We start from the raw sequence: 72,089 nt of genomic DNA, 5'->3' as shown, positions 1-72,089 counted from the left end.
CATATCGGCCGATTCAGTTGACCTCTGTATTTAGTAAACTATTCGAAAAGATTCTAGTAAATCGACTTCATGCACATCTTAAGGCATATGATTTACTACCAATACATCAAGCAGGTTTTCGGCCTAAATTTTCTATCAGTGATCAACTGCTTCGTTTAACTACAGTCATCACAAATCAGTACAATAAGGGTCTTCCATCCTGTCTAGTCCTAATGGACTTAGAACAAGCATTCGATAAAGTGTGGCATTATGGCTTACTACGTAAATTACAGTCACTCCGCCTGCCCACTTGTTACCTTCAACTCATATACTCCTTTATAAGTAACCGTATCGCATATGTTTTAATAGGAGATGCACTATCAAGGCCCATTTTCCCACATACAGGTGTACCACAGGGTTCCGCTCTTAGTCCATTATTGTATATATTATACGCTTCCGACATGCCGAGCCCATCGCCTAATGTGTACAGCTTTCAATACGCAGACGACACTGCCTTTTCATCGCTTGGGAAAACAATCCTTCAGATCAGCAGAAACCTACAAATAACCTTAAACAACTTTCCTACTTGGTGCAGTAAATGGAAATTAACTGTTAACACTGTGAAAACACAAGCCCTTGTTTTCCTCCCTTCAAAACAACGCAATAAAGTACACAGAAATCCTGCAAATCTTCGTGTGTCAGTAATGGTCATTTCCTTAGATCAGCAGTTTCTACATCATACTTAGGAGTGGTCTTTGATTCAAAACTCTCGTGGAAACCACATTTCCAAAAACTGGCGTTGCAAGCAAAGCGCAGCTTAAGTATCTTCCGTCGTCTCACTGGCACAACTTGGGAACTAAATGCAAAGTTACTACTCATTACCTATTAAGCATTCTTACGGTCTATATTTTCATTTGGTCACATTGCCTGGTGCCATGCCTCACCTACGCTATACGAAAAGCTTGCAATTCTGGAACGCCATATTATTCGCCTTGCATTTCGTATTTACCATATTCAAATTACCTCACGTATGAACACACTGATTTTCCCAACATCATTGACCATCTCTCTTCTATTAGGCCACGATATGTGCGCTCTCGCATCACTACTTCTCATCCCTTATATCTCGATACATTACGAGTTGATGGCCTTACCGACGCACCGTACAGATTTCTACCCTCGCCACGCAACATCCTAACAACAATATATATTCAAACATCGAATCTGGACGCAGGATAAAGAGATATCCTTGCCATTTACATGATTCACGATCATTTGCCTCACATTCTACCATCTTAGCACTTGTTTTTCATTCATAATTAACATTGGGCTTCCATCCTGTCTACATCAGTCTGGAGCCCTCCCCCCCTCCAACACAGAAAATATAACCCTCATGTGTTTAAACTAACTTACCCACTGTGATTGTGGCGTGAATGCACTTCATTTCATCTATTCATATCCACATTATATTTATTTACAATTTCAAAATATGTATTGTTTTTCATATCCAGCACCTTAGTACCTTGAATGTATTCCTGCACTTATGTTTCCTCATTATATATATATATATATATATATATATATATATATATATATATATATTTAAGACAATTAACTTGTCTTAAAATCTGTGCCAAAGAGAGGGCGTAACCCTCTAATGGCTGGGAATGAAACATCCCTTCCCCAAAATGGATGCTCTAAAAATGATGAATAAAGATATCTATTTTATATCTTTACTCCCTCACCTAAAAGAACGCTTTTAATGGGATCTTTACTTTTGAACAGAATCCAGCCTCTCTCATAACTGTTAATCTGTTAACGAGGATCAGGTGTAGCATACGCACTGGTGAGCATCACAGACATACGTTATTTAGAAGATTGACGAAAGTTGACACTTTCGGAAGGTCGCTTGTATTTTTGGGATATCATCATCTTCATTATTTTTGTATTTTGTATTTTCATTACTCCTGTTGTCAAATCACACGGATAGGTTGTGCTGGTCCTTGGACTAATGCACAGGAACCTACCCCAGTTTGTGGGGCCACCGGCTCCTAGCTCTTCTGCAGTAGACCGTGAAAATGTATCTCGCTCCGGTCGTACTAGGCATTTTTCATGGGGCAGTCAACCCAATTTACGAACAACTAGACCCAGAGATCGTAATGATTCAGGTGATTCTGTTCAATCAAGTAAACGACCTCGTGATAGACCTCGGTCTCCTGTTCTGCCTTCTAACCTGGACTCTGCTATGGACACTGGTTCTGGCACTTCTTCTTTTTATACAGCCAAAGAACCAATCTATTCTTTTCTACTCACCGATTTCGATACCAAGTATACTCACCCTAAAATGGTGTTCTTACAAATAATCAAGTATCTGCCTCGAGCTAGTATGGAAAACATTGTTAAAACTAGAAATGGATACTTCGCTCTAAGGACCCGAATTTCGGTATAACACTCTGAAACAAAGCGTCCTACGAAATATTTGGTAAAACTACTAAATTAACGAAACAAGCAGATCGGATGACAAAACAACCACCTCCTCCTCGAAAACCACCCATGTTTTCTGTTGTTATTAGGGGAGTGATACCTGAAATCAGCGATGAAGAAGTTCTTGAAGAACTCAAACAATAAGAATTTGAGGTTAACAAATGCATTCGCATTAAAAATAACACTGGTCCTACTTATATGGTACGCGTTTTGTCGCAAAATCAGACCTTTCTTGACTATTTGTTAGCTCATGATGCTCCTATTTATAAGAAACTTCATCGTGTCGAGCCTTCCAAGACACCATGGCCGTTGCCACTTCGGTGTGAGAAATGGCAAACCTATAACGCTCATTTTACAAACCAATGCCCTAATCCATCTAAATTTGGCTATTGCGGTCAACCTCATGACACAAAATCATGTAAAAATCAACAACAACAACCAAACTGTTCCATATGTAACGAAAATCACCTAACATACAGCTACCGCTGTAAGGGAAAACCTCGCGCAGAACCGGAACGACCAGAACTAATACTGCCAGTACAAAGCTTTGACAAAGCAACTCCACCCTCAGTCTCTCGCACAACTTCTCTCTGTCGAAGATCTTCTTCGTTACATCACAAATGTGTTACAAAATGTTTTTCCTTTTCAGCGTGAGCACATACTTCGTGTTGTCATTTCATCAGCCAAATCTATCTTTAACCTCAACTTTACTGCAACATATTCAGGACCTTTTGTTCACTTCCACATAGTACCTCTATAAACTGCAGTCTAAAACCAATTCGGCAGCACATATTATGGCTCTGACTTTATTTTTTCTTAACATCAGATCTTTCCATCAACATAAAGTACTTCTAGCTTCTTCTGTTAGAAGAACAAATCGATATCGTAACCCTTAACGAAACAGCTTTAAAACCAGGCTCTTCAGCACGACTTTCTGGCTACCAACTTCAACGATGTAATTACCACGATATACACGCACATGCTCAAGGAAGAGTGTTAATTGGTTTTTCTCCCAAACGTCCTTATCGACAGTACAATCCTACTGCATTTGCACACCTTCCTGAACACCTATATTCTCCATATATTATCCTTCTCTTACAGTTAATGTAGCTACTATATATATACGCCCTGGTCATCCAATACCATTTACTTTCTTCGATTACATAACCCATAATTTTAAAAATATAATAATCATGACTGACATAAATATTCATAGCAGAAGCGCTAGAGACAAACAACGTTTTACGGACTTTGTTTCAAATACATTACAACTTCATATTCATAATCTTCCTAGTCCCACTCGACCAGCTAGCCAAACAACCCCGGATGTAGTAATCACATCCCTCACGCTTATGAACGAGTGTGGGGTGAAGGTTCTTCACACGATCGGGAGCGATCACTGTCCCATCAAACTCATCATCAAGAAGATTTGTCTATCTCTACAAAAATTAGAACCTAATATTATCCACCGATATGATAAAGCTGATTGACCTCAATTTCGACACACCGTCAATATCCGTGTCTCCACTTTTCAACCACCAACTTCAGAAACTAAAATGTATAATGTTGTCAACCATATCACAGACGCCGTATGTATCGGTGCTCAACAAGCTATACCTGTAGAGAAAATTTATCCGTCTAAGCCAAAATTGCCTCCACACTATCTCTCTCTAATACAGAAATAACGACAACAGTTTCGAGAATATAAGCAAACGGGCAACGAAGAATGTCTTCATCAACACAGAAAATGGCAACGCACTGTTACAAATTATCTCACAGCATACAAACGTCGCACTTGGATCAGTGCCTGTAATATCAGTGCCTGCCCTTCAGTAAGCTGTTTGAGAAAATTCTTGTCCAGCGGCTCCATTTAAATATCCAAGAGCATAACTTACTACTAGGGATGGCCACAAAGTTCCGGTTCCGGTGGAACCGGTTCCGCGAAGAACCGGTTCTCGGAGATCCGGTTTTCAGAACCGGTTCTGGAACCGGTTCCGGACCTGGATCCGAAAACCCGGTTCCAGAACCGGATCTTAGGAACCGGTTCCAGACCTGGATCCGAAAACCCGGTTCCAGAACCGGATCTTAAGAACCGGTTCCAGATCTGGATCTGAAAACCCGGTTCCAGAACCGGATCTTAGGAACCGGTTCCAGATCTGGATCTGAAAACCCGGTTCCAGAACCGGATCTTAGGGACCGGTTCCAGACCTGGATCCGAAAGCCTCCAAAAGACCCGTAAAGGAGGCACAAAGTTCACCTTCAAAAATAATGCAAAGAGGACCATGCGCTTGTGCCTTCCCCGCCCAGACCCGCTTGTGCCCCCAGGAAAAAAATTTGGTCCACCAGTGGGTGTTTAGCCAAATGAGTTGGCCAGTTTGCCTGTTTAGCCAGTGAGTTTGCCAGTTACCCAGTTTATTTAGCCAAATGAGACAAGCTGCCGCCGTCTGGGAGCCTGCCTGTCGCTTCCACCATTTCATTTAGCATACTGTTCACAGCTTGCCAGCAGCTCGCGTTTAGGTAGGGATGGTAACAAAGTTTTGGTTCCAGCGGAACCGGTTCCAGACCTGGATCCGAAGAACCGGTTCCAGACCTGGATCCGAAGAACCGGTTCCAGACCTGGATCCGAAGAACCGGTTCTAGACCTGGATCCGAAGAACCGGTTCCGGAACCGGATCTTCTAGAACCGGATCCGCTCAGACCCGAAAACCGGTTCCACCAAGAACCGGTTCTGGCCATCCCTACTTACTACCCATATACCAAGCAGGTTTTCGACCAGCCTTTTCCATTAACGATCAGTTACTTCGACTCTCTACAATCATCACAAAACAATATAACAAGACTTTTCCATCAAGCCTCGTCTTAATGTATCTTAAAAAGGCTTTCGGTAAAGTATGGCATTATGACCTTATTCAAACGTTACAGAAGCTAAACCTCCCGAACTGCTACTTACGTTTTATATATTCGTTTTTAACTAGTCGTATAGGATATGTTTACATAGGATCTGCTATTTCACACCCTATATTTCCATACTGTGGCGTTCCACAGGGTTCCGCCCTCAGTCCGCTCTTATATATATACTGTATGCCTCTGATATACCTAAACCAAAGCAAAACGTGTTTTTATTTCAATATGCCGATGACACGATCTTTCTAGCTCTCGGCAAGACTATGCACCAGATCAGCACGATATTGCAATCTACTCTCAACGAATTTATGCAGTGGTGCAAAACTAGGAAGCTTACTGTCAATAGCGAGACATCACAAGCATTGATCTTCTTTCCCCCGAAACACCGCTCCAAGCTTCATCGCAATCCGCGAAACCTCAAAATCACACGTTATGACCATAATTTTCAACCTACCTCAACGGCTACATATCTTGGGGTTGTATTCGACTCCAAACTAAATTGGAAGGCTCATCTTGAGAAAATATCCCAAAAGGCTACTATCCAGCTCAATCTTCTACGTCGCCTAACTGGAACTACATGGGGCCTAAACGCGCCATTGCTACTAAATACATATAAAATGTTCCTTTCGTCCATCTTAACTTCTGGACACACAGCTTGGTGCAACGCTCCTACGAAATTCTATGACCGGTTGTCAATAATCGAACGTCATGCCATTCGACTTGCGCATCGCATAAGGCTGCCATATCCCAACTTTCTCACTTATGAGCATATCGATTTTCCTTAACTGACTCAACATCTCGCAGATATCCGTTTGAAATACATACTCTCTCGTCTGACAGTCTCGCACCCATTTTTTCTTGATACTTTAGAGACTGATGGTGAAACTGACGCCCCGTATAGGTATATACTTGCACACACCATTAAATGTCCTTCTTACGTTGTATCTCAATACTGAGCATCCTACCGCCGACGAGCGCGATATCTTCCATATTTATCATATACCATATCATCTTCCTCATTTGTTTCCATCTTTGCACCATGTATAATTTCATCACTAACACTGGGCATCAGTCTCGAGCCGCCCCGAGACAGAACTAATCTGCATTTGTCTTCTTAGCACTGTGTCTGTGATTGTGGCATGCATGCACTGCACTTCATCTTTCATCTGCATTATATTTATTCCTAAAATCACAACTGTTCTCTCTGTTTATACACTCTTTTCTCTAAATAGTCATAATAAAGTGTTTCTACTTGTACCACTTATATATGTATGTTTATTGTATATATATTTTTTCTGCACTCATATTTAATGTTTTTCTACACGATGTCACATTTAAATATTTTTTCAACTTTTTCATTTCACAATTGTACATAGTCCATCAACCAATGCAATAAAACTAATGTGTAATAACACCTGTGCTAAAGAGAGGGCGTAACCCTCTAATGGCTAGGGTTAGGAATATTATCCCCATGACAACAAATGATGAATCAAGAATTCCCTAAATCCCTAACCTTTTACTATTAAAAAACGCTTTTAGTGATACTATTTCAATTACTAGCCTTGCTTATAGCTTTCGGTGCATAATACAGTGATCAGATAGTGAACACGTACCTGTGAGACATACGCACTCATTCTATTTCAAGGACTGAGAAAGATCATCTTTCGAAAGGGATTGAGTTTACTTAAATTTTGCGCTTATCATCTGTATATTGTTACAGGTGATTCCGTGTGATCTTGCTTTGTTTCATACTAACACAGTTTGTCAGTCCACTCAAAAGTAAGGCGATGCGCAACACTTAAGAGTTAAGAAAACAAAGTATAGCGATGCTATCAAATCTCCAGGCAAAACCCGTCCTGCTCCACCGGCTACTTCAGCTGATCCTGCTATGCCAATCGACCGACACGACTCTTTCTATAGATGCCATACTCTTCACTAATTTACCTCAAGATCTCAAACATCCTAAGAACTTTTTCCAGAGACTACTTCGCCATTGTACCCGTGAGGATATCTATAGTATTATTCCTACAGAAAATGGCACCATACTAAAAAGTACAAACCAAACCTTATATAACCATCTGTGCTTTAAAGTCGGTGAGACATCTTTTGGTCCAACTACCCGAATGCAGAAGTTAAAATAATCTACAACCAAAGTGCAACCGCCTCCACGCCGAGCTCCTCTACTATCAGCTGTCATTCGTGGCGTCGATCCTGCTTATACCGAGAAAGAAATTCTCGAAGAACTGCAAGCTGATAACATCCATACAACGAAGCTCTTTCGTATTAAGTGCTGGTCCTACATATATGATACGACTACTGACAGACAATCCGGAATTGATAGATGGTCTTTTGGAAAATGGGGTTTGCATTTATCGTCGCTATCATCGAGTAGAACCCTCTCACACACCGCCTCCACTATCTCTTCGCTGCGCAAAATGATTACGATATAATGATCACCCTACACATAAATGTACAAGCCAGGCTATTTGTCCTCACTGCAAAGGAACTCACGCAGTTAAGAACTGTACTCAACCAACAACCTACTTGTAATACTTGTGACGGCCCGCACCCTACTTATTCATACAAATGCACCAGCAAACCGAAACCAAATCCTGCAAAACCGGAAACGGTTGTTCCATTCCATAATGATCCTACTACTACAACCACAACCACCAATACTCAAACATCAATCCTTCAGCCACCTACTATCGAAAACGTACTTCGTTTTACGACTCTTGTACTACAAAATATCTTTCCATTTGAGTGTCAGCGAATTCTCGAACATATTCAGAAGGCGGCCTTTGATATTTTCCATCTACATTTTACAGCTACTTACTCCGGATTGTATACCTATTTTCATTTCCATCTGGTACAGCAGTATGAACTATCCAACTCGGCGGAAAAGTACAATCCGTATTATGTTCAACAACATACGCTCTCTACACACAAACCGATTACTTTTGGAAACGATGGCAGCATTTCATAATGTCGACTGTATAGTTCTTAACGAGACATTTCTGAAAAGATCCAACCACTTCTATCTACCAAATTATCATTTACTTCGTGCCGATTTACCGCAGAATGTAGCTCGAGGCGGTGCTGCAATAGGTCTCAAGTGCTCCCTACCGAAACGTTCCATTATTCCACCTGACTCTGCATAATATCCGGAACATGTCATTGCCAACGTCTATTTTCCAGACCGAGCTATCATAGTCGCAACTATTTATGTCCGATCAACCCAGCCATTGCCATATCGTTTCCTTAAATATCTGGACCTCCATTTTAAGACATACGCTCTACTGGCTGACCTTAATTATCATTCTCGTACTGCAGCTCAAAAAGAATGCTTGCAAGACTTCCTACTAACTACCAATACATCATTCATTAACATTCCACAACCCACACGCTCCGAAAGTGCAACCACTCCCGCTGTAGTAATACTTTCAAATAACCTTTTGACTTCCTCTACTATTGAAGTTCTGGGCACCATTGGAAGTGATCATCTTCCAATTCTACTTACGATACAACAACCCGCTCGCACCCAAACTCTAGTATCTCCACCTCCGAAATACAATTTCCATAAGGCCAACTGGACTAAGTATCAAACTCACATCTCGACCAGACTCACCGAAACTAATCCTACTATTACCACTTTTGAATCCATAGACTAATTAGCAGAGACTCTCACAGAAGCAATTAGTGATGGCACCGAACAATACCTAAACATACTTCCCTCCCACTCCGGCCTAATTTACCTCCATATGCACTTTCCCTTCTGAATTGCTCCCACACTTACCTTACCGAGTACCGAAGAAAAAATGAAATAAAATATTTGAGTTTTACGCCCCACGGATGCCGGTTAGGCTAGAGGAGACGGTGATGATGAGTAATGAATGAAATGGTGGAATGAAAAAAGTGAGAGGAAACGGGAGAACCCCGAGAAAACTCACGCACACGGCGTTTGTCTACCACAAAGTTCACTTGACGGGGGCTGGGATCGAACCCGGGACCCCAAGCACCAGAGGTGAACGCTCTACCACTGAGCCACCGCGGCCCTGAGTATCAAAGAACACATGATCCATATTTTTTCCATCTCCACAAGCAGTTTCAGAGAATAGTAAAACATTATGTCATAGACAAAAAATATTACTTGGCGGAATTCCTGTAAAAAACTTTGGTGTAATGGTGAATACTTTGAGAAAATGTGTTAAATTGATTTTAAGCATGTAAGTTATTTCACATCTCAAAACTTTCGTAGTGACCCTCGTACTGTACTTAAATAAACTGGCTGTAGAACTGACGGCAGGAACCAGAAACAAACACTCTCAATGAGTTTTACAGGTGCAATACCCGGAATTTCTCTTCCTAAAGATCACCATCAAGCACACGGAACTTCAGTACTCTCTCTTTTGCCTTTATCTTTTTCATAGTTATTTCAGAACATTGCCCCAGAAATACATTATATACTGTATTCATTTTGCTACACTCATCTTTGTATTGAAATTGCGTAAAAAGAAGTGTACAGTTTTAAAGAGATTTAAAAAAAGAAAGGAAAATTAATTGGATTCGAGTAGTATTTAGCTACAATAAGAGGGTTAGGAAATACACACTTGTGTGAGATGCAGCTATTTCATTTTTTGTCGTATACATCGACTGTGTTTCCAATTCTCCCTTTTTTTCTGAAGGGATTACGGATTCAGTTCAACTCCATATGGACACCTTTAAAATCTGCTACTTGCTTAGACAATCTTTCGAACGTGAACATTTTAGATTTTTTTTTCTTTATCACGCTTGCTTATTATTCTCATATGCAAATCATTTTCGAGCCAGGTCTTCACATATCTGAAGAGAAAGTGAGGTGTTACATCTGGAGAATTTGGCAGGTAAGGTAGCAGTTCTTACTGTAATCCAACAGTTTCGGCCATGGCAATTGCAGACATGTGGACTGGGAGATAGTCCTGGTGAAAACTTTTCTTTTTCGCTAAATGTGACCTCTTTTTATGTTCTTTGTGAAAATTGCCTACTAAGGAGACATAATACTGACTTGTAATAATTTTATCCTTTTCCAGAGAATCATATGAAAATAGTCATGAAAATCTAAGTTGCTATGATTAAGCCAGCCAGTTTTTTTTTCTTCTTCTTTTCTTTTGTATGGTCCCCTTGAAATCCACCGATTTGACTGTTCTTTGCTTTATGGTTGGTAGGGTAATGTATCAGTTTAATCAGCAATGACATAATGCATCAAAACTCACTTGCTCACTTTCCACATGCTTTCGAAGTGTTCATGTGATTCCGCTTTTGGTCAGCAGTGATCAATCGCGGCACCCATCTGGCCGACGATTTCATCGTATACCTAAATATTCATGAATATTGAAAACTTGGGCCAGAGGAGTGTATTGGGTACTAGTCGACAGAGGAAATATTTTTTAAAAAAATACTCAAAAGAAAGCACAATTTTTTAATTCTACTAACCAAGGATTGCAGCAAGACAAAAATACTCTCAGGTTTACTTCCATAAAACTTCGCGTTATCTACCAGTAGCGCCTTGTACAGTCTGCAGCAGAAAACCTGCGACATGAGCATATAAGTATGAAACTACGCCTTACAGCTAAAGGAATCAACATTACGTCTAAGTGGCACGAATCACGTCAAGAGAAACCTCGGCGTCCTCCCCTGCACACTTATTTTGGAGCAAAATACTTCGTTTCACAAACTTACTTGCTCATGTTGCAGGATTTTTGCTGCGGACTGTACAATGGATGTGTTTCAGTTAGCATGTAGTCACTGAGGCAAACTTAAAATATGCTACATCTGCAAGTGTCAAATCTTCGTGAACATTTTCCAAATTTGATCTTCCGTCACCGCTCAGGCCACCAGAGACGGTGGTCAAACTGCTGTATCCAAGATTTGTTGTTCAAGATAGCTGTGAATTTGTCTAACCAGATCTGCAGTTTGTTCTCTCACTGTTGTCAATCTAGTTTTCACTTCTATAGCTTGAAGGGAGTCCTGCACCATGTCTCCAATCATTCAGTGCACAACACGAGGAACACGAAGTGCGCAGAAACTTATAGTCTTTGAGTTCCGTATCTCTGAAGTAATTGCTGAACAGCACTAACAGATGCGGCACCTTCTCTTTCAAAACTTACCACCACTTCGGGAAAATGTTTAGATTGAAGCAGCAATATTGAACTACTGAGAGCCATGTTTGCCACCCCGTTACAACTGGCTGTGGTGGCGAAGGAATATCTTAAGTGCAGTGATGGGCACTTCCAAGATTTTTTTTTTCTTTCTTCATGTTTAACAAACCGATCCTTGATACCTTAATTGAATTTCTTCAGTCTACAAGTCCATATGCCAGAGGTTGAGTACCATTTTAGTTTTTTTTTTCTTTCTTTCTTCAGTATATACCTAGCTACACCTGTTACCTGCATTGAGTTTTCAATACAGCTAGCGATTACTGATTGGTTTACCTTCAACATGCACAAGGAGTAATTCTCCCGCTTGTTTAGTTTTTAGAATACCCAGCATAACGACCGCAAGTGTCGTTTCGTCCAACAAGTTTGTTTTTCACCGTCGAATGATAATTTTCACTCAGGCCTTCCTAAGGGTGGATTCTTTAGGAATTTCCCTGTCAGTACTTTCGAAGAAACTTACGAAGGGATGGTTCTTCCAACTTCATAGAATATCAGATGCGATAAATGGATTGTGTAAGACCTTTGAGACAGCAGTTCAAATTTGTTTCATTGCTCGCAGGCGATTATCTATGCATACATAAATTAAGGGCAGTTTACGTCAAAGCTCGGACAATTTTTCATAAAGCCATGGATGGTTTCAGTTTCAAGTCTGAAAATAAGTGCATAATAAAGATACGAGAAAATATTAGAAAAATATTGTATGGAGAAATTACGAATATGTATGTTTTTTGCCTGAAAAGGGAAGAAATATGTCGTAAAAACGAATGAAAAACTTCAAAATAGGTCTTATCAAATTGGCTTAATTCATTTTCACCAAATACAAGATCTCACTCCATAATTTGATCCACGTGAAATAAAATAAGTCTCTGACCCTAAAGATGCTCCAGTCTATCCTACTTCCCATTGTTGGAACTGCAAAGCGAGTCCCCCTCCCACATTCCGCACCTTCTGAACAAGGGGAATTTTATTGATAGTCCCCGTTTCCCGCTTAGGAGCGAAATTCAAAAACTTGAGTGTTCCCTTTGGTGGAGAGTTTATAACGCAAAATTTCATCTAACACCAGGGATACATGAGATACACTAGTGAAGGAAATTTTGAACCCCCTTAGGTTGAACATTTTTAAAAAAAAGAACCTTCCTTATCCCTTGCTTTCGTGAGAAAAGGAGCATTTTCTCCAGATTTTACGTTAATACATGGCCCGGGCGATAAGTCACCCACTTGACTTATATAATTACATAAGAAAATCAGGAATATTAAAATATGTTACAGGTTATGAAAGTTACGAACTTGCGAAGCGAAGGAGTATACCAGATTTTCTGTTCATGTAACATAGGCGCTATGTAAAGAAATATTTCAACTGAAATTACGAACTTCTGAGGAACGTAAAAGAACAAGTAACTTCAGGACACTCAACGCTTAAGACTTCTGAAACAAGTGACAATAATAATCCGATGTGTACATTTAAATATGGAGTGTGCAGCTGTACAAGAACTACATCGATATTTGAGAAACTGAGGCGAGCCAATGATTTAACTACAACTGAATTGGTACCGATATGGACTACAAATGTAACTACAGAGCTATGGGACGCGTCGGACGTATATTTTCGCGATATTTTACACTTAAGGCTACAAATGCTTTTACCTGTAGCTATCCCCATATACCACCAAGTCTAGGCGGAAAAATGTACCACAGCAGATTTAAGGATAATTGCATAAAGGAGTTAATCATTCGGATACCAGGTGACTTATTCTATAAATTGAGAGTTCCTTATTGAGTGAATACTGCAGTATAGGCTTTCCCTTACAATTCATCACCTTTGTCAACACTGCAAATCTAGCACCCTATAATTACGCGTAGGAACCTCCAATCAAATGTTCTGACGTCACTTTCTCCCATCCGCAGTTAACTATATGAAGGGGAAGGAGATAGCAGATAACGTTAATAGACAGGTGGCAGGGAAATAAGGACATCGACAGAGCAGTCTATAGTTTTGCAAGTTTTACACACATGGATCTATGTGTAAGTCTACACTGCCAACCCCTGTGTATAACTATTTTCCTTCATCCCCTCCCCTCCTACGATCGTTTCATTATAAAAACGCGCTCGTACGTCAGATTTCACAATTATATTTCACATCTGCTTCATACCTAGGCAGGGTTTGAAAAAACCCGGGCTTTTTTGAAAAAGCCCAACCCACCTGGGCCCATATGGGTTTCTGCGCTTCGTAGCGTGGATACTCGCTGTTTTGAAAAAATGGCCGCCATTTTGATATTTTACGTTGGTATGCAGCCAAAATCTATACAGGAAATTTAGTCTCGTGCTTGTATTCTGAAAAATTTAACTTAAGAGGCCGAAAGTTGTACCCTGTACTGTGTGTGGTACAGGCAGACAAACTAGTTGAGTTGATTTTGTATTTAACGTCCCTTTCAGGAGCGAGGCTATATGAGACGGGACCTACTGATTAACGTGGAATCCGAACCACATGAGCTTCCTCCGGGAAGCAAACCCGGGTCCCATGCCGAAGAACACGTAACACTAACCGCATAGCCATGAAGGAGCTCGGCAGACAAACGAACAAATGTAGATCAAGTCATCCAGAAGCCTGACTGACGTTCGCCAAATATGAATACCAAAAGGGGTCTATTAATTTAAAACAAAGACACAATTCATGTTGTATGAAATAAATAAATGTTTTAAAATGTCTTATATGAAATTAACATCTTCCAGCGTAAATAAACCTGCCATATTTTCTCCATGAGAATACTGGATACCTCAGATCCCCCCTTCCTCAACTTCCCAACACAATGCAATGAACTGTAGTCTGGTTATGAACAAAAGTATAATAGGCCGCGGTGGCTCAGTGGTAGTGTTCACCTCTAGTGCATGGGGTTCCTAGTTCGATCCCAGCTCGCGCCAAATGAACTTTGTGGTGGACAAACACCTTGTGCGTGGGTTTTCTCGGGATTCTCACGTTTCCTCCCACTTTCTTCATTCCGTCATTTCATTCATTTCTTATCATCACCGTCACTTTGAGCATAGCAGGCATAACCTTGAGACTAAAGCTAAAAGATTTCATTTTCTTTAATAATATAACACTAGTTAACAAATTTAAACTTTTTGTTTGTTACATGAGAAAAATCACCTGATCTTACAGGAACTTTTTGCGCTGAATTCGAATATGCACTCGGTTTCTCTCCATCACGTACAGTTTTCCCGTAACAGAGGGATTTTCGGGAAATTCCCTCAAAAATTTCACTTTTTCAGATATTTTATTCCCCTAGCTCCTGTCCCCTTACATATAGTAACATAGAAATTATACCTAAGTATACCTTGATTTATATTTAATAAACCCTAAAAGTTTCGTAAAAATCGCTTTGTTCTTTCTAGAGAAATAAATATATTTGTATGTATACTGTGTGCACTGTTTATTGCACCTGATAGTAATGCTTTCAGATCTCCTGAGTTGGGGTAAAAACGATTTGCTTTATTATTACAAACACAGACATAAAAATGAATATTTACAATAGTCAACAACACACTTGTATTGCTCTCTGTAAATTAGAAACGTGTATAAAAATAGAATGTACTTCCAACGTATATATTTTTTAAACGTACAGTATATGTATATCTTAATACATATATATACAATTCTCCAAGTTTTTTCGTTTTGTTCATGAAATGGTTATCAATATTTGTTATCAAATGTTATGTTATCAAACATAATTTGTGCGTCGTGCTACGTCACTTTACTTGCATGGGCCAAAGGGAAACGGAGGTTCATGAAATTTGCTGTACCAATGGTGTGGAGAGAACCCACCAACCATCTGGATGATTGTTATTTTTGTCTCACAGTAGTTAAGGGACATTCTAAAAAAAGCAAATACACAATAAGTTATCCGAACGTTAAATCCGCAATTAGACCTATTCCGCACGGGGATGAACTTCCACTTCCCGAGCCCCCTACCAACTGGGAAGAGATATGGCCAAAAGACACTGATGATGATCATGACCTTGATGAACCATCGACATCAACATGTACATCCAAGGATCCAACGTTCATCCCTGACTGTGTTCGCGAGCCACATTTCATCCGGCAATGTGAACTTAATGACCTAGTCCGTGATTTGCACCTGACAAAACAAGAGGCGGAACTTCTGGGATCAAGGCTCCAGCAGTGGAACTTATTGGATGCAGAAACGAACATATCAGTGTACAGGAAAAGGCATGTTCAATTTTCAAGCTATTTCTCAATGCAAGATAATATGTGCGTATGTACGGATATAAATGGGTTGATGGCGGAGCTAGGAATTCCTTACGTTCCAGAAGAATGGAGGTTATTTATCGACGCGTCAAAGGTCAGCCTTAAAGCTGTCCTTTTACATAATGGAAATAAACCTTCTATACCACTTGCGCACTCAGTGAAGATTAAGGAATCTTATGACACCATGTCAACTTTGCTAAATCTTATTAATTACAAGGACCATTGTTGGCAAATATGTTGTGATCTCAAGGTAGTTGGTATTTTATTAGGACTGTAGTGCGGTTACACGAAGTACCAATGTTTATGTTTATGGGATAGCCGAGCTGATGACAAACATTATGAAGTGAAGGAATGGGAACCTAAAGTGAATTACGTACCTGGAGAATGCAATGTCAAATACGCTCCTTTGGTAGATCCTAATAAGATATTACTACCGCCACTTCATACCAAGTTAGGACTTATGAAAAACTTTGTCAAAGCCATGGACACATCTGGTGAAGGTTTCAAGTATTTGCGAGATAAGTTCCCTAACCTGAGTGATGCTAAGATTTCAGCGGGAGTGTTTATTGGTCCCCAAATTAGGAAATTAATGCTTGATGATAGCTTTGACAGCAAGTTAAACAGTGCTGAGCTAGCTGCCTGGACAGCATTTAAGTGTGTTGTGCGCAACTTTCTGGGCAATAACAAAGCTGAGAGTTACACAGAAATCGTACAGGACATGATACAGAAATACAAAGAGTTGGGTTGTAGGATGTCTAAAAATCCACTTTTTGCACTCCCACCTCAGCTTCTTTCCTGCTAACCTAGGTGATCTCAGCGACGAACAGGGGGAAAGATTCCACCAAGATATAATGGCAATGGAGAAAAGGTACCAGGGACGATGGGATCCTTCAATGATAGGGGACTATTGTTGGGGTCTTGTTAGAGAATGCAACATTTCTTACAAAAGAAGGAAGTAGTGTACGTTTTTGTAACCCAATGGAAGTTTCATATATTGTGATAGTTTTGATTGTCTTTTCATGACCTTTTGGTACATTTGTATTATTGTTTATTGTAAATTGTCACACTTGTAAATTATATTGTATTATATTTTATATATGTGTGTGATAATAAAGCAAAAAGTTTTACCTCAACTTAAGAGATCTGAGAGCATTACTATAAGGTGCAATAAACAGTACACACAGTATACATACAAACATTTATTTCTCTAGAAAGAATAAAGCAATTATTACGAAACTTGGGTTTGTTAAATATGAATCCAAGTATACTTAGGTATAATTTCTATGTTAGTATATGCAAGGGGACAAGATCTTGGGGTGTAAAATAAACGAAAAGGGAAATTTTTGCTGTTACGGGAAAATCGTACGTGGAGAAAAACAGAGTGCATATTCGAATTCAGCGCAAAAAGTTCCTTTAAGAACAGGTATTTCCTTTTATGTAACAAAAACTTTGTTAACTAGTGATAATAGGCGAAATTTCACTAGGCAGCAGCTGCTTTTCTCTGTTCGTACCCTGCAATTAATTGTATAGACTGAAGATGCCTAAAAACATAAGATGTGCTATAAAAATGCTTTACAGGAAAATAATATGCAAATTATTTAAATCATTGGTACAATCCGCGGCAAAAAACCTGCAACATGAGGATGTAAGTTTATTGTGAAACTACGCCTAATAGCACAGGGAATGAACATAACGTCTAAGTAGAACGAATCACGCCAGCATAAACCTCGGCCTCCTCCCGTGCACACTTATTTTGGGGCAAAAGACTTCGTCATTTCACAATTAACTTATATGCTCATGTTGCAGGTTTTTTGCCGCCTATTGTACAATCTACTTTCAATATTTTTCGCGCGTTTAGCAATATTTATTTACATGGCTGTATCTGCCAAAATTACGTTCGTCAGTTTAATCTGATGAAAAGCTGATTTTTCTCCTTGTGTGTAATTGTCAGGACCAATTTCCATTTTTCTAAGACCTGGACTAAAGCACAATTCTGTGCCCCTAGCCTCTGAAAAAGATTATAATTCTTAACTTACCTAATGTGTTGCTGAAGAAAAGGTTAGTCATCTTCCCTGTGTTTCTAAATGTAGAAACACTCAAACCTTACTTTTATTTTTTATTTATTTATTATGTTCCGGAGAGTATCCGAGTTTCCAAGTGCAATGCAAAAAGTAGCATTGCAAATTTCGCTCGCTATCAAGTCGAAACAGGGTGGTGTTATAACTTCTTCGAAACTGTTACATGCAACAGCATACTGTTCATTCACTAATTACAGGATTTCCAGCCAATGTCAGAATTTTTTGTTTTTCACTTTACGAATAAGCTGATATTGATAGCAGAAATGGAACGGAGTTAAAATACGGGACATTTCCCTGTCCCGACTAAATTTACGGGGACGGGGGACACTCGGGCCCAAAAACGGGACATTCCCGCTTTTTACGGGACGTATGGCAGGCTTAAGCGTAAAATAAATAGATTTTTTGTTGAAGTATTCACTTCCGATCCTTCTGCGTTTAATTCGGGAATTTCCCGAGCACTTCTTTCACGGCGTGTACATCAAAACTTCCACTAGTACGGAAATTTGAACTCAGCACCTGAAATAGTAAGCGTTAGTCTTCGGAACCTCGAGCATTAAGCTTCTTAAATTTGACAAGAATTTTTATGCTATTGCTGGTGTTGATTCTACAGAATGCTTATTTGAAGAGTAGCAACAAACGACTGAATTAAACTGTTATTGTTGGAAAACCAAATTTTAGTTTAAGACCCTTGTGTTTTACATCAAAGGTAAGAATAATACTAATAGTTTTACTAATGTATTTACATATGTACTATTAGTACCGGCATCTATGACCTTACACCCGTCAAACGGATGAGTGATAATGTCTCTCGGTGTCGCCAGTCGACGAGCATACTGTTCACGGAAAATATTTTCTAAAGTACAAAATTGCTTATTTTACTTCAAAGAGGCTATAAGCATAATCCATACATTAGTTTATTCTATAACTATCTCAAGCTAAGGTTTTTTTTTTTTTTTTTTTTTTTTTTTTTTTTTTTTTTTTTTTTTTTTTTTTGAACTTTATAAAGGTCTTATGTTGAATGTTATGTATACCTTAACGTGAAACCCTCTAATTCGCCCAAGAAAAGTAAAATCTGATAAAAATCACAATGTGACATCTTAGTTGTATCAATAATATACTAACAAATAGGTCAAAAACCCAGGTGGGTTTTTTCAGGTGGGTCCAACCCGAAAAAACCCACCGTTTTTTTTTTTCGGGCTGGGCCCACTTGGGCAAACCCTGTACCTAGGTAGCCTACTCAAAATATTTAACATATGACATTACGTTCACATGATGCATTAACATGAACAATACTATTGCTAAAAACTACTTTTGTGCTGTAACAAAAGATGAACATAATATTTGAATTGGTAAGTGGAGAAAGGACATTTCACATCTTCCTTTTGGAAAACAAAACCCCTTACCAGAAATATCTTTGCTCATACAAAGTTGTATGAGACATTTGTAGCATATCAAGAACTTGCATTTCCCACAATATTAAACTTGAGATATTAGATTTTTAGTTACATACAAATTGATATCCTGAAATTTCCTCAATTTTTTGAATATTTTTTCCACTCGCCAGGAATTCATGCGTAGCTTCAAGTAACAATTCTTGTGTATGGATTCTATTCTTTCAGTAACAAGCAATACTATTCAATATTAATGTTAGTGCTATGCCAAGAAAAGTCAAAACTAGTATAACCAATGGAACGAAGGTCGAAAATTCATGAACGAATCGCGACGAATAGATTGTAATAAAAGGTGCGCCCATACAAAAAGAGAGAGAGAGAGAGAGAGAAGCATTCACATTTATTTCCTTCAAACCAAACACCAACAGTCAGTTAACATTCTTTCTCCAGTTTGTACAGGTTTTCGAAACACTTAATAGTAACTGAGAGTAAGTGTTCGCAAATTTGTTTGCGACGTTTCCAATCTTCTGCCCTTTCATGACAATCTGGATCCTGGGAAAATTCAAAAAACAGTATGCGGTAAGTGAAGACTATAGGTGATTTAGAACTATCACTAGATGCTTGGCAATGTATTGTACACAACGCTCTAGTTTTGTTCGAGTCATTGAAAAAACACTCATCATCCACGACTCAAGTTGTCCTCTCCTGTCGTAAAAATCCTCACAGCTCTTTCCTATTGTCTTTGTCAGTTTTCAGGTCCTTTGTTAAAACTAACCTACAGCTTTCTTTGCTTATCAAACATTGCTCACAGTTTCTGCGTGATGACTATCAGCCCTCACCAGTGCATTAAGTTTCTCCACATTTTTCTTCCTGCTCGACGATCTAGGGATCACCTTCGCGCCCATATTTGAAGCATAAAATGATTCACCTGGGTTCTTGGTAATTCTGCATTAGCATATAGTGTCAGTCTGATCTGCAACATTGCGATAAACTATTCTCTTGAATGTATTAGAACGTAGTTTCATTAGATGCGCATGTTTCGTACGAACATTTCCTGCATTTGTCGCAGGCTTACCCGGATACAAATCCATGAAACCAGTTTAGTCTACTCGGACACTTCAGTACAGCTTTTTCCAGTGCTGCCATAATTTAAGTTTGCTATATATATATATATATATATATATATATATATATATATATATAATAAATAAATAAATAAGCAGCTTTATGGGCACACTTTTACAAATGAGTAGTTTGTACGCTGAACTTTACAGTTTTTAGAATGAACATTCTATAGGTATTTATTTCTGTAATGAAACCAATGCCGTAAGATCTCTAGGAAACATTTATTTTCAAGGCAACTTTACATTGTATGTACAAAAACATCCAAGATAAAAAAAGGTCCTACCCAAGCTGTCTTCTTTCAAGTAACAATCCGAAGTCTTATGCGAAATGCAGAGAAAAAAAAATTAAATATCCACACACTCGAGTAACATGGGTAAGATCCTCTTCCTGCAAGTGAATAGTGCTATAGTGAGAGTTGTGGATATAAGTATGTACCTTAAATATTGCATTCAGATTGACAAACATGGGCACTTTAAAGTTACACACCTGGAAAATTCAACAGTTAAAGATCTGAAGCCACCACAAGGGGAAGAAAGTACACGAAAATGGACTGACAAATATATACAAAACATTAAAACTCCTATGGAATGATCACTGAAAAACTACAAAACTCAAACATATATATATAGAGATGTCATTACTATTTTTCAAACTTCGTAATTAGCATTTATGTGGGTGAAGAACAGCCCTCAAATCACAGACGATCTGTCTCACTACAAGTCTTTTTCTTTTCTGTAAAGTTTGATATCACTTCGGAGAAAAAAATATTGGTGTACTAATTGTACTGTACATACAAGGCATGGTGATACAACAATAATTACAGTGGATTCTTCTTGCGTAACTATCTTCAGTCTGTTCTCAGGAACCGGCCAGACTAGAACTTGAGCACACTTTCTTTTTAACCACAAGTTACAAGAAACCACTGTAACAAGTTCAAAGATAGTAAATCTCACTATGCTTTTCAATCTCAGTTAAAAAAAAAAAAAATAATTTTAACAAGCTTCTCCAGATCCAACTTCATATACCTTCACTATTTTTCCCTTTTAATTAACTATTTCACATACTGACGTAACCTCGGCTACGAGATCGGCGTCGACCAACCAGATAAGCAATTAGCACAACCACTACTAATCCTGCAAGTGCACATCCAACTGCTATGGGTACAATATCTGGAGAGTCGAAATAGCTGCAGTCCCGTGCTGAAATGTGAAAGAACGTTAATTTTAAACAAACATTACTTAAGTGACTAAAATTACTACCTTAATTACTATTAATACTTCTTTCGGTAGTTTAGTACAATCACTTCCAACTAGCAGACATTATGTAGAATCGCGCTTTCATTATCAACAGGAACACTAGACAGTAAGTGTGGAGAGGGACATCAAGTAGAAGGTAATAACCACATATACTGCGCATAGTCATGAGTAGTATATACCTGCAAAACGACTGTCTCCGTATGGCAGAAGGGAAATAAACTTACGTCAGAGCCAAGATGGTTTAAACCAGCTTTTAAGAAACACTGGTTTAAAAAGAAAGTAATGCAGATAGTTTGATATGTGGAAACGTCACCATGAAGTTCACACGATTTAATGCATTTGTTTTATATCCTTTTTACCTTTTAATCAAGGCGTCTCATGTTCAATTCTCGGTCGAACCACAACCCTTCTTTCAAGTGTAAACCAAGTAGCGGTTCGGGTACTCCTTTAAGCGAAAGTGTTCTTGATAACCTTTTGTAGTTCATAAGGATGTTAAGCCTGAACATACGAAACGAAACCAAATTAGATATTTTTGCGTGCCTGAATGAGTTTTATAAAGAAGCCAAGGCTGCTTAAATATATTGATAGAAATTGGGAAAATTTATCAACTGCTTACGTAGCTTCCAACATTAGCTTGGATTAGACTGCTTCAATTTTATGATATCTACATCCTAAATTTGTAATTGAACACCTCAGTTTTAGCCTACTGATTTTGATACGTTGACCTAAAAATTTTACATGCAAATAAATTTAAAGAAGTAACAGGGTTTTCTCAATGGCTAAGGCGAGGGTTACCTGATTTATACTAATTCTATGTAATGTTTTTACTTGTGTAACTGTCCTTCTGAAATGACACTTGACAAATATTAAAGAGACCTATGTAAAGATCAGTAGAACGTATTTTTATTCAGGAGTCCTTTATAAGTCGGCAGACTCTTCGCATTTGTGACCAGTTAGTCCCGGTTTCGCGTCCAAATGGACAATTTCTCTTGGATATAAGCCAAGAAGCAGTTTGGATTCTGCTTTAAGGCTATGTGACCTTCCAGCATAACCCTGATGTTGCATAATAACACTAGGGCGAAACAAACTTATTCATGTCCATGTGATATAAATACGTAAAACAAATTATTTAAACCAATAAAACCTGGTTTAACGCCCCCCCCCCCAAAAAAAATTGTTTATTTTTTTTTATTTATTTATTTTTATTTTATTTTTTTTTTTTCAATATAAAAAGTGGTTTTTGCCAACTCTGGTCAGATCATTAATTTGGAAATAACTTGTTCAGAGGTTAAGGTATAAGTCGAAGGCATCAAACTGAGCTTAACTATAACAGTACCAACACATTGTTCCAGATTAAAAAATACTTCTGTACAGCTTTCTTCAACAGGGAAAGAATCTATGAAAATCTTGGGAGTTTCTTCAGATTCGACATGAGAGTCTATATGCTCTATATACTGTATATATTTACATTAGGAATGTGAACCCATTCGTAACTGAACACGGATCTGTACGTTAAGGTGTTTCCATGATTAAATACCACATTAACGCCAATTAGTGTTATATCTAATAATCAACTATGAAGAGAAAAAATTCTAAGGCTTAACTAAAATAAGCGTGTGTGTTATCCTGAAACTTATTTGCAGTTTAAACTCATACGATTTGAGTGCTACAATGTGATGGCTTAGCTCATTTTTATCTAGTATGTAGATAGTACTTTATTTCGACGTGACTATTTACATTAGAGGTCTTCTAAAATTCTACTGCCGTTACAGCAAGATCAAATATGACTATTTAAAAATTACAAGACTGGGCATCGAATATCACAGGAAAGGATATTTCTGTATTGAAAATTTCAGACATACTGCAACAATAACATTTATGTATATTTAATTATAGAGCAATAGTCCGGTACCTTATGATAAAGTTTGTGGCCAGACTTGTTTAACCCTAGAACGATCGGGCCGGGTCTACGAGACCCATTTACTTTTATTTTTAATAAAATTTTCGATTTAAAGTTAGCGGTTTGACTTGTAACTTCGTATACCTTCCTGATGCGCCCAATAAGCGCCAGTGTTGCAAACTAGTTTGTTAGTTTGCTTTTAGTAGAGCTCTGAACTTCGCGAGGGCATGTCAGACCCAGCCCGAACATTCACACAACTTTTATGCTAGTGTCAAAAATTTTGTTAGAAGTGAAATTCATAGAATTTTATGATGAAAGTGAACTGGACGATTCCGATGCAGGTCCCGATTGAATTATTTAGTGACATAATAACAGTGAGTGTGGTGAAGATAAGAGTGAAGAACTTATCTGCTGCTGCTGCTGAAAAAAACTCAGCCATTAGATAATCTTGCCAAAAATGCAGACTGATGATTCACGTGAAGCCTTTCAGTCATATGAACATTACCGCATTGAATAGCTATTTCACTCTCAGGGCAAGGATTATCTCAAGAAGCTAGGGAAACTTCTGGCCAGGCCCTACATGATGCAGCGCGCAATGCAATCAAATCTCACGCGAAACTGCTTCTTGCAACAAGATTTTCTGACATCCAGGTGGACAGACCAGCTTCAGAGACAAGCAAGGGGAAAATGCCACAGATGCAAAGACAGTAAAACTAAATACTACTGCACAGTTTGTAAGCATGGCTATGTTTGAGCTACGCGAAAATGTGTGATGAATACTATGAAAACTAGAAAAATCTTTACACCCTGACATTCAGTCGATTTCAACGCAGGTGGTGCCTTAAGTTATGTTGAACTTACAAGTGTCCTTTACAATATTACATAACATTTAAGCAAGTATTTTTTTAAATAATTTTCTGTGATTGTTAAAAATATGCTTTATGTGACGTGAAAAACAGTTCAAATGCGAGTTGTTCATGCATTTAAGACATCTATACATAGCAGGCACGTTTTTATACTTTTCTCTTGGTTATTTTATTTCCTCTGACAATTTTTCCTGCACAGGCGCGGCAAATTTTCTGCGATCACCTCGCAGATCGCGGCATGTTCTGCAATGGGGTCAGGTATCCACTTTATCAAAAGTATTATTCGATATTTTAACGAATCCAAAATTTGTCGTATTACGATCCCGAGGAACTTCTATGTATTTAATACATAAATTTCGCCCAAAAGTTTAAGATCAATTTTTATATTTTGTTTCGGAGAGGGGATCGGATCCCTCTAAATACGCCCCTATTATCTGGAAACAAATAGACGTGGACACAAAAGTTTTCATCGTAAATGTCCATGGTGATTTCCCCGTTGGAATAGAAATTTTAAAACCCTGTTTTACAGAGAAGAAAGCAGGGTTCACCCGTAACCCGTTCAAACGGGATTTTCCCTGATCCTTCCCTACATGATACTCGTTTTCATACTGTGCTCACATACATTTGAGTCTCATTGTATTATGATTATCATCTTCCATAATCGAAATAACAGAAGAGAAACGGGATTTTACTTTTACTTTAAATTAATTCATTTCGGAATTTGATTTAAATCAACGATTTTTATTAAAAAAAATAAAGTGATTTAAATCTTGATTAGAATCGTGATTTAAATCAGACTGATTTAAATCAATCCACCCTGTTGCTTTGTTCAGAGATTTTTTATTTCTTTTGTGAAGTTACTAAAGAAAAGCTAAGATGAATCAGATAGTTACACGAATGTACTTTGTCAATAGCTTGTGTCTCGCTGCTCACTCTTCATGCCCCCACCCCACCCAGGTTCGAAACCACTGTTCTACACAATGGTAAAGTGACGTGACAGTGACGCGGACAAGAATTGCAGGCTTTTATGCATGGGCATACTTATTCAAAAATACGTTGACAAATCTGGCGCAGTTTGAAGCTAGTTGTTTAACGGATGATTAGGATAGCCCCTAACTTTTCGTGTCTTATAAAATCCAATACTGAAAAAACTCACCCCAAACTTTGATAGCTAGGGTGTTTTTAGTTTTCAGTGGAAAGAATTGCACTTATGTTACTGCAGAAGAGAGAAACTCATTATTTTGGTTGACATGGAAAGCAATGTTGGAGTAACATAAGGTCCGGAGAAGCACACAATGTTATATATGAATCTTGTTTAAAGGTTAAATTGTCAAAGACTGCTGATAAAAACAGCAGATGTACGGTTTTCTTTCTCCTTTAGCATGTGGCTATTTTCTTCCTCTTTCTGAATCGGAGTGATTTTTTGTGACCTCATGTTTTACATGGAAGTATACTAGTAACACATTAAAACTTACCAAATACTATAAACTCACTAAGAAATGTCACTAACATGAAATGGTTTTTGTTTTTAGTTTAACATCTCACGATTATATCTTTGAAGGTGAGGAGACGAACGATAATAAATGTGAATGAAATTATACTTTGTGCTCTTCAGAACAGAACTTGGAAGCACGTGCACCGAAAGGCACACGCACTAGCCACTAAACCAATGGGGAAAGTATATATCACTTTCGCCAATAATAGGTTTTAACTTGATTAAAAGGTGATGGTCACTTCAACAGTGGAATTGGGAAGTAGTTACTCTAAAAATGACCTGTCTTGTCGCGTTGTGTTTTAAGATACTAGCACTGCCCACCCTACCATAACTGCATATTGTCTATGAAAATGCAAACAGACGAGTCAAATTAAAATCTAGTTATCGTAGTCAGGTTCCGACAAGAAATATTTCCGTAATTTATCTTTTAAACTTAATTCTTTAAAACCTAATATCCACATGAAATTAAAGAAATTTTGAAAACTCAATCTCATCTATTATATTATTACTACCTACAGTTACCCGTTGAGCATTAAACCGAAACTTATGAAAGAATCACACTTCTCACGAATCACCTGCACTTCGAAACTGTGGTTACAAACACTTCTTAACAGTGTAAAATTTATGTAAATTAAAATTTATTGCTGATTAAAGGCATGAGCTGCCACACTACAAATGCAAGCAATATAATTCTAAGGAATTTTGAAACTATTGCTTCATGGCTTTTGGCAATGTCTTGCAGATTACAAATTGTGCAGTCACTTACCACACTACGTTTTAAAGCAAATAAATCAGACAAAATGCAGTAAGTTTTCAAATTTGCCGCATGATATATAGAAAGTGTACAAACTACACAGAATATTCTATTACCTTATAGTGCTTAATAAAACTACGTATTTTTGTAGGAGGGAAGGCCATAAAGTTCTTACCCTTACCATGATTTTTTTTTTTTTTTTTTCACGTATGCGTCTTACTCTACATATGTATCTCTTATTTGTATTAAAATTTCAACTATGGATCACTCCGTTAATACAAGCTATCCAAAAACTTTTTATTTATTTATTTATTTATTTCAGAGTCCGTACAGAGTCTACGTTGTAGCACAAAATACTCACGGTTACGTCTCGAAGTAATCGCCATCTGCATCCAGCACCTTCTGCCAACGTTCCTGCAACTGTACAATGCCATGGTAATAAAAGTCAGCGGTCTTGGGAGCATAGAAGTCCGTGAGTGCGATCCGCAAGTCTCTAATTTTCAAATTGTCTCCCACGAAGGTAATTGTCCAGGGAATGAAACAGCTGGCAATCTGTAGCGGAAAGGTCAGGGGAATATGGTGGATGAGTTTCCCAACCAAGTTGCAGAATGGTTTCCCGGGTCCTTTTTGTCACGTGTGGTTTTGCATTATCGTGAAGGACCAGCACACCTTTGCGATTAAGCAATGCCGGCTTCTTTTCCTGCAATGCACGGTACACTCGTTGCAACTGTTGGGAGTAGACATCCGCATTGATGGTTTGGCCTGGTGGTAGGAGCTCATAATGAATCTCATGGCGATAATTCCACCATACGCATAGCATAACCTTCTTGGGATGCAGAGGTGGTCTTGAGGTGTGGAACTGCGTCACGTGGCGACAACCAATGCCGAGTACGCTTGGGTGTGTTGTAACTGACCCACTTTTCGTCACTAGTGATCAATCGACCAAATATCGGTGTGTTCTGGCGCTTGGAGAGCAAGAATAAATTGGCTTCAACTCGCTGTTTGTTCGTCGGTGACAATGTGTGTGTATGTCTTCCCTATGCGATGCAGGTGCAGTCTGTTTCCATAGAGACATTAAACCTTTCGGCAAGTTCCTGACATGTAGGACTACTGTCCTCCTATATGGCTGTCTTCAGGGCGTCGTCATCCAACACATGTGGCCGTCCATTGCGTGGCTTATCACTCAAGCCCAAATCGCAGGTCCGGAATTTTTGAAACCACTGTCGGGGGTGCGTTCATTCACGGCATTCTCCCCGAACGCCTGGCATATGCGGCGACGTGATGCGGCTGCTGATAGGTCTACCTTGAAGTCATACAGCAAACACCCCTTAATGAGTTGCTTCGACACCTCCACTTCACTGTGGCACTTGACGAGCTAGGTCTCTGTAGTGTGCCAAACGAGCGTCTACTGATGTCGGTCAGTGCTCCACCTACCTCCTTATCGTGTCGCGCGCACGTGACTAACATCATAGCATGTCTGTGACCCTCGAACAACAAGGCCATCACAAACGGCAAGAACTTAATTGGACACCTTATGCCATCAATACCACCTGAATGTTTGTGCATGAGGTAAAGAATCTTCCCACCACATTAACTTCTATAAAACGCCTACCCGCAAATTTCTCATATTTGGGAAAATTTAATTTGATCTTGAGTTTAGCATCTCTTTCATTAGCAAGGCTATATAAGACTTGGATCTACAGCTTAACGTGGATTCCGAACATTAGCTTCCACCGGAACTGAACCCGGGTCTCCCATGAAAGTAGTTTACGTCCGATCAGACGGGATAAAGATCCGTAGCCACACCGGCGCACAGAAGAGTTCTGGAGCTTTATGTACTGGTGCATTGTCCACTAGTAGCAAGACCGTTCGAGAGCAACAGTGAAGATCATATCTTTATAGTCCCAAAATACGAATAACATTACTGCTAACTGCATGCTGCACTTAAGTATTTTAGGAGCTAAGGGATTAGTTGTTTCCACTTCTCACTAATTTCTTTGGTTTCTAAGGCTAAATGAGTGCGCAGCCAGCATTCACCCAGTCACTAATCTACCAGTTCCCGCTTATATGGCAAGCACGAATTCTCTGGCTTTAAAGATTTCTACGTGTATATAATTTTAAAAAAAAGCAATATATTTTTCTCAACCACAGCGTTCCTCCACTACGCACATACATTATACAGTATGTGTAAGTAAAGAAGTTTTGTAGAACAAAATTTTATAAAACATCCCCTACCAAATGACCGGGTAAGGAAAAAAAAAAATATCCCTCATTTTTTCAGGACTTCACGAGTAAGTTGACATCATTTACGAATACATCCTTGTATAAGTCCAAAATGTTTTGTGTACACTGCACAATGTTTTAGAAATTATGTCAATCGGGACACCCACCTTGGTGCCTCTTTGCTCTTGCAGAATATCTACAATGTGAAGTATTCCCTACTAATGTTCACCTCTAAACAATTAAGTCACATTTATCTTCAAGCACTAGCTGTTCAACTCTTGCTACCATGTTTGGGTCTGTACTCGTTAAGGAACGATCTTCGCTTGGTCATCCTGTTCATTTGTGTGGCCACATAACCAGCGTTACAGTGACGTAAAATGAGCATTCCTAAGAGTATATAATTGCGATCTCTTCAAGTACCGTTTGTGCCAAATTTCCTTGATTAACTCACAGCTCTGTATTCGATTTTGTCTAACATGCTGCCGAGACCTCATTTACTGGGTGTAACATCAATATCTAATGGATCTAATAAAAGTATGCCAACCTACCATGGCACAGTTTTAACATTACAATCTCATCAATAACGATGAGGGTAAAAAACTTTGTAGCCTCTCCCCATTAAAAATTAAGCCTTTTTAGGACCCCGTATTACATCAATGTTTCCATGTGAAAACTCACCTGAGTTGAATTTTTCGTCTGTTGAGTTATGGAAAGCTTCCAATCGTACATGACTGATCTTCATAGTGGCATTGACTACGAAACTACTATCGCTAACCAACTCAATGGACTGTGCCTTATCACACTTGTACGACATACTCACAGGAGTCTTGAACAAACTGCCGTTGGTATTGAATGTGCCAGTTTCTGTCACTAAAAATATGAAGAAAGAAAAAAAAAGTACTTTTAGTCTTAATATATATATATATATATATATATATATATATATATATATATATAACTGCTACAACATATGAACTACTTACAATGAATTATTAACACAGACCCACGAATTTAACTGCAAGTCATTTACAGCAACTAATTTCATTTTTACTACAAGTTCTATAATTCTGTTTCAAATGAGTCTTCGTGTATCTTCAATTACACTACAAAATTCTCCACTCCCTCCAGACAGCATATTTTGGTTCAATTTTGCACTACAATTTCAACAAGCTTGTTTCATCCTACCACAAACTACTTAAAGCTAACTATATTGTTTGAATTACGTAATGCAAGGTGCAACTGTCAAGGTTCAGTAAGCTTTGAAGTTCAGTTACTTGATAACTGTTAGAAGTTACTAAGAATTATTTCGTATTTAGAAAATACTTAGTGAAAGGGTTGTAACGAGGATCCACAACATCGGAAATCTTCAAATAAATCAACACATCACGGCTTAGATGAACTGAGCAAAAAAGATTGACTAGTCAACAGTATTTCCTACTTATTTTAGAATATGGTAGAAAGACATTACCACACTATTCGCGAACCCCACGTATCTTGCTTATTTCACGCAAGTTTTACATTTGCTTTTTGTAAGCTGTAATGTAGGAAGAAAACCCTAGAATCTTAATAGAAAAAAAATACTAGTGTTATTACCTCTTAACGTAATTTTATGATATAGACTTAAAACTTCATTTTGCTCAGTTCTGTATTAGTTTTATAAAACCAATACCTTCGTGAAATATGCAGCACGTCCATTTATGTATCACACTACATGTTTGTTTTCGAGATTTTTATTTCACGTTGGTCTTATTATTGGTTATATCTTACTTTTTACAACTATTCTTTTATACCAACCTGTCCTGAGAATTCTATTCCTCTACTAAATTTCACTTCCAACATTATAAGTATCCGGTATATGTATGTCAATGTTTCGCACGACCTGATTTTTATTCACTTACCTTAAAATTCTTCCTACTTTATGAATACTTCGAATCTGACCTACGTATTTCTGACTGATGAAACTTTTGATGACTGCTATTACCAATTATGGCTTTTTTTTTTTTTTAGTGTCTCAGTATTCAGCCATGTTAACACAAAATTAGTCACATTACGTTAAGAATATATACCCGACATTTTCTCTTGTCAACTAAACCCACATTGGTTCAAGGGCGCCCATAACTATTCCACTTGATCATGATCACAAGGTCAGTATTGGCCAATTAGTTGTCACGCTAACTGAAGTATGCTAGTTTCGCTGTTTTTAAATTTCTATAGTTTATAGATATAAAATATTAAAAATAATCTACTACATTAAACGTAAGTTACTTTTTGACTATGTAATGAATATATGTTAGTGTGCTGAAAGTAATTTGTAATTGTAGTTACCTACTGTGGAGGTCTTCTGAACTTTTATAAACTAATTTCAGATTCTGGTCTGAGAATCATGCTCAAGCTGAACAGGATTGAATAAACTGCGGAAAACCCGTTATTACGTATCAGTATTGCCTAGTCACAGAATTACCCTTGCATTTCCTATTAGCTTCTAACAGTGGCGGCAATTGGACGTTAAAAGTGGGGGTAAGACATGATCTGAATATTTGTATATCAATGTTAGCTTCCCTGGTTATTTCTAACACTGTTTGACGAAAGGCTGTATAATTAATAGGATACTATCTTTTTCAGTTAAAATAGCGTACATCGTATTTCACATTTTATTAGTAAATTGACAAGAGCAATGCAAGTAGGTACTAGCCCTACGAAAGTGTAAGAAGAGATTTGATTCCTTGCAAGAACATCTTAAAATTCTGCTTGGAAAATTGTATGATCAGATTATTTAATAAATTTGTAAAACAGATAAATAGAAAGGATAATATTAATCCTAGTAATGCATAATGAGATTTGTTTTGCAAAAGTTATATTTAAACTCGAGATTCATGAACAACTTACATTTTTAATTCCACACACGTCATTAAATGTACGTTATTACTCTTAGGACAGTAAATACTACAAGCATATGCTACGACATTTAAAGAAATATTTGCTTTTACAGCTTCCCGAAACATTTTCGTTGTCATTGGGTATAGTTTTCACTTTCTTGGAACACATCAAAACAACAATACTTAGAATGACTCCACACTCCAGTTATACAAAATAATCCTAAAACCTAGAATTATGTTTAATTCACTAAATTTAATTGTATATACACTCGTACACCCATAAATACACCACTTACTCGTATATTACACTGCAAAACAATGGAATAGGTAGAAGTTCTCATTACCCTCTTTTTAATCAATATTCCTTAGAAAGCAACTGTCATTTTAGCAACTGTCGAATTCTGTACAATTAAAAAAATAACTTGTGAAAGCTTTTTTCCCCTTCTTTTTCCGAAATGTTCTCATTTAGTTTCAAAGCGGTTGACTAATATAACGAGCCCTTGTAAGAAGAGATGAAAGTACGCTGGAATTGTTGCACTTCAATCGATTAATTTCTGGGCAATTTTGCGTGTCAATTAAAACCCCCAATTCTTGTAGCTTTCTTAACTCCACAGGAAGACAACCAACAGGTGCTCACGCAAGGCAAATATTATGTAGCACCATTTTTTCTCTGAAGTTATAAGATACAAAAACTTTACGTTTCCAAATGAAACTATATACATTAATTGGTCACTTCGAAAAAGTGTGGGGCAACTGCCCCCCTTTGACCCCCGAATCGCCGCCTATGGCTTCTAAAGTTGTTTAAAAAAATAAAAAGGAACGACACCGATTCATCCCACGTGTGGATAATTCCACTTAACGCAAATTCTCACGAAGATTCAATCTAAACGTTCTATGGGATCATTCGGTTTCTGTAATTCAATAGTAGTCTTGATGCCCCTTGCGTAACAATTTCGAACATTAGTGAAACATTTAAAACATTTGAAATGACTAACGGATCAAACGTTTTGTTAAATTCAATATGGAAATGTTATGGATTTTTACCTTAAATAAGGAATTTAGGATTAAGTGAGCATGAATAGAGGTTAGAATGGATAAGGAATGTTTTCATAATGGAGTAGTGTACCGACCAACCAGACATTGTGAACATACCCTAAGAATTTTTTTTTTTTTAAAAATTACGGAATTTACTTCAGTGAAATTATTTACACATGGAAGAAATCCATGCGGGATTTCCCATTCCCTTTTTTATTTTGCCTCCTTATTCCTCCAAAACCCGTAAAACACTGCATAGATTCGACATGCAGTTGTTTGCAGAAATAAGAAAAAAACTATTTAACTGAAAATTTCAGAAAAAGGAATTCAAATATACGGGAACTGTATACGAATATTTGAAATTTGAAGCGAATACAGCGTAACAAGTTTCATTTTACAGGTTATTTGCACTGTATGAAACAAAAATGCTACAGTATATTGATAATCTTAACTATATTCACAGAATTCTGTGCACTGGAATTATGCTGATAAACCTGAAAGTGGGAACATTTTTCGAATGTTACTACGTGCCTTAGGTACAGTACGCAGCAAAAAACTTGCAACATGAGCATGTAAGTTTATTGTGAAACGACGAAGTCTTTTGCTCCAAAATAAAATGTGCAGGAGAGGACGCCGAGATTTCTCCTGGCGTGATTCGTGTCACTTAGACGTTAGGTTGATTCCCTTGGCTGTTAGGCGTAGTTTCACAAACTTTCATGCTCATGTTGAGTTTTTTTTTTTTTGCGTACTGTACAAATATGTAAAGAAAAAATCTCGTAGTTTCTAAGTGACACTACCAAAATATACCTTTATTTCCTTCATGTATTCGAAAGGTCTAAAAGTTTCAATAGAACAGTACTGACACTTTCGAATTTTTGTTCAATAATAGCGTAAAATAAATCAGAAGCAAACTATTTAAATACGGAAATACTACTCAGCACTAAATCTTTGAACTTTATTCCGAAGAGCAAAACTATCGTGGATTTAGAGCTACATACGAAATAAAATCTTATTAGATCTAGAAATATAAGCAGCAGTATTACGGTATTCGTATCTAGATATTGTTTCCCAAATTTATGAAGCAACCCATGAAAATCTTGTACCGAAATACGGAAGAGCAAACTTTTGTAACTATATATAAAACAAATTAGCCACCACAAAGAGAATAGTGTGAAAAAAAAGATCGGAGGTTCGATCGAGCCCACTCTACGAAAAATTTAAGTATGAAATAAACACTATTAGAAAGCTTTGGGACAAGTCTGAAAACATTAAAACAGTTACCCAATAGTTATTCAGTGTCGTCATACACATCAAGGAACAACTCTGTTCATGTAAAAAGTATGGTTTGGACGAAACTGAAGTCTTTGACAGAAGTTGAAATATAAGCGAGAAGACAGTCTTGACCCTTGAATACACTTCATTCCCTAAAAATTTCAGTTTCTTCATGACTGCAATGGATTGGATTGGAAGCCTTCGACTGGCACTGTAACGTATTTTTATGTATGTCAATTTCTAATTTGCATATCAATAGAAACATATGTAATGCAGCTTTTGAATATATTGTAATTATTTGCATTTAATCGAATGATTTAAGAATTAGTGTCATTCAGGAGAACGTTTTTGCAGCGATGAATTTTATTCTTCATAAAGGATTTTTAGAATAATCTGTTTTACTCTGTCTATACTTCACTGCCTCGTGGCTGTATAGTTGGAGTGCGAGCCGGGTGGTATTGATTTCACGTTAAGCTATAGATCTACAGTCTCATATAGCGTCGGTTCTGAGACGGACAAACTTCAAACCAACACCCGATCTCTACACAAATCTCATTCAAACGACATATCAAGCAAATATATTTTATACTAGTCGCGTCTACAGAATTTCACCCACGAAATGTTCAAACACCCAAACTCTCCGACATTTTAAATAGCACTTCGACATGTGTTACTCTTATGTAAATACTTAATGCATCAAATCACTATTTTTATGTAATGGTTAACGCTTTTTTTTTCTTAGAGATTTTTTTTTCTTTTCTTTCTTAGAGATAGTAACTTAAGTATTCTCAATCTTTAAGAAAAAACCTTTTATTGGTTTCAAGACAGATTGTCCTAACTGATTACTTCTATCGAAATAAAAATGAGTGTCCCTTGAAATATTCGAGACAAGGAGATATTTCGCGAGTGGTCTCTTGTCAGATTTGTCAAGTCTCGTCCTGAATCTCACATTTCGAATTTACTCTAGTTTCTAAGGCAAGTTTCGTCTGGACATTCATATGCACCTGGGACTGGATTATATTTCTGCTCGAAATATTTAATGATTACACATTATTGTACTTGACAAACAAGTTCCATTAAATTAAGTTTATACTTTTACTGCTACAACAACTACATCTACTATTGCTATTACTTAATGTATCATTCAATGAACTAAAGAGTCAACACGCAGGTAGTATGCTAATCATGTAGCCACAAATTAGCAAAAATGCCTACATCAGGTGAATTATACATAGTTAAGTGTACATTAGCGGAAAACTGACGACAGTACCTGCGGCATAAGCGTAGTTGCATCGAGTTTATTTGTACAAAACGATCTGACACTAGCGTCTCACACGGGAGAGTCCCATAAGTTGTCGCTAAAATCTGATTGCCACATAGCACATATGATAGAGCATCATGAGAAATTAACATGAGCAAAATTTAAGCTGCTATGGACCAGAAGGATAGGAGCTACGGGGATTCAAAATTTGAATATCCGAAGAATATCATGGAATTATGTACGTTTAAAGTAAATATCTTGAAAACCGTTAAAGCAATCAAAACAAAAGTTGTACAATATAATGATAAAATGCCCTGTCGAAAACCATAAACAGTGTTGCCAGAGGTGAAGCAGTGTTGCCAACTCAGCATAAAAATATTTTATAAATAGCACCATATACAAGTATGCACAGATTTAAAATGCACTATTATCACTAAACATAAGTGAAGTGTAGTGGTACAGTGTTGCACACTATTGGAGCTACATGTGCTGACAATGTACAATGGAGAAGTGTGAAATGTGACAACATATGGTAATAAAGGATCTGGATCTTGTACTACGAATTTAGTTCAAATGCTTAACACAAATAGTATAACATAGCAAAATGTCAGCAGTGTCAAAATATTGATGCATTTGAAAAACGAAATTGAGTGATGCCATTTTTACGTCCTGTATCAGCTTTGAAGCTATATAGCAGTGCAAAGTGGGATCCGAATCACTATGAAAGAGAAAGATAATGAAATGTAAGGTGAAAAGTACAACAAAAACATGTCCGAGGCGGGATTGGAACCCGCGATGCCTAATATGTCTTGTCTAGCCTTCTACACCACACAGTTATCCTGTCAGACTAAAAACGAAATGAGATAGTAATAAAATATTTCCAATGTGAATATGGTAATATTAGTGTACGAACAATCAATCATATGGTATATAGGAGAAGTAAAGGAATATGTCACTTAACACAAAAGATAAAGAAAATATTTATAACCTGGAGAACCAGTTTACACAATTAGAAAACACGTGTTTCTTTCCTTGCGTGCATAGTTTTGTTTTCGAGAGTTGTCCACTTATTCATCGGGGCTACAGAAGTATATTGCAAAATCCTCACTTTTCTCTAATGCATTCCTTTATTACCCTTTGTTCCCACACAGACTTCTCCATTGTACATTTTCAGCACATGTAGCTCCAATAGTGTTCAACACTGCACCACTACACTTCACTTATGTTTAGTGATAATAGTGCATTTTAAATCTGAACACACATTGTGCTATTTATGATAAAATATTTTTATGCTGAGTTGGCAACACTATGGTTTTCGATAGGGCATTTTATTAATATATTGTGCAACTTGTTTTGATTGCTTTAACAGTTTAAGATATTTACTTTAAACGTACATAATTCCATGATATAATTCATCAGATATTCAAATTTTGAATCCCCGTAGCATAGCAGCTTAAATTTTGCTCATGTTCATTTCTCATGATGCTCTATCAGATGTGCTATGTGGCAATCAGATTTTAGCGACAACATGTGGGACCCTCCCGTGTCAGTAGCAACGTGACATTCTAGTCTTAGCTTTTATTTTTCCTAGTTGAGAAATTAAATTATTTGTGTAATTTTCTAGAGAACAAAAATACTTGTTAGCGAACTAACCTGTTTCTGAGGTGACATTGGTCTAATTAGTTTGCCAGTACAATTATAATCTAATTGAAGACTTGTTCTTTCGAAATGAAGATATACCGACCACACAAACTATTCCATTAGGCAGTATTTTCTAAGTACTAGATAGTTACGTAGAGAAATTTTAGCTGTAATTTTTAGTATTGCTATATTTTCAAAAATTTGGAAAACTGGATTTGATAATAGGAAGCCAAATAATTCACAAAATTTAAGTTATTGACCTCAAACTTTGGTAACTTTTTTTTCTTTTTCTTGTCTAACGTTCGTTTACCATTCGTCTTGTGAGATTGCCAGTTGTTTCCACCATAACAGATCTGCTGCATGTTGATCAATTGTGCAAATTTACCAACAATTTATTATATATTTTAACTATTTTTGTCTCGTCTCGAAATCTGAGATGACATAGGAATATATTTTCCAGGGGAATCATTCACTAGATAAGAAACCTTTAGCCCTAGTCTTGTCTCGTTCCTTGTGGATTGCTCTACTTCAATTATTTTGCAATTGCACTTAAATCTCTTTCAAGGTGTTATTTATAAGAGTAATTCCCAATTATTTCACGTAGTATTTCACGAATAGTTCCTGAACTGAAGTGTAATATCGCCATGTTACTCGTATGGAAAGAATGTGGAGTTATAGTTAAGAAATCAGAAAAAACTAGTTTACAGAGAAACAGGCTGATAGTCACGTATAGATAAATGTCACGATAAGAAATATTATTGGTAAGTCACATAGCGCAACGGACTTTTCATGCACCGACCTTCAGCTAACCTCTTAGTATTTATACGATTTTTGTTTAAATACCGCCCATCAACTTATCCTTTTCTGCCACTTACCTCTTGCCGCCACCAAACCATCTAGCACTTCTTTCATGATTAATTCCCAATAATTAAACTATATTTGCATAAAAATAAAGATTATTTACATACCAAAGCATTATATTAGTTTAAAGCTTGATTGACTTATGTAAAAGTTACTCCCAGTCAAAGGCTTTTACAATGCATACCAATGAAGAAATTCCATTTCATGGAATAATAAATGCATAAAAGGACTTACGTTTCTCAGCATAGAATTATCTAAGTTTCAACTACCAACCAATGCTGACAGCTCTTGCTTCATACTTTCGCATGAAGTAAGGTATTTCTATAATGTCGCTGTGTTATAACTGTCACCAGGTTATAGAAGTAATTTTTGTGGACGCTCTGTATATTTCGTAAGACAGCAATCATTCTTCGATTTATACTTTGTTTCTGCGACGCAATAATTTCCTTCTTCGGTGGGAACAGTTTTCTCAGCAATAGGACAAAGGAGTTTTATCGTTCACTCATATATGTTCGAGAGAGATTTTTGTTGTGGTGAGAACATTTTAGTGAGCGACAAAGAACTTATTTTCTGAACTACCTATATAAGACATATTTCTAACTTGTATTCTCAGTGTTATTTATATGCAAAGACCATGTTCTATAGTTATTTGGAACTAAATTAAGTGCATTCCTCAATCATTTATGGAAATATTGCAAACTAGCTGCAAGCCCTCCAGAGCGGTGACAACCACATCGCTCTGCCAGTTCATTATCTAAACGTTCTCACGATGTTGTCGTAATGACTTGTGCATCGTAGCCAGTGAACTGTAAATTAACGTCAATTCTTTTAACATTCAATTTGCTTATACATACAGGTGATATAACCTGAGTGCATTTTAGAATGAACTGCCAACACTGACCAGTTGGTAAATCCGGCTCTGAGCTCGAGCGTTTCAGTTCAGGGAGTTTTACTTCGTATCTCCAAGCAACCACCACGTTCGTTGGATTGGGTACAACATTATGTAAAGGGGCACACGCTAATCAGCCGTAAAGGACTCATACGACGGCTAGCCCCTCATTAGTCAAGTCACGGGTTCGCAAATCCAGTGCGTACCAGTTGTAAACGCGCCCTCCAACATTCTATTTTGACGACTGTCTACATTCTTTTGCTGGAGACTAACGTCGATTTCTATGAATTTGTGCAGCAGCTACAAACTACTTCGTGGGATTGCCCCGCAAACATAGTCAACGTCTTGCGAATGAAATCAGAAAAATAAACACCCTGCTGAACAAGACTGCACTTATTTAATATAAAAAACACATTTACACGTGACGTTTCGATCTTCTAGCCAAGATCCTCATCAGACGTACACTCTGATGAGGATCTTGGCTAGAAGATCGAAACGTCACGTGTAAATGTGTTTTTTATATTAAATAAGTGCAGTCTTGTTCAGCAGGGTGTTTATTTTTGGGATTGCCCCGATGTTACCCCACAGTGCTAATTCCCCTTGTGCATTAGTGGTGTGAGAAAAGTATCTATAGTGAAACCCCAATCAATCTTTATATATTGAAGAACATTTCCAAAAAGGGGTTACAGAACTTTTCCCAAATTCCCCGCCGGTTACAATAATGAGGTGAGCATTAGGCACCGAGAGGTTCGGATGTCTCGTCTCGAAATCCTCACGGACGATCCGACGGTCACTCAGACCACGGCGCACACGAACATTCATACATGTAACAAAAACACATTAAATAAATAAGCATAGTGGCATTTTATTTAAACACTAATAATAAAATATATAAGAAGCGATCACAAAACTCAACACTGGACATAACTATTTTCACTAATAAAATTACACTTCACCTTTTATCACGTACTATCCATTTCATAAAGATAGGCCCCTGACTTCGCGGTGCTGCCGTGACGTCCAGTCAAAACTTATATTGCATTGTCGTACCTCGTTGGAATTGTTGGAATGTTGTCTTTTCAATACTTAAGACATACAAATTTTCTTTGTACTGTATAATGAGAAAAAAATAGAAATTAATGAAAAAGTGCGTATTTTTTCGTATTTTTTTGGTAAATCAATGTTTGTAGGACTATATCTCGGAAAGGAGTTAACATGAAATAATTTCCTGTGCAAGATATGTAGATGCATATATTACCTGCAAGTTCTGAAAATTTCATTACTCAACACGTAGTAATTTTCTTGTTATTCAGCAAAAAGTGAGACATCATTATCTCTGAATTGCTGCGGTGTATTAACAATCTGAAAAAACTTTTAGAAAGATCTTAAAGTAGCTTTTTCAACCAAACTGTTTTGACTTGTTTTAAAAGATAAACAATCACAAATATGACATTATGATTTTCTCTGCTTTGCGCCCTTCGCTATCGCAGTTTATACGGAGTGCTACGTTGCCACATTTTCCTGACGCGTATACACTCTCAGCCGGACGGGTATTTAAACTTGTTACGCACTGTCCGTCACTTTTTAGAGATATTTTAAAAATGTAATGTCTCCACAGATTTTAAACCAATTTCTTAGAAATTAAGGATATACAGTAAATGTACCAAGTGTTCAAAATTAGAAAAGCGAACTCTTACCTTGTTTGGATTTGCATGTGATGGTCCTCGAAAATTTGTTGATTTTTGTCAGTTCTTCACTTATTGCACGCAGTACAAAATACACTTGCACAGAAACAAAAATACGCACAAAGTTTATTATATGATACAACCTTAGTTGATATGTAATATTGAGTTTACAATTCACAGAAAATCTGTTTTCAGATCTAAGAGCTCCAAGCTACATTAGAATCTGCCTTTGAATAGGAATGACGCGTTTTTTTTTTCCGGCGCAGCCTCAGGTTTACTTGAAACAGAGTTACTATCTTGTTCACTCCCGGATACGCCACTGAGCACAGAATAATCAATGTCCTTACTATTAATTACTAACTCATAACCGTCTGAGTCAGAGTCATTCATCAGTTCTGCAATTTCATTATCGCTAAACTTTTTGCCTCTTCTTTTTGTAATACCGCCGCTCGTGAAGGAATATCCACTTTTTTTTTTTTTTTTTTTTTTTTTTTTTTTTAATCAAAAAGCACAAGATATACTCACGAAAATATAAATGCCCGTTCGTCCGTCTCATTGCAATGAACCCATATGATATGAATGCGTGTGTAAGTTTTTGACGCCTACGAACCGAAGGGAAGTATTGAAGACTTAATCAGTGCGACGTGATTAAACGCAAATACAGCCCTCGTCACCTACTCATTGCATTGTTTTCTTTCGTTGAAAGAAAACAAAGGACCCATTCTGTGTTACTGTACATTCGGCAAGGGAATTGATCGCAGAACTTGGGTGAACACGTGATTACCAAGGCACATTTCTTTTTAACCTTTAACATGTTCGTAAGCTGGAGAGTGTGTATACTGATAGATCTTGAGGTAGAAATGGAGCAATTGTTTATAAATATTAGGGAAGATAGCAGGAGCAGCGATGAGTCAACAAAGTCATGACGAAAGTGAATGAAGTAAATAGATTAAGAGATGAGTTTTTGGATGTGTTACTTCAACGTTTTATTTCGATTACATTGAGATGTGTACACTCATGTCCAAAATTATTGTCGCATATCTATAACTGTCTTCTTGTAAGAATATAATTTGATAATGATTTTGCAGGGTACTTTTAATGCTGATACTATATGTCGAGTCGGGAAATGTATATTTGTGGTAAATTTCATAGGAAAAGAATACGAAAATTAGCATGAGTAAAACAAAATGTTGCTAAATGGATAAGAAAATTTTTGTTTCGTTTTATTGTTCTTATTTACTGCTCTTTTGACATGAAATTTTCCACATAGCCTACATGTCTTTGCCGATTATACACATACTAACATTATAAGAAATACCAGGCGAATTCGTTATCAAATTATATTCCTACAATAACATATTTATAGACATGCGACAATAATTTTAGACATGAGTGTACATGCATTAATGTTTTTATGATGTTGTGAAAGGTTATAATAAATACTTTTTCCTATTACATTCTTATGAAGTAGGCTTCGCGCTACAAGCTTCCTGAACGCGACAACACTGCACGACAGCGTTGCCGCACTTCCATTTACTGTATGCTGTTTCTTCATATAAGCGCGGGGAATTTAAAGATTGGGTTGCAACATGGCTCACCGCTTAACGCAGAGAACATGTTGAAGTAAACATATTTTTTTTAAAAATAAATACTCTACCAACTAAACCCTTTTTTGTTAATAGTTCCAAATATTTGGAACACTAGACTTCCAAATTTTCGAACAGTATTTTGTACGTTTCTCTACCTACCATGGTAAAGGAGATCAGAGCTTCGCACATTTGTTTTAATTACACAAAAAATATCCAGTGATGAAAATTGAACTTTTCACAACTTACAGTTAATGGATGCATCTACATATTGTACACAGGAAATTATTTCACGTGATCTCTTTTCTGAGATATAGCTCTATAAACATTGATCTACCAAAAAAGTACGAAAAAATACACACTTTTTCATTAATTTTTATTTTTTTCTCACTAAATAGTACAAAGAAAATTTTTATGTCTTAAGTATTAAAAAGACAACATTCCAGCAATTCCAACGAGGTACGACAATGCAATATAAGTTTTGACTGGACGTCACGGCAGCACCGCGAAGTCAGGGGCCTATCTTTATGAAATGGATAGTATGTATATATTCATACCTGATAAGGTGAAGTATAATTTTATTAATGAAAATAGTTATATGTCCAGTGTTGAGTGTTGTGATCGCTTCTTCTATATATTTTTATTACTAGTGTGAATAAATAAGCATAGTGGCATTTTATTTAATGTGTTTTTGTTACATGTATGAATGTTCGTGAGCTTCGTGGTCTGAGTGACCGTTTGACCGTCCGTGAGCATTTCGAGAAGAACCATCCGAACCTCTTGGTGCCTAATGCTCATCGCATTGTAACCGGCAGGGAATTTGAGAAAAGTTCTGTAATCCCTTTTTGAAAATGTTCTTCGATGTCTTAACCAGGTAAGTTCAGGTCTCTTAAAAATATTGGTGAGAGAAGGAGGGGGGATCCGGAAAGCTGTTATAGTGTCACTTTTTTTGTATTTTTCTGACTTGTTTGACATGTTATCAGGAGTTATTTTTCCCCATTCACAATTCTATATAAGGCGCGGATTCGAACCTCCGATCTTAGGTAAAACTAAACTGATGAAGCTTATTATTTTATCACTGGACTACCTGTCCGGTTGCTTTGAAGGCGCATTTGCTGGCTTAGGACGACTTGAGATTTGATTTTCGACTATTTCCATTGAAAATTTAGTTTGCTTCATATGTATGTAAATTTAGTTTCCTCGGGGTTCTACCATTTTCATCCATATCACCGTACCTTAGGGCCGGTGCATAAACGTTGGATGTTTAACATTAAAAACTCAATTAACAAATAAAACAAATGAGATGTGTCATGAGCACTGGCTCTGTTCAAACAGCTTCGTAAGTACCTTTTTAGTCTATACCGAATATGCTATCAGCCACCGGAAATCAAAATTAAGCAGTGCTCACTTAAGGCAGCTATGTCAACCGTTTGATTATGTATTCTATCATCAACTATAAAATACGAGTGCAACATCTGAAAACTCCACAAAATTGCATATCAATATTCCTTGGTTAGAAATTTAATTTCTGCCATCACGTACCACTATCAATATCAATTTATTTTGCTTTTAATTAATGAGATTCAAATAAATCTTTCGTTCTTGTAACTTATATTTAACAGATACAAGCTATTAAAAGTCATTTTTAAAAATTTCCTATTCTCGGATTGAGACCACTATCCTTACGTACACAATAGTATTTATCTTACCGTTCTGATCCTTAATTTCGAGCACTGCAGTAACAGTAGACAGAAGGAAGTCTGAGTTGTTATTCTTTACAAAGTCCATGGTAATGTTATTGTTGCCCCAGCTTATGATCAGTTGTTGCGAGTCTATTCCACAGTTTCCAGTATGGTTAGTTCCATCTTTCTTTGCAGGAACATCAATGGTGAATGTCTGAAAAGAAAATAGTAAGACATTTTTGTCACCTATGAATTGCATAATTATGATTAAAGAGGTTGATTCATTTATATTGAGCCGAATTTGAACGTGTTACCTTGGAAATGTCCCGTTTTCACCACCGTTTGTGTTCGATTGGCAGGCCACCTCTCCTGGCTATTGATTGGAATAATCTGTCATGAACTGGCAGATTTAAGACAGATTTCATGTTGGTACATTTCGGTCAGGACATGAGTCCAGGAGTACGCAGCATTGATTGACGTTTTGCTCCACTTTCGGAGACAAGTTTGCCCCTGTACGAGAAACTGTTACAACCATGAATCCTTTTGGGAAATTGCACTGACAGAAGAACATGCTTCGGCCATTGACCTCACCAGGTCTGTATGTAATGGTACGAACTTTACCCATCTGTGAGGTGAATTTACGCCTCATCAAGGGTAACAACAAACTTCCACTCATCGCGGGAAGACGTTCATACAGCCTCCTGCAGTTCCTTTTTCACTCAGTCACATGACACCGTTTCAGAAGTGCACACTTGCGAACGACCGTAAGGCTTAAATCCCTGTAAGTGGTTGCGACTGACTGTCGCCTACGATATTTCGGCATTTGCTAGCCATCGCATGCTGCGTGGGGTGATTTTCGGTGGTCGCCATACGCCGAACCACATCGGCCTCTTCACGAGAGATATATTTTTAGCTGCTCGCGTCGATGTGACGGGTCAAGACTATTTTCGCACAACACTATACAGTGGCACGACCTACACAAAAATTACGTAATTGACATTTCTGCGATGCGCGACTCCGTGAATTCAGAGTTGGAAAGTGCCACAATGAACTCTTCCAAGAATTGTTCAGTTTCGTCGCCATCAAACTACGCCCGACCATGCTGCTCTACTGTATGTCTAGATACTGTTTGTCAACCGTATATTCGATTGAGGTCTAAAATTATGAACGCTATATAATTTGCTGCAGTTTGTAAAGTGCTGAACTGACAACAGTGCTGATTCAATATAGCCGCTCTGTGAAACAAGCTGAAAGGCATATCGACTGACATTTAATTGTCGATCATTCACTTTATTGAGAAGAGAAGAAAAAGGTGTTCACAATTTTGAGTGCAGAGTACCGTATTGTGTATCACTACATATGCGAATGTTGTCTACTTTCAGCTGTTTAAGTGAGATTTCATATTAGAAAACTGGTCTTGTGCTGTAGTGTGCGTCACGTAAAAAACTTTTTCCTGCTGAAAGTTAGTTATTGCATGTAACGGTTTAATACTTTCAATTTTCCTTCTTGATAGATAGAGCAACTATTTGCCGTGATATTGATTTGGAAACTCAAATAAACACAGACTTACAATTACCGAAGTGTATGTAGTGTGCGTCACGTTCAAGCATAGCGAAAACTGCTGCACAACGTAAAGCAGAGCACGGAAAGGCTCCGTACGTCCGGATATAATGCCGAATTTCGAAGAAGAGACACTCAAAAACAGAATTAGACGTGAAAGGAAAAAGAAAAATATTACAATTGAAGAGAAGGAGTATATGCGAAAGAAGAGGGAAGAAATGAGACGATATCGCCAGAAGAAAAAATTAAGCACAGCTATTGATGCTATGTTAAATAAACAAGTACCAATGCATCTTCACCTAACAAAGTGTTTTCATCTCTGTGTTCATATGGGAAAGCTATGGCTAAAGTTAAAAGAAGCGTACCTCATAGTTCGAATAAGCGTAAGGTTGCTGTTAAACAATTGTTTAAACAGTTTGCATCCGACAATAAAAAGCCAGCCAAGACGCTAGATCAAAGTTCATCAAAAACGGGATCTGAAGAAGCAGTTATTCAGTTTTATTTAAGCGATGCAATATCTTACCAGGCATCAGGACTTCGACATTGTTTAATCATCAGAGATTCATTCGGCAAACAAAAAGTTCAAAAACGGTACTCGTTCCTAACACTCGATGAAACAGTTCAAGAAACAGAATCCTGATACAGAGATTGGAAGATGTAAATTCTGTGAACTTCGGCCGAAACATGTCTGCTGAACGCGACCACCAAATCTTTCTGTGTATCAATCACGAGAATGTTAGATCACTTAAATTCATGTTCATTTCTGTCAAACAGCACAAATGATCTGATTTCGTCTCGTAGTGTGCGATGATGAATCTGAGACCTGTATGTTTCATACTTGACAAGAATGTGGTGAATTACCAAAGTTCGTTTCGCTTCTCAACTCTACTTAACCAATGGACACGAATATGGAAATCACCTATCAACAATAGACTACTGATGAGACTGGCAAAGTGCTGAAAGAGAAAATGTCACGAACATTAAAGGAAGTGATGAAAATACTATAGAATAAACTACCCGTTTTTAATAGCATGCATTTATACTGTGTCACCAGGCAAATTATTTTAAAATCCTGAAAAAATGGGTTGATTTAGTTTAACGTCCCACGGTTACGCCTGCTAGGTTGAAGACGACGTTGACCTACTGATTATAGTGGAATTCTAACCACTTTGGTCCTTTAACTGTACCCCCACCGGGAATCAAACCCGGGACCACGCTATCCGAAATCAAGCGTGCTAGCCACTAGGCCAAATGAAAGAAAATGTACCGGAAAACAATAATCATGCAAATAAATTTTAGTGAAAACTACACATTTCCGAAGCATGCTAAATCCTTTTTTAGTCGCTCAATAAGTATATTTGAGTTTGCTCTTTCATTTCTCGAATACCTTTCGACATATACCTCAGTTTCCTATTTTTTAAAAGCGCGTTTTGGTTTCTAACAAACATTATTGAAACGAAATTACTGCAGGTATCGATAGGCATTTGAAAAAATAAAAGAAACAATATGCTCATTGAATCACAAAAATGCGTTTATTTATTTAACGAACACCAGATACGGCTCAGAGGCCATTTTACACTAAGGAAAGGATTTGGGAAAGTGTCGGCCAGAGTGGATTTGCTGGGTACCATCCCGGCGTTTGCCTGGTAGAACTGGGGGAAAAGCAGAAAAACTCGTCAGAATGGTCAGCAGCGGTATCGAACCTACAACCTCCCGACTGCGAACCAACGCTGTACCAACAGAGCTACCTCAGTAGCATGTTTTGGAAATACATTCCACAGTTGTACGAGGTACGATGAATAAATTCAAACAATCAATAAGATTCCAAACAATAGGAAAATTTAAGTGTTGTCATTGAAGGAAGTGTAGTGTGCGTCACAAGTGAACTATAGTGTGCGTCACAGAGAAATTCAATTGTCATATGTTTACTACAGTGAAGTGCGAATGAAACTGTGGTTGTGAAAACAATGCATTCCTTCTGGAAAATGTTTATGTACAAAATACATTTTGTAAAGTCATACGGAGGAAGATTTCCTAAATTCAAAATATGAGTAAAATTTTACTTCCCTTTACGCAGTGTGAGTCACGTTTTAGTGTATAAATATAACTTGCTATTTTGATAATTAAATAGAAAAATACCAATACGTAAAAATTATAATATGTCCTTTCTATAATCATATTTAGTGGTTTGTATTTAAAAATCGTTACATTCATTACCATAGTTAAGGTTTAAAATATACGAGCATGTTCCCTTGTAGAGTGCGTCACGCGTGGAAATAGATATATATATATAATGAAGGGTAAAGGGAAAAACTAGGAGTGTCCATGTGTGATTTATCGGGTGCTTTGTCCTACCTGTTGGTGACTTGGTACTATTTGACTGTATATGCCATGCATACGTAATGTAGAAATGCCTATGTAAAAAGGGGCAAAAGATTTGACTAACTTCTTTTTTACGCGGTTTTCAATATTTAAACTGTTATCTCGAAAATTAATTTTTGTAACATTCCTTTTTACACCTCACCCTTCATATATATGGTATTTGTAAAACAAATTTTAAATTTTAAAAATAAAGTACTGCGAATTTCGAGAATATATCTCTAGAATATAGAAAGTATCAATTTGGACATCGTGGCACAAGTTACATTTGGGAAAGTTTCTTTGTATTCATTTTGGCACGATGAATCAAGGATTATATGCAACGAAAATCGAACTATGCGACGAACTAATTTGCTGCATTTGTCGAAGTTAGTCCTTTCATCTCGAGAAAAATAATAATCTCCCTGAAAACAAGTCAAGAAGAGGGATTTGTGTGAAGTAAAATTCAAATGATACGGAATAACCTAGCAAATGCCTTTCAAACTACGGTGGTGATGATTTGATAGCGCAAAATTAATATGATGAATGTGTCATCTATTCAAACTGAAAAATGAATGATAGTGCAATATTGTACAGCGGTGGACACTTCTAAATGGTATAGCCATATGGAGATTTACGGCTAAGGTGTACCATTTAGAAGTGTCCACCGCTGTACAAGCATAGTGAAGGTTTCATCCATTCAAATCAGAGCAAAAACTATAATGTTCTGAGTGATAAATTATATTTTGGGACTATTCAGAGCACTAACTTCTTGCACTTCGCTCAGCAGAACAGCGTACACTGTTTTCCACAAAAGTGATACACGAGTCACTTCCTCCGCCACTGAAAATTAACTGCAAGTCATAAGCTGCAGAAAAGCTAGATACGAATAAATTTCTGTAGCAGTGGTAACGTGTTGAACTATCATTGTTCAATATGATAAAGTGTCAAATGTTGCGAGAAGTTTCTTTACCTTGAAGCTCGGTACGAAAAGAACCCCACAGTTCATAAGAGTTGGCAATTTCCCACAACAATAACTGTGTGGAAGTTGACGATATGTCATCTAGATCAGCCAACATAAAAGCTTCAGACCGTGTGATACAGGCCTAGATGTTGCAGATTGGTTGTCCAAATGGAACCTGGAAATTGCTAATCAGGATGAAGTGGAATAATATGTCCTGTATTCCAACTGCACGACCATTCACGTCCTTGTCATAGTATTAAACACTAGCTTGAGACGGAAAAGGAAGTTTCTTGTAGCTAGAAATTACAGGCTCAATGACATAAGGTGTTTAAATGTTTCCAAGTAGGTGGAATAGCCATTCATATTCCATTGTAGAAGAGGCATTATGTGGTAGAATTAAGATGGACTGAAGATTTACTGTTCCTCCCTCTTTTAAAAAGAAATTACTTCATATCGTAAGGTTAACAGTAACCGGAACATTTTTTCTTCTTATCCAGTAGGACTCAAGGACTGCTGACGCGCAGGTTTTACAGGTCATGTGGTTCTACCAACAGGCTAAGATTTAGCAGATTGCTCCACTATACTGTCCGATGTAGACTAATTAATGGACTTCAGGTACTTTCGATATAGAACGTAGTGTACTCTAAAAATTGTTCCCTCAAAGATCGCTGAGTAGGATCCCCGGGAATTTCCTCGTAAGTAGTATTTGGTTTGGGTAGCAATAAATAGTAGTAGTAGTAGTTGAAGTGCAGTGTTCACTGTTGGCGCAACAGTAAGATCACATGTCAGGCTTATATCAGTGTGTTCCTTGCGAATGAGTATTTCATAGATGAAAAGGTTGGGGTAAAAGTGTGCCGGTCTGATGTGGTGCTTTACCTCAGTGGTTGAAATATTTTCAATAATGAATTATGGATTACTTTTTCGTCCCTGAATGTCGAACTGGTATTTTCCAACCAGCGGACGTTGCATAAGTTCGCAAGGAATTTTGTGCACCATGTGATCTCGTGAATTTCCCTCGAGCTCAACTCCCTGAATAATTAGTGTAAGTGACGTAGTAGGTTTACATTTCAATTCACCGATCCATCGCGCATCAATGATTCATAATTGTTTATGTTAATTCTGTCGTTTTTAAGTGTTCTCCATTATTACATATATATTTCAAGTTTCCCCTGACTTTACATGACTGTTTTCCTGACATCCCTTGATTAACTAGTTTGATGAACCCCACATGTTTAAAAGGGCCACCAATAATACAGGGTGTCCAATATACAATGCAATCCGGAGTTTGGGATCAAACTTTTGAACCTGAAGTGATACACGAATAATGGTTATACCAAAATTAAGCCTTGTTCATGCATATATTTTTAAACTAGGAAGCAACGATTGAATTACACTAGGAACCACACAGTTTTGCCAGATGTAACCGGTTTTTTTTTTTTTTTTTTTCAAAACATGTAAATTGACACACAACTCATACGTATGGATGTTCTGTCGTTAATTTTCAGTTTGTTTAGTTGGAGTAGCTTCGAAACGGAAAAGAATTTTTCATTTCCACCGATAACGAATCGGATGAGGCCTCTGTAAGGGGGAAATCGTAGTTTTCATACATTAACACTGAACTGGCAACTTTGCTGATGTTTCAGTGCATCAAAAGGTGTGTTAAGGATCTGTCTACATTATGCAATTCCTGAAAACAATGAAAAACTTTGAAATTATTATACAACTTTCACAAATTCTAGGCAAAGTTGGCGCTCTTGCAGCCGCGTGTTCGGAATGCAGATGAGTGGCCTCTATTTTAGAGGCCATGGAAATGAAACTAAAGATAATTTGGCACATAACCATCCAAGTTCTTACAGAACCTTCCCACTAAATTTCAATATATTTGAAGATAGCTGGGACCATCTCAAACTGGTCCCCTTGACGTGGAATGAACCTAATGCACTCAAGTTAAAAAGCAAGCACTAATACAGCGCTATTATATCTTCCCTGCTTTATTCCGCTGCAGAAGTAAATAAAATTATTGCAAGAATCTAGTATTCAACTTACCTTATTATCAACAACCTTCACTAAAAATTCTATGGACATCTCTGCAATAATACAAGTCACATTAGAAGTATCATTTCTCACAGTCCATTTAGGAACAGTTTCTGGCGCTGGCGTCGTTACTGGAGTGGTGGTCGTGCTGGTAGTAGTAGTGGGTGGCTGTGTAGTTGTTTCTGGGACAGGTTCAGTCGTCGTGGCTTCTGTTGTTTGTTGCGATGTTGTAGTCGGTGTTTCGGTAGACGTAGTAGTAGTACGTTTGGTAGAGGTGGTAGTTGGCGTCGCAGTAGTAGTGGGATCACTTTTCACATTTTCTTCTGTACTAACAACGGTCGTAGTATCTACCTGCGCTGATACCACACAAAAACACAAAGCTGAAAAAATAGGATCACAATGTTTAGTGAAAAACTTACTCTCAATATAAGAGAGAAATTATAAAAATACGAACTATTTAAGATACATATATTTGAAGAACTGTACGACAAAGCATCCATATACATACTACCCAGTAGGTCCAATCTCTTACACAACGAAGTTCACTAGAGTAGGCTTATATTATAATCACTTCATAATAACTGCGCATTCTAGCAGAGTGCATGTGACAAGGTTAAAAAATTTGATTTTCTATAAAATAGATTTTCAGAACGTATTCCTTGAATATTTCCTGAAAGTAATGTCTGACGGTCGAAACATTCTGAAAATAAACTATAAAAAGAACCTGCTTTCTTTGTATCTTTTTAAATACAGAATTTATTTCTAACAATACTTTGCACTCTTTGTTCAGTGCCAAAAGTGATATTTTGTGTGGCAGATGAAGATAAAAATATGATCTTTGCATAGACTTGATTGTATTTGGATAAAGAGCACTTGTAACTTTACTGCTTTATTCGGAACCCATATTAGTTTATATTCAGTGAAAGAGCCGAGAGTTTAATCAAATAGCCGCATATGAACAAGTCAACACCTACCGAACAAATAACTGAAATGACGAACATTCTCTTTTCTATTTCGGAACTACCTACAGTCGAGCGGTGGCAACAAAATGCACGTACAAAATTTTAACGTTGCACTTAGCACAGACGAAAGTTATGCCAAGTCGCTTGGAAATTATACAAAATAATGCAGTCATTAGCAGAATGTTTATATAGTGCAATTCATGATCCAAACAAAAGCTTCAACACTGATTTGGCAGCGCTGCTTCGAATTAGCTTTGCTGGATCGAAAATATTTCAAACCACAGTATGACGCTTTATTATGTTTTAAATAGTGGTTCTATATCAAGAAGTGATGTGCTCAGCAAAATTAGAATCTTCGTTGGAGAAGAATGAAACTAAACACTGAGGGCATAAACTGCACGGCTACATTTAAAATCCTAATACAGCAAGCAGATGATGGTCAAGAATGAAAAAATAAAGTAATACGATGTACTATAGTGGAAAAACAGCCGCAAAACCATCTTTCCACGACAATATTACCTCCTCCATATTACCGAGCATTCGTTACAAAACACGTCATTTCTTGCACCAAGTACGAATACTCATGAATACTTTGCACTGATTATTTGCTCTTATACTGTTCCCGATTCAAAGCAAACTTATTTACTGTCTTATGGCCCAGAGTAAGTTGATAAATTTAATCTACCTCTTTCCATACAGTAACATCCTTAATGGGAGTTGGACACATTTACTTGACAATGAGGAACCTCCTGCAACAATTACGTCGGGAAATTTAGTAATGACATACCACTAAATTTTACTTCTGGACACCACTGACTAAGAACGATCTAAAGAACAGAAGCCTTAGGAATCAACTGCACGTGACTGCTGACCATCTTGTTCTATGATGTAATGTTTTGATACACTTATTTGGTATAAGCCCTCCCAGCTGGTCAAGTGACTAGGCCGTACGTCTGATATACGTGGTCTCCGGTTCGATTCCAGGTGGGAACACAAAAAAAAATTAATTTCACAATTACTTACTAACCATCCGTTTTCTTTAGCCTAAAGGGCACAGCCGTGGGATGGTAAACTCAATTTCATTCTATTTTAAACAAACTGTGTTCAAACTTCATAATCCCGATTTCTTAATTACCTCTTCATATATTCTTAGTTTTGTGCCAGCAGATAATTTGTGACAAATCAGCTGCTGCCTTTGCAAGTTTGAACTCTTGAAAAAAGAATAAGTTCGAATTCCTTTTCACCGGATGCCACATAAGCAGAGACTTATTGCTTAAAATAGGATCCGAACAATCACTGGTTTATACCGCTAGGCAAACACTTCAACCGGGAGTCGAACTCTGGACCATGCTAGTTAAGTGAAACACAAACGGAAATAAAGGATATTCACTGTGAACACATTTATACACAAAACATATTCTAAGTTCAACGCTAATTACCTCCTTTTTTAACTGTCTATTGCAGGGCTCCTATTGATCTGGAGAAATCTATTTCCCTGACTTCCCCACGAAATTCCCTTACTTTCATGATAGGTTTTGGATGGTGACGTATAAATAAGGAATAAATAATTGTGAATATTTATATATGAGAACATTTATTCTATAGAGAAATACTGGTAGTAATCAATTGCTCATCCACACATTTCACTTAACTCCCATAAAAATCTGAGCAATGTTCTATACTGTGATATATCTACCCACAAACGTCTGACAATTACTCTGAAGATACGATATTTCTTATATATTCATTTGGCTGACAATGGTTGGCGTACAATTAATGTTAGAAAAATTATATTTTATACAATTTCCCTGACTCCGATTTCCAGCGTTTCCCTGACCAGTAGGAACCCTGTATTAGAACTGCTTTCTCTTACAGTGTCAGAAGCTCTGAACCTTTGTAAGTAATAAAAAGATGAGCAATAAAGTTATCAAAAATTTTGTATTACAGGTCTCGCCTAACAATTCTAAAATTTACACTTTCACATGTGTATATTATACATTCTCTAAAAAGATGACTTGAAAGGAAGAAAAAACTTTCCGAAAAATACAGTATCCACAGTCTGAACTCAAAACTTACAAGTTCACATTGTAACATTTTGTGGAATATCCAAAGTAATAAGACAATTTCCTTCTGACTTACAAATTTACAAAAACAAGAAAATTCGATAAGCTCATTTCCAAGTTAGATGCTGTACGAGGAAATCAGCTTAATTACACTGGATATTCTACAAAATGTTCTAACGTGGTAAAATGAAGTTTCCGGGTTCGAACTGTGAATACTCTATTCAGTGAAACTTACAATATCGTCACAAGACAATCCTTTCAAATCGCTGGAAGGATGTGTGATTTTTACATAGAAAAGTAACGTTATACTTTTAATAAGTTTCATCAAAATTCTCAACTCATCCTATCTATCCTGACATGCTGTCATTTGCAGCCTATTTGATTAAAACACTATTGACGTGACCAAAACTCCATCAGCATTGCAGCGTTTATAGAATTCCCTGAAACACAAGAAGACTGAATTCCTACATCCTGAACCAAACAATGTGTGACGCTTATCACTATACAGTTCGAAGTAGACTAAACAGGAAACAAAAGTGCATTGAATTTAGTGAAACTAGAAACCTTCCTTACTATAACGAACGTGATATGAGGTACTCTCACAAGTCTATCCGCACAGATACTGTATATACAATTTAGAACTATCGTATGAACACACAAGTTTCCACGAACTTTTACATTAAATAACCTTCAGATCTGAAAATTCTTGATTTCAAACCATAACACATACAGAAAAATGAGTTCTGTGATTTACAAAATTCACAGTTCGAAGAATTTATAAATATTTTTCGAATTTATATCAAGTAATGTGCCGGCTACAGGATTGTTAGCGCCCAATGAATTGAACTTTGACAAACTTTTAATTCTTATAATGATTGAAAGTTTTATTTAGATAACCAGAATTCTCAACAATACGTGTAAAATTCCTCTTACAGAATAGAAAGTCGTTCAGAAAAATCTGAAGATTCATCACGTCCTGAATTAAAAGAACACCAATATACCAACTTTTGTGTCAAAGCACAGTAATGGTCATTCCACTCAAATCATCCAGCAAAATCTTTTTAACCACCACCACAGATTTTCATGAAAGGTCTGTCACTTGTTGGTAGCACAAGGGTCATAACCTATGAAGTTTTTCCTCTTTAAATAAGTTTGGAGTTTAGAGTCAAAATTTGGGAAAACAGGAGATGTACACAGCTTCTGAAGATTCTACTTTAAGACTGCATATATATATGTGTATGTGTGTGTTTACAGAGAATTTCATGCAATGAGCAGTACCTTCAGAAAGTTTCAAATACTACAACTTACAGGACGAGTTGTAAGAGGTGTTTTTCCGATTAAGTTTCCACTGTCACACACTAAATCTGCTGTCAAAAAACTATGTGCAGCCAAAGCTATTTGTTGCATGGCGTCTCCAAATTGTAAGAATGGGAAAGGAATCGAGTACACATCCTCTAGAGTTGAGGGCCAGTAGAATAAGTACTTGAATCAGGCAGGCGCACGAAGTTAACCTGACATTACCTTCTGGTCTGTTAATGTTACGCATTACACGAATGAACCACTTTTCGGCATAGACATGCACCATAGCACCACGTATATAGTTTAGACACAATGTTATCAGATTCTTATCTGGTTTGTTGCAAAATTGAAAAATAAAGAATTTTCATCCCGACTCGTTTTCTTCACTCCAACTTCGTATTAACATAGTGGAAACACCATGAAAACTCCTTGTGCCAGGAATAGTTTTTGCTTGCATAAATCGTGGCTTTAGGTCTGAACGAATGTGATCTAAGTTCCTCTTTTTAATTTTATGCCACTAATGTGTGTACTGCAGTAGGAAAACCAGAATGAAAAAAATGTTTTTTAAAAAATAATTGTTGATTTTTTGATTTAAATCTAATCGTCCTCGTATAATACAAGTCGCGAAATGAATTATTATAGGACATTAGGAATTAGTATAAAAATGTTAATTACTCCATTTAAGTGAAAGTATTGGGGTTGAATTTTGAATTAATCCCCAATCGTTAGGGCTTGAAAATCTTGCTTGCAAGTACTCACCCCCCCCCCAAAAAAAAAAAAAAAAAACTTTAGCCAGACCATTTTGCAGTCAGTGTTTATACAAAAACAATCACTTTGCAACACAGTAAGCATTTCAATACATCTTTTACTTTGTTTACCGGTATCTCAAATAAAAGACATTTGCTACTTATTCTTGAATTTACGTTTTTGAATGATCGGATTGTAATCGCTAAAGGTTAAAAAAAAAAAAAAAGCACTAGTCACTGGCGAGCAGATCTTTCAAGCCCTGACAATCGTTAACCTATTTCAATCCCAAACTGTTTCTTAAGCATTAAGGAAAAAGTATAGCAGCGTTTATCAATATGGCACTTTTTTTTTTAACAAGTTATTGATACCAGTATTTGCAGGGGCATATTAAAAAAAAAAAAATCAACTAGCTTGCAGCACAAAATACATAAATTTCGTCTAAAGTTATAAAGAAAATTAGGTTTAGGAGAGGGGATCGGACATATCTAAATACACCCTTATTATCTGAAAACAGACGTGCACACAATTTTAGTCTTAAATGTCCATGGGGATTTTCCCGTTGGAATAGTTAACGGTTTAAAAACAGTGTTACGAAGATAAGCAGGATTCCCGTTATCCGTCCAAAACGGGATTTTCCCTAATCATCCTCTGCATGACACTCGTTTTCATACTGTGCTCTACATACATTTGAGTCTCACTGTATTATGATTAGTATCTTTCATAATCCAAATAACAGAACAAAAACTGGACTTATTTTCACTAATTTCGGAATTTAAATCAATCCGTCCTGAAGCAAACATTATTAACGGATGCAATTTAATCTTGCAATCAAAAATAGACAATAAGATCTATTTTTAATCTATCACCAAGGTCCTCATGCAAAAGGGTCTTTCAGTCAAATAAAATTTTAACTGTGCCTTGTCTGTACATATACAAAAGTATCATATATGTAAAGAGGAATGAAAGTAGTTTTCTTCATGTTGACGATGTACACCTTGTCTCAAAAAGGTTGAGCGCATTCTTTATTGGTGTTTTGAGGCAAAAATTTTCTAAGTCCAGCTTCGGGTATCTTCGGGAAAAAGTAAGCCAGGTTCGAACCTCCAAGCCAGCCTTTGCAATCGGGAAAAAGTTTGCAGATGTGTTTTTCTTCTTTTAAATATAATAAGACTTGTTACCAAGTGTTTAAAAAAGCAACATTGATTGAAATACTTAAGGATACAATATTTCGAAACCTTTTTTTTTAAATATCAGCACATGCTTGTTTGTCATTTAGCTCTCCATACGTAATGGAACATTTAAATACGTTAAAGAATCTTTCCATATATAAAAGAATGCTCAAAGTTAAGAAATAGAACATAATTATCGCCTGAGTACTAAAATGAAAGTCAAAGTAGAACAGAAACAGCGTTTGTAATGGATATGAATGTCATAATTATCTTGAGATCCGTTATACATCGCTAGAAGCATAGTTGTAGAAGTCCTTGTGTTAGCTCATTGTTAAGCTGTCGGATTTCAAATCATAAGGTTGAGAGTTCGAATCCCGTCTAGGTTAATCATTTTTTTTAAAATTATATTTTCTCCAATACATGAAAAATTATATAAAATAATTACATTAGAATACATAAGTTGTGTATATATAACATAATCATTGCAGAACATAGTAATTATTATGTTTAAAATATAACATCTGAGATAATTTTCACAGTAGATCGGTATTATATATAAGAATGTAAATACAAGTTAAGAAACTCGTTCAATAGCAATAAATAAATCATGTAGTGTATTTATTTGCAGCTATTTGTCATACAGATGTAACTTCTCAATATTCTCATTACAGCATGTCATTTACATTCGTGAAATACAATATATTCCTACGGATATAGAAAGTGTATAAACAGAGTATCCAAAGTCGTATCCTGCTTCAAGACACATAACTTTTCCCGATCCCCTTAACGTCACGGGAAGAAACACAAACTCTCTTTAGAACGGAATGTCGTTACTTAGAGTCTCATTCGAATACGTTGAATATGCTTTTGTATATTCATCTCTCTCTCTCTCTCTCTCTCTCTCTCTCTCGCTTTGTTTATGTGTGTGTGTGTGTGTGTTGCGGAATATCCCAAGTTGAATACAACATTTGCCAAGTATATGAGCATCATTGTCATCGAATACCAGAAATAGAAAGTCGTGTTTCTTCAGGTTGGGTTTGCGTGTTCATGTTAGCTCACTGGTAGAGTACGGACTTGCCAATAAAGAGGTCTTGAGTTCAAAGCCTACAGCTAATTATCATTCTTTTGTTAGTAGGATTGCACAGAAATCAGATACAAGGAGTGGTTTACTTCTAGAAATATTTTCAGAAGCGTTTAGGTAGCCCTGAAAAGGGCTGTTTTCGGGAGTTAAGGCGGGGACATTAATATTGTGTCCAAGACCCTTCTGAATTTATTACACGATCCATTCTTCTGGGCATGGAATCTATTACATGGGTGACAAATCTATCTCCTTCCCCTACCTCCAGCCATGCTTCGGAAACAAGATGTCACAGGTCATCCTGAGTTCTTGGTGGATCTGCCTCAGGCCAACTTTCCCTTAGAGTACGCTTCACTTCTGCCCACATATTTTCCATGAGATTGAGGTCTGCTCCACGAGCGGCCAGTCGATTAAATCAATCTCAGGGTGCCCTGCGAACCATTCCTGAATCACACGGGAAGTATGTATTGGCGACTGGTATTGCTGGAACTGAATTACACCATCAGGCTGAAATACTCGTACAGATAGCACCATGATATTACTGATAATGTCTAAGTACTGAGCATTGTCCAGATGTCCTTCAATTCTATGAAACTGTCCTGCTCCGCGACTGGAAATCCAACCCCAACATAAAATAGATACATGGCCACTGCGATTGCAATCAGCTACATATCCATGGTCATATCGGGTGCCTCTCGGACGATACACAAAACGGCGTCCCTCCTTTGATGTTGTGAATATGGATTCATCTGAGAAAACTGCGTTTTCCCAATTGAGACCCACATTCACCTGTGCAAACGCGAGACGGTAAATTTTGTGGTCGTCTGAGAGTTTTTCCTTCACGGCAGCAACACGGCCACGTAACCCAGCATGACGAAGCCTTCGCAGAGCTGTATGCTTACTACCAGGATAGAGAGAAACTTCCCTTAGCTGTCTAGACGTCCTTAGTGGGTCTAACCGGGCTTCGTTTACTAATCTCGCATCTTGGGCTTCGGTTGACACATGCGGACGACCAGGAGATCGTAAATTATCAGTCTGACCTGTAGCACCATATTTCCGAATCCATCGCCTTCCTGTAGAGGCCGGGACACCTACTCGCCTGCTAGCTGCAGTTGCAGAATAACCTTCCAACTCCCATAAAGTAATTACTGCTGTACGTCTATCCATAGTTACCAATGTTCTGAGCTGTGAGAAGGAAGCAATAGGTAAAAGCTAGTACCTGACGTGTGATTGGTTACTTGCACGACACGCCTACTGTGGGAAACAGCGTTGCCAGATCTAGCATAATGATGCTAGATCTAGCATAATTTGCATGTCTCTAGCATCTAGCAGCTTGCTTTTAGCATCCTGCCCAAATCTAGCACAATTTCAGCAATTTTGTCAAAAAGCCGTAAAACCTGGAGATGAGAAAGAAGTTGGTCGTGGGAAGAAAAAGAACGGCAGAAATGTATCCTCTTCCATTGATTCATACAGTCGGTAAACCATACAGGCAGTCCTATTTTCCGAAGTAAGTTCGAAACGCCTTTGGGCTTTTTTGTGGCTCCACCCAGGGTTTTCTAATCCTTTAACTCCGAGGCATGGCGGAGCTATGGGGGCCATTCTCCCCCCAACTTTTTGACAACTTCACCATCTTTATTTCTGACTTCATGATCATATTTATTCCTGAAATGACAGCTCCGAGACCGACCAAAAATCTGCCCCCCCAGCAGACGATTACCAACTCCCCTTATGCTGCGAAGTAATTTTCTTTCAAAATATGTAAACAAAAACTTTGCATTCATTTATACGATATATACGCCATTGAGTCTGGCAACGACTGCATTAATTTAGTTGAGTTAAAATTTTGGTGCGTGAAGTATTGAGTTCTATCCATGCATTCTTGCTCTCTGTATATTTTAAGTTACGTTATCGTATCTCAACTTCGTTTTTTTAAACTCCTGAATTAGTAATTATGAGGATCTAGCATAATTTGACCGAATCTAGCATAAGTTCGATCAGGTTTTGGAATAATTCCGAGCTGTGAGTCTGGCAACGCTGGTGGGGAACGACTTGGTCAACGACTCGCGAAAGAAATCTGAAAATGGTGCGCCGTAATAATAATATCAAAAACAGTTTTTATAAAGGAATATTAATACATACGAAAAGCTGTTTAAAGAATGAATTGTTATACTGACTTTACGCGTATAAAAACATATACCATATACCAAACAGATTGAGCGATATGATGATAGCTGTTTTGAGACAAACTCTTTCGAAGTCCAACTTCGGATATCTTGGGAAAACAGTAAACTAAAGCTGCTGGTTCGAACCTCCAAAGCCAACCTTAGTAATCGGGAAACGATGCACAGATATGTTTTTCCTTCTGTTAAATATAGTAAGATATGTTGAAATGGTATTAAGTGTAGAAAAAAGTAACATTGAAATACTTAATGATACAATATTTAGAGACTATGTATTCACACTCTCGTTTCGTCATTGTGATTTCCATACGGAAAAGAGCATTTACGTATGAGCTCAGTTATATTTCAGAAGCAGCTTCCGAAAAGCGGTCATGTTAGCTCAGGGGTACACCACCGAGCGTTTAAATCGTGAGTTCGATACCCGTTCAGGTGAAATTCTTTTATGATATTCTACTTTTCCTCAATGCATGAAAATTATGTAAAATAGTTACATTACAATTCATCAGTTGTATATATCAGTTGAATGTATATATTCATATCATCAGTTGTATATATCAGTTGAATATATATATTCATATCATTTCACGACATAAGTAATTCTTATCTTTAAAATATAACATCTGAGGTATTGACAGAACGTCGGTGTGTTATGTGTGAATATTGAATACAAATTTAAAAAATCGTGTAATAGCAATAAATAAGTTATGTAATGTATTTATTTGCAGCTACTTTCATCGCAGATAACTTCTCAATATTCGCATTACAGCATTTAGGTAGAGCATATCGAAAATCGGATCGTGGTCCAAGACAAAAAACTAGCTAGCCCCAAACTGTCACGTAAGAAATTCGCGAATCGCAAAAGTAAAATGAAGAGATTGAGAGCGGTAATTCCTTAATCGCTCTCTCTCAACTCTCTCTTATCTGCATTTATACACATAAAAGTGTATGTATGTATGTTCCAACATAACTCATGTATGCCTAGAGCAGGGTTTCTCAACCTGGGAGTCGCGGCCCCTAGGGGATCGCGAAGATAGGCGGAAGAGATAAATATAGTTAGAATCTAATACCAGAAATTATTTTTAAATATTATTTTTATTTTTTTTTCTGATAGGCATACTTTTATTTTTTATACACACTGTAAAGAACAATAAAAAATAAGTCTACTGAACATTTTCAAAGGGTGTAGAATTCGAGTTACTATTCGGTTGAAAGTCTCTTGTCGCGAATTCTGTCGAGAAATTTGAAGCTTAAAATATACAAAACGATAATCATGCCTGTTGTTCTGTATGGTTGCGAAACATGGTCGCTTACTTTGAGGGAAGAACATAGACTGAAAGTATTTGAGAACAAGATCCTTAGACGAATATTCGGACCCAAGAGGAACGGGAATGGGGAATGGCGGAAACTTCATAAAGAGGAACTACATAATTTATACGGTTTACCCAACATGGTTAGGGTCGTCAAGTCTAGAAGGCTTAGGTGGGCGGGTCATGTAGCTAGAATGGAAGAAAGTAGAAACGCTTTCAAAATCTTGACTGGAAGACCAATCGGAAAACGACCATTAGGAAGACCTAGGCGCAGATGGAAGGACAATATTAAGATGGATCTCGCTGAGATACGAATACAAAGTAGAAACTGGATCCAATTGGCTAAGGATAGAAGTCAGTGTAGAGCTTTTGTGAACGCGGCATTGAACCTCCGAGTTCCAAAGGCCATAGAGTTAGTTAGTTAGTAGAGTTGTTTAAAAATGAATTTAAATCAAAGAGGTATGATATAAAACTAATGAGAACTGTATATAGAAATACTAGAAAAATACACATGCAACAAAACCTGCACATTGAAATACAATTAAAATTAAAACCTAATGAGACACCTAAGCATGGTGTAATTTCACTAGTTCAGCAATGTCCGGTTCAATCTTCATGACGAACATTATCAAGCCATTTTCAACTGATAAGCGATTTCTTATCTTTGTTTTAATGTTTACCATAAAAAACACACTTTCGCACAAGTACGATATAGCAAATGGAATTATTACTTTTAAAGCACCAATCCCCAGACCAGGATATTCTTCTCTCCTCATCAGGCAGAACTTGTCCAAGTCTTCGTTACAAAAAAACCAGTTGCAAAGACTTGTCGCATGATCGTTCTATTATTTGGTCAAGAAGTTGTGGGAAGTTGTGGGTCGCTGGCAAGAGCGTGTGATAAAAGGAGATCGTGATAGGAATTAGATTGAGAACCACTGGCCTAGAGTAATTTTAACCACATTTCTTATAGTTTCGAAAAGAGTGCTGTCGGGTTACCTATTGTGAATGGGAGGGGATAGATATAAAAGATTGCTAGAAAATGATCGATATTAGATTCATAGTTTTCGGGGTCGCTTAGATAAATAGTGAGACTTCCAATTTCGCTTAACTCCGATTAAGCTCTCATTAATAGGGACGGGCACGAACGACTTTTCTTTGAAACTCGACTCGACTCGAAACAGACATCTTTGAGGTCTACTCTTGGACTCGGCGCGAAAAATATCTTCCAACTCGACTCGGATTAGAGTCAAGTCGAACCAAAACGAGCAAAATCTTGTGTGTAGCCCTACCTAGACAATACATAGACAATAATTATTCTATCATCAATTATACTACTATTACTACAAATAATAATAATAATAATAATAATAATAATAATAATAATAATAATAATAATAATAATAATTAGGCAATGGGACTAACGTGAGATGTGGACTAATATGGACTAATGGGAAATGCTGCACTGTTAGCGGCGCAGAAAACTTACGATTCGATTCTAATATCGAAGGATTTCGATATCTTTATGTCGCTACGTAACCACCCTGGGTGCTAATGGGAGCTTAATTGGACTTGAATTGAAAGTAGAACTATTCACCTAAGCGACCACGAAACTATGGATTCGATACTAATATCGACCCGTTTCTAGCATTTTTGATATGTATCCCGACAGTACTCTTTTTCCAGACTGTAAGAAATATAGTTAAAATTGCTCTAGATATATCAGAATTATGTTGAAATACACACATAAATCCACTTTTATATTCTGTATAAATAGAGAGTGAGCGAGCGAGCGAGCGAGAGAGGGCTGCAAAAGCATATATCAGGAATTGAATTGAGAATCTATGTAAAGACTTTCTGCTGTGGCATGCTTCATAAGGACAATTCCAGTCTGCTCACGTGATCTTTGGGGTTCATGAATTTTTTTGCGAGCGTTCCGACTTTGGATTCTCTGTTTATACCTTCTGTTTATGCATCGAATAACTTTTCAAGAACATAAATGACATTCTGTATTATGAATGTTGAGAATTACCCTCTATATGACAAATAGCTGCAAATAAATACACTACATGATTTATTTATTGCTATTGAACGAGTTTCTTAACTTGCATTTACATTCTTATATATAATACCGATCTACTGTGAAAATTATCTCAGATGTTATATTTTAAACATAATAATTACTATGTTCTGCAATGATTATGTTATATATACACAACTTATGTATTCTAATGTAATTATTTTATATAATTTTTCATGTATTGGAGAAAATATAATTTTAAAAAAAATGATTAACCTAGACGGGATTCGAACTCTCAACCTTATGATTTAAAATCCGACAGCTTAACAATGAGCTAACACAAGGACTTCTACAACTATGCTTCTAGCGATGTATAACGGATCTCAAGATAATTATGACATTCATATCCATTACAAACGCTGTTTCTGTTCTACTTTCACTTTCATTTTAGTACTCAGGCGATAATTATGTTCTATTTCTTAACTTTGAGCATTCTTTTATATATGGAAAGATTCTTTAACGTATTTAAATGTTCCATTACGTATGGAGAGCTAAATGACAAACAAGCATGTGCTGATATTTAAAAAAAAAGGTTTCGAAATATTGTATCCTTAAGTATTTCAATCAATGTTGCTTTTTTAAACACTTGGTAACAAGTCTTATTATATTTAAAAGAAGAAAAACACATCTGCAAACTTTTTCCCGATTGCAAAGGCTGGCTTGGAGGTTCGAACCTGGCTTACTTTTTCCCGAAGATACCCGAAGCTGGACTTAGAAAATTATTGCCTCAAAACACCAGTAAAGAATGCGCTCAACCTTTTTGAGACAAGGTGTACATTCATACAACACACGACAAAAGAATAACATATTCACAGCATACCAAAACTATGCGTGCACTAAAAGAAGTGTTCTTCCTATGTCCGCTAAGTTGTTTAATAAGCTCCCAAGTTATTTGAAGAATATCAAAAACATACGAAATTTCAAAAATGAACTATTTAATTTTTTGTGTAACAAAATGTATTATCATATTAATGAATACTTGGGTGATAGTTTGTAAAATAATGTAAATCAATTATATTGAAATGTCTTATTATTATTTGACAAGTCCTATGTACTGGTCTCTGACCAATAATGTACGACATGGATGAATAAACAATAAATGAATGAATGAATGAATGGCCGTTGAAGTAAGTCGCTTGACTACCACCGATTCCATCACAAGATTGTCATGACTTGTGGTAAAGAATGACGAAGAAGCTGTCAGCTTGAAATCTTCCTTGCGATGGAATAAACTGAAGTTTATGCAGTTTTTGTTTTGCGCAGCACAACTACCGCTGAAGTAATATACGTTCAACACAAGGTAATTGCTCTTTGATATAAATACCGTAGCTATTTCTGACAATTTTGTATACCATTGAAATATCGTGGCAAAAACAAAAGTAATGTGATAAAAAGAAGCGACTGCTTGTTTGTAATTCATCACCTGGACTTTTGTAATACATCACAACTGGATGAACTGTACAGGGGCCTTGAGTCCAATAGTACCCTTGGGCAAGATTCTAGAACACAGGTCCACCTTCCCACATAACTGTAATGACAAAACTGTGCCCTGCGGGGCTCTAACCCGCCTTCACACTCGCTAACGCTCGCTCGGCAATACTGTGTGAAATAAACATTAAAATTTGGTACAGAAATGAACCAACCTAGCTACTAACCCATGGAGGATCGTTGTTCTAAACCCTTCTCGTATCTTTGTGCTTCATAGTAAATAACCCAGGAATAATTTTCACGAAAATCCAACAAAGCAATTGCTCTAACACTGTCCCTCTCAGGTGATTTTGATAGCCTAACTGATTTGTGATATATGCGTGGGGTCAGGGTTGACTAGTTTAAACCAAAAAACAAAAATGTTCGTAAAAGTAAGTGTTTGTAAAATCTTGAACACACATTTGTCGGTTATCACGTTTCACTCCCGTATATTATTCGTATTATATTCAGACCTAAAATTCCCCATTCATTACTCAAAAAGATTATACTACAAAAGCAACTTTTTTTTTTAATAAGCTTATGAATATTTTGTGATTTTTTTTAATAGCTTATGTAATTGCAATCAAAGAAAAATTCTAAATATTGTTTAGTTTCAATAATGTTTACTATTGATAAACTACATCGAAATGCCGTACTTTGTGTGTGTGTGTGTGTGTGGGGGGGGGAAGGTCAAAACCCTACGAGAGGCATTTAGTGAAATGAGAAGTAATTATCTTTGGTATCTATATGTATAAATGAGTGAGCCAAAGTGGACTCATAATTCGTATCTTTATTCACTTTTCTTACTGATATGCAAATTAAGTCGTAGTATTTCTTTAACTTAAGACCAATAACAGTCGTTAACTAACTTGGACTAAATCAGTTCTTCTACACTCTAGTACTTTGAAATTGTTTGTATGTAATTCTGTATAATTGTTTCACTTGTGCAATTACCTTTTTGTTCTTCTGAAATTACTCTTGACAATTATATTAACAATTATGTAAAGATCAATACAACTTATTTTTATCAGGAGTTCTTCGTGAGTCGGCGGACATATCGCATTTGTAGTCAATTAGTCCTGGTTCCGAGTTCAAACTGAGAACAATTTCTCGGATGTAAGTTGAGAAGCGGTTTGGATTCCGCTTTAAGCTTGTGATCCTTCCAGCATAACCCGGTTGTTGCATAACACCAGGGCAAAACAAACTTATTTCTGTCCATACATGATATAAATACGTAGAGCAAATTATTTATTTAAAAAAAAAAAAAAAAAAAAAAAACTGGTTTAAACAAATAAAACTTTTTTTCAACAAAAACCATGGTTTTTGCCAACCCTGCGTGGGGTACAAGGAGTTCAAGATTTGACATTACCGTTTCTATAAAAATCCGACACTTGCAGTGAGGAGTTTGTAATTGCTGTTAGTATTGACTCGCTGATTCAATTACATCATCTGCCCATCTTAAGAAGAGGATGGTGCTTTAAGTTTTCTGGAGAAGGGCAGTGTTCGCATTGTCGGAGCATACAGGCAGGATTCCCATCTCAGAAATAAGTTCTCTGTAGCTACCATAACCTAGAGCATGAAGAAGCAAACCAACATTTTGATGGATGATGGGGACAGACTGAATGGGTTCCCAGACTTCCCACAGATATGCACTGTAAGCTACTGGAAACTGATAAAAGACTTGCTGCAATGACAATGTGGAAGTAAACGGGAGAACCCCGACGCATCCAACGGGCATGTTATCCAAGCTCGTGGACTACGATGGAATCAGGGACCCTTTGCACTGCAGATGAGAGTTCTGCTAGTCATCGTGCTCCCTACGGACCCTATTCAAGATTTCCAGGGGAAAACTAAAATAGACCACGAAAGTGGGAGGTTGGTAAGAACTTGCAACAGCCAGTCTTGGTACAGGTCAAGGCCTAGGTTATTTTTTAGTTGAAGGCTAGCTTTTTTCTTCTTAAAAGAAAAATTACCATTTCGCTAATTTCTCTTTATATTAGGTTAGGGCTGTTGATGGATAATCACTTGCATCATTGTATTCATACTCCCTTAAGTGCGTTTTGGTAAGTACATATAGCCTCCACAGCACTTTTTATTTCTACATGTACTTCGGATGACATTCAGTTATCTCCACCAAATCCATCGACGGTTGGACATACTAAGCCATTATAAAAGACCTGCATTTATGCTTACATTTTTCCTTTGGGGGTGCAGACAAATTGTATAAGAAGTTGTGCATATACCAAATTTATTTCGCAGGGGGGGGACGAACCCCATAGCTACCCATCTAAATATGCCACTGCGCACAGTCGTTGACATGCCTGCTTTCCGCAGACGTACCCCCGAAATTCCGCTCGGATCCCTTTGCTGCGCTCTTACCCTGACTAAACATTCGTGCTTTTTAGTCACCACCTACATTGGTTCGTGTCTTATGTACTGTAGTTTATGTCATACTTCCACACTATATTTAAACTCATGACTACATCAGTTACGAATTACTAACCGTAATCGCTACCAAGTGATTTGAAGGAAAACTTTTTTTTTTCTTTTCTTTTTTATCTAATTCTGGTCCACTTCATTTTAACATTTGCCATAGGCTAAACTGTCATAAACAACTTTGATTCTAGCAGCGATGACCTCTGGGCTACAGTTCTGAATTGGGTTATCCTATCCCCAGTAACTTTGTGGGTGCATGTTTCTATATCAAGACCTGCCTTTGACTCAATCGCCGCCACTTACTAAACCAAGTGTGTTCAACTTTGTAAAATGTAGTTAGCGCATTAAACACTAAATGAAACAAAATTTAAATTAACCCAGTCCAAGTCACTCACAGATTATAAGCCCTCGATGTTTTCAAAGTATGTTCTCGTTCGTCCTGTTTTTGCTTGTTTAGCCATTAGAACAGTAAATCACTGCTGAAAGAAGCTCACCAACTCCCAACGTAGTCAGTTTTACTAAATGGTCCCCCAAAAGAAGCATGTACTGACATTCGCGTTTACCAGAAACAACACGTACAACGAAATACCGTAAATCCATTATTTCATCGAACTATATAGCTATTTATTCTGTACATAAAAAAACATCCCAAAACTACTTTCTAGTGTTGTGTTAGCTTAGGATTAAAAAGTTTAGACTTTTTTTTTCTTTTCTTTTTTTAATAATTCCTCGTACTGCTATTTATTATGAATCGGTTTCTACTATGGATGTTCTGCACAAAGTGCACTTTTGCCGACTAGCCTTGTGCTATAAAGGATTGAGTATAGCCCGCTCCCCCCAGTGATTTTTAACGAATCATAGTGATTCTAACGATTCATACTAGTTCATAATGAATCGGAATCGCATGTTATAAAGATTTAAGATGTAAATGTTGTGGCAAGGAAGTTTTAGTATAAGTAGTAGTAGTAGCGGTAGTAGTAGTAGCAGTAGTAGTAGTAGTAGTAGTTAGTAGCAATAATAGTAGTAGTAGTAGTAGTTAGTAGCAATAGTAGTAGTAGTAGGAACGGGTTAGAAGCCCCGCAGGGATTGGTTGGGTTCTGTTCTCGATATAAGTAGTAATAGTGATTCTCCTAGTTCCGGTGACAAGGAACGGGGGGGAGCGGGCTATACACAAGCCGCTATAAATCTCAATTATCTTCAAATAACAATTACAAGAAAATATACCTCCTTTTGTGTGAGGTACCATTACAGATCTTTACAAGGAGGTAAACTAGTCATACATACATGATCTTTCTCATGCCAGTACTCTTTTCTGCACCACCTGTCTTCACATTATATTATACTACTTCTACGTACGCAGGTCAGATACAAATAGAACATTCTACACAGGCTCCATTTAAGAAATGCCTACCAGATCCTATGAATATTGAAAATTGTTCTTGTATCCTAGACTCCATTTCTCCCAGCCTGCCAATTCGAAAAGTTTTTCCCAAATTTCTAACCAAATACGTTCGTTTTATTTGACGCCATATGATTACACAACAAATATAATAACATTTACGCAATCATTACAGCTGTCACTCACATGAACACTAATTTAATGCAACTATCAATATTAGCATCGTATGTATCGGGGGTCGTTATAACACACTATATGCGTATTCGTCGTACTTGCTAAAAATAAAGACAAAGAAGCCTATTTTATGCACTCAACATCATGCACAGAAAGACAAATTGGTCTCCAACAATTCATTGAACACAACAGCCCGTGTATCATCAATCTCATTAATAATCAATATCAAATAACTTACCAAACACTAATGTGATGCCACATAGCAGCGTTAGTTTTAATTTCATAATTGCAGGAATTAAATTTTCTTGCTGTTCTTTCACAACGACACAACACTTCACCGCCTACAGAGTAGAGAGCAATATCTCGTGACTCGTGACTGCTGTGCAGTGCAGTTTACGGTGACAACACACACCTCGATCGTGATATAAGTTAGACGTAAAATAGTACTTATTTCTTTTTGAAAAGAAAATGTAACTGTTTATATCCATTTTATTTTAACTAGTTTCATATCTTACATTAATATTTTCAAATTGTTTAATCTCAGTTTTAATTGATTTCTATATTTTTCTGCTATTTGAAGGACCTCACAGGGGGAGTGCTTAAAAGATTCAACAGCTTTCCATAGTTGCCATCTATATTCTTTGTGTTTTTCTTTTCTTTTTTTAACGCGAAGCACAGAAGAGTTTGAATCTTGATCAACGGAACACATACTAGCAATTCTGAATGCACTTAAAAAAATTTAAAAAAAAAAGATAATTTTAGTTGCATGTAGAAGTGAATTTGTATAATAAAATATACATAGTCCTAAATAGTAAATAAAAATATAAACTTGTATGATTTAGAGGTTGTTTCAAGAATGATTATCATTTAAAAATAAAATATGACTATCAGTGCAGCATATAACTAATGGGAGATGAGCCTCCCCTGCAAACAGCTTCTGACTGCACTTAATCTTTAAGTTGTTTAGATAAATGTACGTTTAAAAAATAAATAGTCAAATATGTGAGGTAAAATAAAGTTATTATGTTAGCCCCTCCCAAATATCTCGCCCCTCCTATCTCAGTGGTGCCCACCCCCTTATATCCATGACGCACCCCCAATTGTCTATCCGTAGGTGTTCTTCCATGAAAAAATCTTCGATTAATTTTTACACCCCCTCAAACATATTTATATAGATTTTTAACCCCCCAAATATTTCAATGACGCAGTTTGCGTCATAGCCCCCCCTCTGTGGGCACCCCTGGCCTATCTAGTGTTTTGGCTACGGGTCTGTACCAGTGTCGTGAGAGAAGCTATAAGGTGAGTGCAATAATTCAGACAGAAAATAGAATAACTATATAGCTATTCATGTTTGATTTAATACTCATAAAAGCAGAACGATTTAATTTACTTCAAAACTTTATTGTGAGGACTAGCACTGTTAGGCAGGAGGATAACGCCAGTCGTAAAATATATAACATCACTAGGTCTTGATCCCATAGTGCAACAATAGAAAAAGTTTTAATACATAATTGATGATTGCACCTTAACCCGTAACAAGACACGCCCGTCTCCGAGACTGCTCAAGGTACCACTCACTAGTTTTATCTTTTCTCCCGTTATAAAATTAGATGGCTCTATCACCTAATCCTTCCTTGTGCTGCTGCCGTTGCAATCCCACTGCAGTCAGTGATGCCAACCTGTGGGGAAAATCCCATATCGTGGAAGTTTTTGGCCTTATTTTCTCGGAAAGGGATAATAAGCAGCATATATGGGATTTTTCGAGAAGATCGAAATTTGCGGCTTATTCATGTAGATATTGTAAAAAGTGACTAACATAGACAAATTTAATTTTTAATATTATAGCATACTTTTAATTAGTATAACGTGGGAAATTCACACGTAAAATGGCTCTTTTTTTTTTTTTTTTTTTGCCTCTCGACGTGGGATTTCATATTGTTTCAGGTTGGCATCACTGATTGCAGTGTGTTTATAGGGGTCACATGATTAATTGTTAATTCTGGCCTGCCGTCTGAGAGATGGGCGTGTGTTGTAATGCAATGGATGTTGTCCCTAGTCCTTTGCGTGCTGTGAGCCCAAACGATCCATCTTTTCGGAATGTTGTTACCCAGTGCTTGGAGGAGGAAGAGGGGAGTGATAAAGATTTGACAGCTGAAGAAAACTTTGCTTTAGAATCGGACCATGATACGAATACCGTGATCAGACCATGAATGTTCTGTTAAGGTTTGCCGCCACAGTACAAAGTAAAAAGTGGAAAGAAAGCTAAACAATTTTATGTTTTTAAGAACATTAATTAATCTTGATCACAATGGAAATGGAAAAGATATTCGTCTTTGGTACAGTAATATTGAAATTTATAGCAGAGTTTAATTTTCCATATAAAATCATGACTTTTTAAACACCCTGTATTTTTTCTGAAAATATTTACCTTTTTATAAGTTTGAGTATTTTTCATAAAAAGGACCCTTTGATTTTTTTTTTCATGTGGATCATGTTGTTTCTGGAGACTCAAGTAAAAGTGCTTCGTCAATGTATTTTGTATGTTGTAATAGTTCTCATATAACGAATTTTGTAGCGGCTACTTGCATTTAAGTAAACATTTGCAGACAACAAAAGTGCACAATTTTTATTTTTCAGTAAAAACATTGGTTAGTAACAACTTTAAATTCCAAAAGGAGTCTCACAGACAGGCCTGTGTTTTTATCTCAACAATTCTGGTGTGTGTTGTTAGGGGTTAATCTAAAAATCCAGGAAACATGGAACCGTGGTAATCGAAAAATATCGTCATTCAGTGCATATTTTAAGACATTTTCATTAGACGACATTAGAACTTAAGAACAGCTTGGATCATGGGGTATCAAATATTAGGTATTTGATATGAGATATCAAATTAAAGGTCTTCATAAGGCCCCGTTACATCCTAACATTTTGTGTCACACATTTAAGTTGTATCGCCTAGAAGGAACATGTAAGCAGTGAATGTCACACTTAGTACCACACTTTCTGTAGTATATTTTATAATCAGGGGTAAAAGTGCAGGGGAACGCGGGGGATGTCGTCCCCTCACTTCCAGAAAATATCTGTGGCGTCCTCCTACTTTAAAAAAAATTACAATGG

The 72,089-nt window shown here is 37.0% G+C and overlaps 1 protein-coding gene across 1 annotated transcript; it reads right to left on the bottom strand.

Annotated features, from left to right (window-relative positions):
- Positions 1–20,621: 20,621 nt before the first annotated feature.
- LOC145693200 (lysosome-associated membrane glycoprotein 1-like) lies at positions 20,622–69,366 on the bottom strand. Its single transcript, XM_081768982.1, has 5 exons — positions 69,211–69,366; positions 50,630–50,997; positions 43,729–43,915; positions 29,592–29,783; positions 20,622–21,618 (listed from the first exon to the last, which is right to left on the bottom strand). Exons 1-5 carry the CDS (start codon positions 69,254–69,256, stop codon positions 21,476–21,478), a joined length of 936 nt encoding a protein of 311 aa, XP_081625108.1. The 5' UTR covers positions 69,257–69,366; the 3' UTR covers positions 20,622–21,475.
- Between the last annotated feature and the right edge of the window lie 2,723 nt (positions 69,367–72,089).

This window comes from Thermobia domestica, chromosome 8 (genome assembly GCF_964235325.1).
Source record: "Thermobia domestica chromosome 8, izTheDome1.hap1.1, whole genome shotgun sequence".
Taxonomy (NCBI): domain Eukaryota; kingdom Metazoa; phylum Arthropoda; class Insecta; order Zygentoma; family Lepismatidae; genus Thermobia; species Thermobia domestica.
This window is presented reverse-complemented; position numbering and strand designations above follow the sequence as displayed.

What these genes read in the sequence shown, in the direction of transcription:
- LOC145693200 (XM_081768982.1), bottom strand. Translation starts at nt 69,256, where the DNA reads ATGAAATTAAAACTAACGCTGCTATGTGGCATCACATTAGTGTTTG. An exon ending in TGGCATCACATTAGTGTTTG is followed by an intron (nt 50,998 to 69,210) that starts GTAAGTTATTTG and finishes CTATTTTTTCAG; the next exon opens with CTTTGTGTTTTTGTGTGGTA. An exon ending in CGAAATTAAGGATCAGAACG is followed by an intron (nt 29,784 to 43,728) that starts GTAAGATAAATA and finishes TCATATTTTTAG; the next exon opens with TGACAGAAACTGGCACATTC.